This window comes from Haliotis cracherodii, unplaced genomic scaffold (assembly GCF_022045235.1).
Source record: "Haliotis cracherodii isolate W230 unplaced genomic scaffold, xgHalCrac1.p SCAF_7, whole genome shotgun sequence".
Classification (NCBI taxonomy): domain Eukaryota; kingdom Metazoa; phylum Mollusca; class Gastropoda; order Lepetellida; family Haliotidae; genus Haliotis; species Haliotis cracherodii.
The window spans coordinates 57,475,818-57,547,906 of NW_027266330.1; the positions used below are offsets into that span (position 1 = coordinate 57,475,818).

Sequence of the window (72,089 nt, forward strand, 5' to 3'; positions counted from 1 at the left end):
CATGCTTAATTTCAAACCATGTGAGTTGGTGTTGTTTTACACAAGTCAGCAATATTGCAGCCATATCACAGAGGCCTGAAAATAACTAACCCAGTGACTGAAAGCAAGGCTACAATCTACAGCCAAGTGAGTGAGTATGGTTTTACGCCGCTTTAACAAATAATCCAGCAATATCACGGCGGGGAACACCAGAAATGGGCTTCACACATTGTACCCATGTCGGGAATCGAACCCGGGTCTTCGGCGTGACGAGCGAACGCTTTAACCACTAGGCTACCCGACCACCCCTTCACAGCCAAGACTCCGAGCCTGACCACCTAATGACCATTACAGTTGGTTGGCGCCTACAACAGATCTGGAATCAGTGGTGGATTGGGGTGGCAAACATTCCTCTATCAAGGGGAAGGGTTCCCTTGTAACAGCTGCTCCCAGACTGGGTACACTCTATGGATTTAAAAAAAAGAAGTGTTTCCCTCTTCCCTGGTGTGTTCCAAATCCACGACAACCTCTGCAAATTATATTTTTAACCTAGTTATCATTTTGTTTGTGTGCTTGTTTATGGTTACAGGATATATTATTTAAATTATTTATTTAATACGTATATACGTCCACTCTTACCTACCAGTCATTGTGGACATCCAATTCCTATGTTGATAACCATTTTTCCCATGTTGATAACCATTTTTCCCATGTTGATAACCATTTTTCCCTGTTGGTAACCATTTTCCTATACTGATAACCATTTCCTTCATGTTGGTAACCATTTTTGACACGTTGGTAACCATTTTTCCCATGTTGGTAACCATTTTTCCCTGTTGGTAACTATTTTCCCCATGTTGATAACCATTTTTCCCTGTTGGTAACCATTTTTCCCTGTTGGTAACTATTTTCCCCAATGTTGATAACCATTTTTCCCTGTTGGTAACCATTTTCCTATACTGATAACCATTTCCCCAATGTTGATAACCATTTTTCCCTGTTTGTAACCATTTTTCCCTGTTGGTAACCATTTTCTCCATGTAGATAACCATTTTCCCTATATTGACCATATAGTAAGGGTCTTCAAACTCCCCAAAAGGGGTCAACATTGAGATATTCTTTCCTCTGCATGTAGAGGTTTAAAGCCATATCACAAGATTTAACAAGACAACATTTCAGAATTAGTCCATGGACATTGAGCAAAAGTACTGGCTGCTCAGGCTAAACGACAGTACCATATAGGATTTTGCTGGTGATGCGATAAATCACAAAGTATACTACCCAACTTTTGACAGGGATACCCAGCTATTTCATCTGTTACAAAACTCGAAACAGCAGCTAATGGGAAGGCAGTGTTCCTTCTGGTGGCGCTACGATGGAGCCTGGAAATTCCAGCCTAATTCCGCAAGGATAGAAACTGAGACTTTTATACTCAGTTAATGCCCTTGCCTCGGGAAGATGGGATGATTACTTACAGAGTCAAAAGACAACTACCAGTGCCTACTATGATGATTTCCTTCATTGCCTGAGAGATTCTATCAAAGAAAAGCGTCGAGGATGCTGAAGTTCTACTACTTCATGACAATACCTCTTCTCACACCTCTCGACTTGCAAAGGCTGCTGTGTGACAATGTGGGTTCTAAGAGCTTCCTCAGCCTCCAGACCTGGCACCAAGTGATTGCCACCTGTTTCCTAAACTTAATGAACACATTCGTGGAAAGCACTATGACCACAACGATGACCTCAAAGCTGCCCTGAATGGGGTTTTCAGGGTGGCTTCAGAAAATTTCTTCCTGACTGGAATTGAAATTAATGAAAAGCTTCACTATTGATATAAGAAGTGTATTGAAAAGCAGGGAGATTATGTTGAAAAATAAGATTAAAAACTCTTTCACTTTTGTTGGTTTTGTTTGTTAGGCTTAGAACATTTTGACCAGCCATCGTATTCCCATCAGATCTAGTTTGATTTCTGTCAGTTCTATAACCTGGCCACTGATCATAAACACGGGGCACTGCAGTTACCAAAAAGAAAAGTTCAGTAAAATTAAAATACAATTGACACCAAAGCAGGCGATAACAACTAATCGTTATATTTTATTTACCGGACAAGATATACTGTAAACAAATACAAACTATTCCTTCAGTCAGACATCTTATTCCCATTTAAAACCTATACACTACCTACAGGAGTTCAAACTTATTTTCAGGTGTAATACCTGGACATTGGGTATAAAAGCATATACGACCAGCGAAAACAAAAATAAAGTCATATTTTTATCGCTGCTTAAAATGTCAAGTAGGCGAATCCATGATCCAAGTCTTGAAAAAGAGTTTCAGCTTCCAAGGAACCAATTCTTCTTACCGTTTTACATATGGACCATTAATATTAGATGTAGCACTAGTATTCCAAGCTCCCATGGGATAGGTCCCATGGTCAGTGATCATGATCAAGGACTTCCTAAGGAGAAGTAGCAATGTACTGTCAGCTACCTCGTCTCTCAATCACACGGTCCTGATTTCAGTCAACATATTTCAGAGTTGCTCAGAAAAACAATCAGATTTAAACAAAAAAAGGTCCTGTTAATTCAGGACAAATAAAACGAACACAGCTTGGCCTAACAAGCACTGAAAACCATATTGACCGGAAATGACACATGGTGCTGGAAGAATTGTTGACAGATGATAATGAATGATATATTGCCACTCGCCATCAGTTGATTAACCCTCTCTGTCTTTGCCCTGCAGTTTTGGAGTCCCGAGGTGAAGGGTTGACACACAGTCTTGTATCACACACCTACATAGTGCTGCTTTATGTTATTAACCATCACACCTTTGACCTGCAGTAATAGTCAGTGGTCACAGGGTTAATACTTGGTAGATATAGTCTCGTATCACACGTCATGTGTGTTTCATGTGTGTTACGTCCTCTCCTTCTTTTTGATTGGTCGTTTGCTCATGTGTTTGTTGATGATTTCCTGTATGCGAGGTTTGTGTTCGAGAATCTTCAGCATGGATGATCGTGCCTCTTCCAGCTGGTCGCCAATTAGCTGGCATCTCTGGATGTTGGCCTGGATCACAAAAGCACAAGTTTCAGAAAGGAAGTCTAGGATTTCATGGAAATATGAACAGATTTAATATAAATGTTAGCTAAATGTGGAATGTCATGATGTTCACAACCAATGAGCATTATTAACAGTCATGAAAAAACAAGATGATAATTTGGGATTTAAACTCAGGATGAAGCTGATCCCAACAGCAGGTTTGTGTTTATTTGTTTTTTTTTGTTTTTTTGTTTATTGTTTAACGCCGCACTCAGCAATATTCCAGCTATATGACAGCGGGCTGTCACCTCCTACAACAGGTATAAGATGCTGGGACCTATTCTAACAAAGAATCCCCAAAGGCGCATCATAAGCACAGGTAAAAAGGAGCTTTGAAGAGGTAGGTTCCATGTTTGTCTGTAAGGCGGAACTGGATTCATTACCTGTGAGAGTTCATGAATGATGCCATCGTAGTCTTCCACAATTGCTTGTTTGGCAGGTGCCCTTGGCGCCAGGGCTGCCTGGAGCTGGCTGATCCGGGCACACATGTCCTTCTCCAGGTCATTCTGCACAAACACAGCAACATTGGAATCACAGGGTCAATACAAATCAAAACACCACAATGAAACAGTAGTTTTAGTAATTGTCATAACTTGTAAACATGACCTTTGTTCAGGGTCTTGCTTTCTAGCTGTGAAGGTAAGACAAGAACTCACCTCATTTTCTAGTAGTGATGTCATGTGCAAGAGTGAGTTGGGCATAACGCTGACTTTAACAAAATCTAATTAATATCATATGTCAGCTTGATGTGGGAGGAAAGCCTGAAGGGATGCAGGTCTCAGCATTTATCACTTTGGTGTTAAACCTAGAAACATAATCGGGACGAATCGGGATTTCTAGCATGCCCAAGAGACGCTACTCTGCACAGCAAACTGCTGCACCTTAGACGACTGGGCAACCTGTGCCCCTTTTCTAGCTGTGAGTCTGTGTGTGCATGACAAGAACTCACCAGGTTTTCTAGCTGTGAGTCTGTGTGTGCAAGACAAGAACTCAACAGGTTTTTTAGATGTGTAGCTGTGATTCCGTGTGTGCAAGACAAGAACTCACCAGGTTTTCTAGCTGTGAGTCCTTGTGTGCAAGACAAGAACTCACCAGGTTTTCTAGCTGTGAATCCGTGTGTGCAAGACAAGAACTCACCAGGTTTTCTAGCTGCGATGCCATGTGTGCAAGACAAGAACTCACCAGGGTTTCTAGCTGCAATGCCATGTGTGCAAGACAAGAACTCACCAGGTTTTCTAGCTGCGATGCCATGTGTGCAAGACAAGAACTCACCAGGGTTTCTAGCTGCAATGCCATGTGTGCAAGACAAGAACTCACCAGGTTTTCTAGCTGCGATGCCATGTGTGCAAGACAAGAACTCACCAGGTTTTCTAGCTGTGAGTCCATGTGTGCAAGACAAGAACTCACCAGGTTTTCTAGCTGTGATTCAGTGTGCAAGACAAGAACTCACCAGGTTTTCTAGCTGTGATTCAGTGTGCAAGACAAGAACTCACAAGGTTTTCTAGCTGCGATGCCATGTGTGCAAGACAAGAACTCACCAGGTTTTCTAGCTGCGATGCCATGTGGTAGAGTTTCCAGCCACTGGATCTCTGGTGAATGCCTCTCTGGTTGGACAACTCGTTTACTGTGGGCCGCCTTTCCTCTGAAATACAGTATAACGATGGATGAGGATGGATTATGAAAAGTCATGCTCAGAGATCGATCATGATGAACAGATCTTTCTTTCATTGTAATGTCCTTATATCCCTCTCAAGTTATCTGTTGACAGGCTGCCAGACAAGATGGATGGATGGATGGATGGATGGATGGATGGATGGATGACCTTATTGACCAGGTCAGTCAGTCAGTCAGTCAGTCAACGGCGCACTCAGCAATATTTCAGCTATATGACGGCGGTCTGTATATAATCGAGTCTGGACCAGACAATCTAGTGATTGACATCATGAGCACTGATCCACGCAATTGGGATACATTGACATGCATTAACAAAGTCAGCGAGTCGGACCACCCGATCCTGTTAGTGACAGTCACCTCTTATGACAAGCATAGTCGCCTCCCGGTTGAGTGAAGAGGAGTGTTGATTTCTATATCACAATAAAGAATCCACTTTGACGTACTAGTCTTGGATATGATAGGGATACAGACTCTTACCTTTAGGTTTAACATCTGTAAATCTCTGAAAGTGATTATTCTTCGGTTTCCACGTAATATTGTAGAAATTAAGAAGATTTATGTTCGGTCTTTTTTTCTCTGATGTCCACCGTACCCCATCGTCATCAACAAACTCTGTAAGGTGAAAAGAGAAGCTTGATACAGAGTGCCCAATATCTGTTACAATCATCACCCCATTACAATACACCAGAACATTGAGGAAGGACAGTTAAGTCTGATTTTCATGACCGAAATATCCATCTTAATTATACATTATGATTTTAATCTTCAAAAAACAAAATAACACGACTTTGTTAATAATGTCATTAGATTGAAGTGCTTGAAAAATGAACCTGACCCAAAGACTGCCATGAAAATAACAGGTGACAGGTTGCCACCAAATTAAATCAAGCTTTGAGGCAAACCCAGTGAGCAACATTTAGTGAGATTGCCCATTGCCATAAAATACAACATCATTTTAGGACAGAAAACTTGTTGCCATAATTTACACCAATAATTATTCTGTAGATAAAGGTAGTTCATCATCGATGAAACACTGCTAAATGTGAACCATTTTGATAAAACAGTACTAAACGTCACATCAATAATGAACCACCTCAGTATTTAAACACAGAAAAGGTTCATCTCCATTCTAAAATGACTAACATGCGTTTAAAAAAAAACGCTGCCGTGATATTGCTGGAATATTGCTAAAAGCGTCGTAAAAACAAACTCACTCACTCATTCACTAAAAAAAACGAGTGCAGTGATGCGGTCAGAAGTGGTTATCGCTCATTAACCATTTCAAATTTAGTCAAATTAACCCATGACATGAGCTCATCGTTCAATGTCATGGTAGAATGACTACAAGAAGTATAAGAGAAGCAGAACAAGCTGTCACCATCTCTCTGTTCTTCCTTGATTTCCTTGGGCTTGATGTCTTTATGGCCGCTGACCTTCTCCACTTCCTCGTCCGTGGACGTGTTGTCCTTCAACTCTTCTGTTGCATTCCTGTGCAGAGAACGTCTTTGTTTTCAACAGTGACATGGACAGTTTATACTCCATATGTCTAGGAGGGCAGGCAATCTTAAACAGGCCACCTAATCTTGGTCATAAATGTCACATTTGATGCACTCTGGGCGGTCGGGTAGCCTAGAGGTTAAAGCATTCGCTCGTCATGCTGAAGACCTGGGTTTGATTCCCGACATGGGTTCAATGTGTGAAACCCATTTCTGGTGTCCCCCGCCGTGATATGGCTGGAATATTGCTAAAAACGGCGTAAACCCACACTCACTCACTAGAAGCAAAACAGTGTGGACACCTTAATCAACCTTATGCAGGACTTTGGAATCCATTAATACACAAGTACAGTGGACTGTCTAAACCCTCATCAAGACCGTGAAAAACTGTGTACTCAGATTTAATTTTACAAAGAGAGCTGGAGTATTCAGGTGCCGGTTTGTGGCCGGTCTCTGAGTACTCAGATGCCTGTTGAGATGGACTCTACTACAACTGGAGGACTCCATGAACTGCCAAAAATGTTAAAAGTACATGGTATTTGATGTAGCAGTGAGCCCTAGTCTATCTGTATAATGGCAACCTGTAAAATAGCTGAGTCAAGCAAATTGTGACACACAGTTAGATCTCCATTATTAAAGTAAGCTCCCACAACAAGCATGTAGTACTAGGAAACTATTCTCATGATGAACATGTCATCTCAGAACGAAATGATCCCATAAAACAAAATGTATGAGATGAGATAAGCAAAAGGTACGAGTCAGGATAAGGTAAAATAACAAAGTTCCAGCTGACAAAGTTGATTGTAAAAGTTGCCCACTGACAATTCTCTTGTTGTAGAAAAAAAATCCTGTTTGTGATACATTGCACTGAGGATCTATTTGCACCAGAATATCAAGGAGAAATTGACATCATGAGCATCAATCCACGCAATTGGGATACGATGAGATGCATCAACCCGATCCCGTTAGTCGCCTCTTACGACAAGCATAGTCGCCTTTTACGGCTAGCATGGGCTCTGTTGAAGACCTATTCTACCCCGTATCTTCACGGGTCGATAATGTTGATGATACTGTTGATGATACTGTTGATGATACTGTGAATAATGTAGATGCCCATCATGCTTACAGTAACTGTTTTCTTGGTTTCTTCCTGGGCGACGCCTCCAGGGAGTTGCTGACGGGGGATGATGCCAGGCTGTTGAGAGATGATGGACCTGTGGAAGATAGAAGGTAGCACTAACTATAGATAATCATACAAGGACATCATTGTCATCAACACTGTCAGCTGTCACTGTGTCTGAATGAATGTTGTTAAACGCAGCAGTCAGCAATACAGAGCTACAGATAAGCTGCGTATTTGCGTAAAATACTCCCCAAAAATATTCAAAACCCAATTACTGTCAATCATCTTGCGTACAGAAACGCATACATTAAGTGAAAAACTAAAATGTATAAAAACAGCACGCATAAATACCCAATGAAGCTTTTTTAGCATGCGTATAACGAAGCTAATTTCCGAAACACAATTATGAGTTAATTACTTTCTGAGTCAAGTCTATATATTTAGAACAGTTATATACATCTAAAACATTATTTCCTTTTTTTTAAATCTTAAAATGTTCACTAATTTTGGTAAAAAAACAATAGAGTGATGAATAGATGAGTGAAATAATATTGGTTACCCAATAAAAAATGTGATAACCCAATTAAAATAGAAACCCTAGAGTAGATCTCTATTGCTCAAAAAGTTATCTGGAGTTCTGGCAATAATCTTGACATACAACAGTGACCATGTCCCATGTATTGTTGTTTGTAGAGTAATGCTGCACTCAAAAAAATATTCCAGCTTTATGATGGCGGTCTGTAAATATTTGTGCCTGGAGTTGACATCATGAGTATGAATCTGTGCAATTGGGATACGATGACGTGCATCGGCCAAGTCAGTGAGTCTGACCACCCAATGCCATTCGTTGCCTCTTATGACAAGCATAGGTTGCTGGAGACATCATATATCTTACCCGGAATCCCAGCGTATTCAAAATACTGATTTGTTTGTGTGTTGTTTAATGTCGTACTCAGCAATATTCCATCTATGGACTGCGGTGACATCATGACCAACGATCTACACAATTTGGGATACGATGACATGCATCAAACCAAGTCAGAGAGCCTGACCACCCGATCCCATTAGTCACCTCTATGATAAGCATGTGCCTATATTGAAGTTCTGCAATAAATACTAATTTTGTAATAATAACACTTAAATTGAAAACTGCACTTTTTGAATAAAAAATACAGCATATTTCAGTATCAAAAACATCCTACATAGTAGATGAATATGTCAGGGGAAGTAACTCTTTGATGTCCAGCACCAAACCTTCATTTCACCTACCTAGTTCATCCAACCCCACATTTATTCTTAATTCAAAACCAGGTAAAAAAACACACATAAACCAAGATACAGGTAAAGAAGCAAACGAGTTACCATTTTCCATAGCATCTGGTGGTTCCTGCTTGATCTTGACATCTAGATGCGAGTTCTGCGTTGGCGTCGTCGCATCGTTGGATGACAAGGCAGTGTCTGTTGAGGACTGACTGTTGTTGTCACTAGAACAAACACATTACTTTATAAGTATTTAGTGACGAAATACTAGATTGATCTGAAAATACAAAATCAGTATTCCATTGAATGAAACAACCCTGAATGATATGACAACTTTCAGTCTGCCTCCATGACACTGAGGGATTTATCTACACCTGTTCAGAGGCCAATGCAGTGAAAGAAATTTTAATCCATTAGTCCTTATAATAACATACAGTAAAATCCTTAATAACGACCAACTTCCACAAGTGCTTACGATACCTCAACTATTGGGCAGTTTGGCAAGTACTACAGGACTAGGGCCAATTTCTAATGATGCTATGTATGGGCCCAAGTCTACAGCAATTGTCAGTAAAAATTCCCAAATGGGAATTAAAAAGTTCCTTTGTCATTTAAACATAGTTATAACTAATGGACTCAACCCACAAAAGAGCTGAAATTTGTACTTTACTAAGAAAGTGTATTCCAATATGCAATGTTTCATTAAAAGCTTCATATTGACAAAGGTATCTCTTGCTCTCAGGTATATGCGTCACTTAGTATGCTGACTCTGAGCCGACCAGTCCATAATGCCGAGTGCCAGGCAGGGTAACAACAAGTACCATCTCTTAACATACTTCAGTAAGGCGCCGCCAGGTCTGCTGTTTGATGACCGGCACCAGGCCCAGTATGGCTGCATGAGGAACTTACCCTGCTGGAGTCTTTGGAGAGCTTGTATTGGACTGAGGCTGAGAGGGTTCGGGTCTTGGGCTGTGATTGTCTGGCATCAAGCCAATCGGTCGCTTCACAACAACACCAGCTCTGAGAACACATACACAAAGCAATGACAAATAGAAATACAATTCCTGGAATAAGTTTCTATTTCAGATAAGCCTAAAAACTTACAGGGAATATAATTGCTGATTCTAACAGGGTTTAGCCTTGACTGACACAACCGCCAATGCTTAATTCTGAAGGGTCCTTATAGGAAATAGGAGGGTCTTATACAGTACCAAAGTGGTGTAGTGTACTATAAGACTGATAATTACTTTAATTACAAGACATTTATATTTCTTGTCTCTGCATCCATTCTATACATTTGTGAGAACTTCGCGCACATTTCTACGTCATGTAAAGCCCCGTTCTCAGTTACCAACGCAATTATCAAAGACGCACTGAATGAAGTTTTACATTTAAAAAACATAAAATGGTACCAATTTCCAACAATTTCCAAAAAAATCAAAAACCTGAGAACCAGTAATTTCTTGAAAAAGAATCTGATATCTTACCCCTCGCTGGTTCGTTTTCTGAGAATACTTGGGCGCGGCGAGGCACTGGGGTTGTTGATGGAGGACGACTGTGTCTGCATGTTGGGGGAGCTGGTGTAGATGCTGCTGGCGACCGTAGCTGCAGTGGACAGACTCATGTTGTGGCTGGCGTCGTGCATGGAGGCGGGGGGCGGGGTCCGACACAGCGTGGCTGAGATTGCTGCACACACAAACAGGGGGGGGTCATGACAAACAAGTACTTGAGTCGGAGTTTGGTAATGACAAACGGGTACTTGAGTCCAAGTTGGGTAATGACAAACAGGTATTTGAGTGCATTTATTCTACCCAACAGCCCTATTAGAAACACAAGACAAAGTCCTCCTCTTCACCAGAGGGCATAATCATCTCAACCGTGTCTATGTTTTACAACTTCTAAGTCAAACAATCCTGAAGAAAAGAGTTACGGATGATGCATATTTTTCGGACTATTTTTATGAAATTGTGTGCTACACTACACCTGTCGTGACTACAAATATATACCCTAAAAAATATGCGCGATCCTTGCCCTTTATTGTTCAGTATTGAGAAATTCCAGCACAGCAAATATGACACTTACTGAGCTTTGAAATTGTCATTGGTATAATGTCATGGTACCCTGGTACCACAACAAAATGCACTGCACTGATAGTGTGATCATGAAAGGCTTCCAATATATCCCCGTGTTATATGTTTTTTCGGACGTTTAAGAAACATTCATAGTTTTTTCACCAATCACAAGAACTACTGTAAAACATCTCACTCACTTAGGCTAAAAAAAAATAATCTTGGTTCTCAGGCACCAACCGCTTCATCACAAAGTCTGCTGCATGTTTCGTTTTTATTTCCATTTTTAAAAAAACAACTAAAATCCTTAAATATTCCAAATCCAACAGTAGTCAAATACTGTATTTCACTATTTTACTCATCAAGGAATACATTATGTAGGGAGGCCCTTTCCAAGGTTGATTGTACAAAACTTTTTATTTTGTTACATACTACATGTAGTCTGAACACCTCCCACCCACCCCCAAAAAAGACACCGCCTGCCCGCCCGCACTATATTTTCAAAAAACATTGCCTGAGAACCATTACTTTTATTTTATGAAGCCTTATAAAAGACAACATTATCTTAAAAACAAGCCTTTATCTGAGTATTTACAATGTCTGTGTGCCACCAACACCCTCGTTATAGCGGGAATACTTGCGATAAACATGGCCATCCGATACGTATGATGTCCGAAAACATATGAACCGATTATAATTGTAAATATCTCACTTGGTTTACTGTCTTGTTGAGGTAGAGAAGCCCCACTGGTGATGGCGGCGGCAGCGGCTGCCGTCGTGGCAAACTGGGTGTGCATGGTGGACATGGGATGGCGCGGGTCCACTTGCACCATCATGGAGTTGGTGAACCTCAGAGTCTGGGTCTGACCCATCGTCATACCGTGAGCCTGAAGCGTTGCGGCCAGGTTCGGGTTCTGGCTTGGAACTGCAACACAAACAAATGTTACCCTGTATGGCTGTTCTAATACCAACATTCATATTGTTACCCTGCATGGCTGTTCTAATACCAACATTCATATTGTTACCCTGTATGGCTGTTCTAATACCAACATTCATATTGTTACCCTGCATGGCTGTTCTAATACCAACATTCCTACTGTTACCCTCCATGGCTGTTCTAATACCAACATTCATATTGTTACCCTGCATGTCTGTTCTAATACCAACATTCCTACTGTTACCCTCCATGGCTGTTCTAATACCAACATTCATATTGTTCCCCTGCATGGCTGTTCTAATACCAACATTCCTACTGTTACCCTCCATGGCTGTTCTAATACCAACATTCATATTGTTACCCTGCATGTCTGTTCTAATACCAACATTCCTACTGTTACCCTCCATGGCTGTTCTAATACCAACATTCATATTGTTCCCCTGCATGGCTGTTCTAATACCAACATTCCTACTGTTACCCTCCATGGCTGTTCTAATACCAACATTCATATTGTTACCCTGCATGTCTGTTCTAATACCAACATTCCTACTGTTACCCTCCATGGCTGTTCTAATACCAACATTCATATTGTTCCCCTGCATGGCTGTTCTAATACCAACATTCCTACTGTTACCCTCCATGGCTGTTCTAATACCAACATTCATATTGTTACCCTGCATGGCTGTTCTAATACCAACATTGATATTGTGAAGTATGGTTGATGTTTTAGTTTGCGACATCAGGGCTAGACACCACTGGTCACGTCCAACTAGTACACAGCTCATGTCGGACTAGAGCTTGATGTAAAATAACTAGATTTTACTGATTGATTGATTCCTGTTGGATACCGTGTTCGACGTAATAAGCGCTCTCAAAATTAGAAATGGGGGGCTCTTATTAGAATATTATTTTGGTGAAAGAAACTGAGTTGAAAGATATCTTTCGTGGTTTATGCTGACAGCCTGAAATGTTAATATACAACAGATATATTTTTCAAGAATTTAATTGTCCATAATTAAGGGTGCATATTACACACAACTGCGTATTATGCACGAATAAATAGGTCTTGTGTACATTGATCAATCTGAAGGGGTGCTACTTGGGATTGTTCAGTAGATAATATATTAGCAAGTATCGCTGTGGGCGCTTATTACATCGAATATGGTAAGTAAAATAAAACAATCCAACTACAACATGTACAAAACAAAATGTAACTAGTTTTCTCTTACAGATGTAGGTGTAACTATAAAACATTTAAAAATAAGAAAGTGAAAAAAAATATTTTCAACTAAACCAATAAGATGACAAAAGAAAAAAATAATATTTCGTTACACAAATTTATCATAATATAATTTCAACCAACCCAAGATTGTGATATAAGTAGACAATCAGTGATAGAAACTAACAGTTTTAGTCCACTAGTCCTCATAATGATAACATATAGCCAAGCCCTTAAAAAAGGCAAATTTCTCCTTGTCCTTATGATACCTTAACCATTGGGCAGTTTGGCAAGGACAACAAGACTAGTGCCAATTTTTAACGCAGGGTAGCAAAAACAACCACGAAACAATAAAATCAAAAACATGGCCTGAGGATATCTACCTGACTGTTCCACCTGCGGTCGGGGGAAGATGAGTGTTCCGGGGCCAGGTCTGACTGGGGTGGTGGCGGGGGTGGTGATGGGGGTGGAGAGGGGGTTCTGTGCTGCCTGTGCTGCCACCTGTTGGTACACGAGCTGCTGGTACTGTAGCGGGTAGCTCTGCCACAGGTCAGTCTGGGAGAAGAGGTGGGGCAGCTGGGGGATATTGCCCACTGTCCGGCTGAAACAGAGCAGTCAATGGTAATATAAGGATAGAACACCATGAAGGCTCAGTATTTCCTCATGGATTTGTTAGTTTGTAATTAAGCATAAGTCAGCACTATTTGAGCTGTGTAACAGACCAAGCGAGCCATTTATTGGTATCATTTGCAGTGTTCCATGTCGTTGGGGTACCATGAAACATAATCAGCCTGTGACCGACTGACTGACTATCCGATCCACTTTGTCATCTTTTAGGACAAGAATGGGTTACAGCTGTGGGGACCATTTCAAACACTAAAGTCCCATAAGGTTGTTTTTTGGGAGTGTTTTTTTAACGCCCTACTCAACAATGAGTATGAACCCATATACTTGAGATACGTTGACATATATCAGTCAACAAGTCTGACCACCCAATCCCGTCAGCTGGGAAACAAATGTATAATGATTTCAGTGCAGTAAACTCACTCACTTTAACCACATACTATCTCAGTGTCTGCTCTGGCTTGAATTTTCTAGGATCACTTGGACCCCTTCATCATAAAATTAGGGGTCCCAAACAAAAATGGAGAGGTCCAATTTGTTTGTCCCTTAATGCAAACCTCTTGGTCATGAGAGCTGGATGTACCCTGATGTGAACCTTTTCTCTCAAGTTGCCTGATATTTTGCAGTTACGAAAAGATTTCTGATTTTTTCACAACCGCTGTGTTCTGTTGTTAATGCTATGTTATAAAGCTGTAATTTCTTAAAATGGAAATTTGATATTAATGAATATTTTAACACAAAATTATCCATGTTAATGTCTAACTTAGTAAATGAAAAGGCACTACACGGGTTATCAGCCATTGGTAAGGGGTCATTGGGACAGACATTTGTGAATGTTTTTACCAAGATCTACCAATGATTTGAAGTTATGGGATTCAGTCAAGTTCAATGGCTGTTCTGATGCTACTGTACTGAGAAGTGAGTTCACGTCGTAAAGTTCTGTGACAATTACATCAATGAGTCATGACATAATTGGCAAATCAAACGTTTTTTTAGTAAGAGTGTGTTCAGCATTCAGCATTTCCTTGATAAATCTAGTCAACATGTTTCAGGTGCTATAAATGTTTAAACATGTCACCTACACTGATAACTGTTCTGTCAAAATGTGTTTTGCAATTCTTAAAGTCTGTTGTAGAATAACTAAATATTCAGAGTTTGTTAAATAAAAATAATGCTTACATTCAAGTGTTCGCATTTATTCTCTATCATATACAGTATCGCCGTATTGATAAATCTCGTAATCCACACATCCTGTCGACTATTTACTTATGCAAATCTAAGCACAATATATTTCATCGCATGATCGAATACAGGACTCGTTGCTGTATGTCACCACGGCTACTTGCAGGTATACACATGTTAACTTTTTTTATGATAGTTTCTGGGATGTTTTTGAAGTGGAATTACCCCTACCTCCATTTGAAACGGATTAGTAAAGAACCCATTTGTTCAGACGAAGTCCCATGACCCAGCCTCGGTCGTATGCATACTGATTATGCAAAATACAAAACAGGAAGTGATGTAAACCACATAATCCACACAGCCTTACTGCAGTAAGGTTCACTTATGAAAGGTGCTTTGTTTACCGAACTCAGTCAAGAAAATCAGCATCGATCAATCCTAATTTATGTGTCATAAAAGTTGAACAAAGAACAAGAAACATTTTGCGTATCACATATCTAATAAGTTTTTAAGCGTGCCCCATTACGATCCATTATAAATTAACTACTGCGATAATATAGCGTAGCATCCTACATGGTCACTTGATCACGCCGGTCACTATTACCACGTTCTGAAGTATACCCTTGATCTGCCTGACTATTTCTAGTTTGACATGAGGTCATGATGTTTTTCGACCAATCACCAAGCTGAAGGAATTTCGAATGTATCCGAGCAGCTTAATATGCGGCACCTGATTGGTTGAAGCAAACCTACAGATCACAGCGAACGAAGACTGTAGCGAGAGATTCACCCAACGAAGGCAGTGTAGAGAGACCCATGAAAGATCCGGGGTAGAATAGGTCTTCAGCAACCCATGCTTGCCCTAAAAGACGACTATGCCTGTCGTAAGAGGCGACTAACGGGATCGGGTGGTCAGGCTTGCTAACTTGGTTGATATGTCATTGTATCCCAATTGTGGATCACTGGATTGACTGGTCCAGACTCAATTATTTACAGACCGCCGTCGTATAGCTGAAATATTGCTGAGTACCACGTTAAACAACAAACCAACCAACCAACCTGCCACCAGTGGCTGGTGGCACTTGACACGAACACATACACATTAAACTTTAAAACAGCAAATTTCAAAATGAAGATTAAAATTCTAGCAAATAATGATGTCCTGAGAAAAAAGGGGTATGAGTTATTTTTTATTTTTTCTGTTTGTTGTTTAATGCCACACTCAGCAATATTCCAGCTTAAAACAACAAACAAACCAAATTCCCCCAACTCAGGCTGTAAAGAGACTTACTTCTCAAGCCGCGAGTCCTGTTGCTGTGGTGTTGAAGAAGGTGCTGCTACTGCTGTCGTGATTGGTGCAGTGGTTGCTGGGATACGATGAGTCTGTGGAATGAAGAGTCCCCCAGCTGGCTGCCCGTGGGGGTGGGTGGATGATGATGTTGGGGCCTCTGTTCGACTAAGATCTTGGGCTGATGACGACTGGGACACACTGTTGGGCTGTGGGATGGTTTGTTGCTGTCGTTGAGGGGTTACTTTGGCTGTAAGCAGGACAGGTATGAAGACTCTTAAACAACTCCATGTGTAGATTCAACCACAAATTGACCATTCGTTCGTGGCTAACAAGAACAGGCGCTCAAATCATATTGCATAAACGATAATGTTTCTAACTTAGCAATGTTCAACATGGGCCACAGCCTTTCTACCTTTGTCTCTACACATTTCTTCAATGCCCGACAATGACAGGGTTCACAAATTGTTCATGCACTGAACTCCATCAGACCAATCAATTAATTTTCCACCCAAATAATGTATACAAAGCAAAAAACATTATCAAGACCCTCCTTAGAGGTGACCCACCTATAGGTATTGTTGATGGTGTTGACGCCATGGTTGTAGTAGTTGTGATGGAGCCAGGTGTGAGGGGCGTGGCACTGGCTGACGATATGTGGCCTGTCATTGACAGACTCACTGAAACAATAGCAATACAGCTCTGATCACCATTACCATCGGACTGGAGCTGGTTCAGGGATTTATCTAGGATTTCAAACAAAGTGGCAGGTAAATTGGGAAAACAGGCACCACGAGTTCGTCTGAAGGAACATTTCCTTGATGGCATAACTACCGTATTCGACGTAATAAGCGCCCAGGGCGCTCTCAAAATTAGAAATAGGGGGCTCTTATTCGAATGATATTTTGGTGGAAAAAAAATAATTTGAAAGATAAATTTCGTGGTTTATGCTTACAGCCTGAAATGTTTATATACGACAGATATATTTTTCCAGAATTTAATTGCCCCTAATTAAGGGTGCATATAACACACGAGTGCGTATTATACACGAATAAATAAGTCTTGTGTACATTGATCAATCGGAAGGGGTGCTAATTGGGATTGTTCACTAGCCAATATATTAGCAAATATCGCCGTGGGCGCTTATTAGAGCGGGTCGCTTATTACGTCGAATACGGTATGCTGTATTTCGAAGTGTGTTGTGGCAGGTAAACCGGGAAAACATCTGTACCTTTTTTCAAATTGGCGATATGTCTAATAAAATTCTTATTGTCTATGCAATAATGTAAAACAATCAATACATGATCTCCCTCTTGAGTGTCCTGTTGACAGTGCAACACAAGTCACCTTGACCAAGTTATCACACATGTTTTACTCTAGCAGCGGGACGTGGGAAGTTGGTAATTTCCAATTGGGAATCTGTAGTGACATTTGCTGCAGACCATTGGGTCTCTGGACCTCTGAGCTTGTCAAGATACATTCCTGTAATACCATAACTCCATAAACACAACAAAATAAACAGTGTTAGAAATTAATTTTCCTTTTCGTAAGTTCATAAAAATGATCTTCTGCAGAGTTGCCATTTGTGGTGAGTGAGTGAGTGAGTTGGGTTTAACGCCGCTTTTAACAGTATTCCAGTTATATCACAGCGTGTCAGCTTAATGTGGGAGGAAAGCCAGAAGTGATGCAGGTCTCAGACATTTACCACTTTGGTGAAACCCACGAGCACGGGTATGGTGCTGACAAACCTAGAAACATAATCGGGGCGAACCGGGATTCAAACCCACAATCATAGGTTTCTGGCGTGCCCAGCGAATCGCGGCGCCTTAGACGACTGGGCCACCCGTGCCCCCTTGTCCAGTGGAAATGTCACCTGACAGGATTTTACCTTGACTTACCATGATAACAAAAGTTCCATCTCAACAATTGTGCATATTGGACTGACATTTGCGTGTCATTTAAACTTTCAGTTAATTTTGAACCCTATTGTCATGTCAAAATATAGTTGATACCTTTAAAACGTTTTGAAAACCTTTACTTCTAATATTTCAGAAGCTATGCAAAACATGCACCAGTGCAGCCTATTTCTGAAAAATTCACCTGTAAACAAAAATTACAACCATACCTCTTACTACAAGCGTAGGATGCTCGGGATGTATACTAACCCAGGTCAGGACAGGGGCGGGTATTCGTACCTGGTTTAGCGAGATGAGGCAGCAGTGGGTTCACTGTCTGTGAGACAATAACTTTGGATGGAGCTTGTATGGACATGGGGTTGGGGACATTCAGAGGCTTCTGTTGGCTGTGGGTGTTGACAGGCTTCGGAATCTCAATGGCCGTTGTGGACCTCGTCGTCGTCAAGGTGATCTGGATATTTTGCGTGTTGCTGGCTGGGGGCTGGCCATGAATAGCAAAGCCTGATCTAGAAAAGGAAAGGAGTTTGTCAGCATATGGCATCGTTATCATATATTTACAAGTTGTCATCACGTATGATGTAGGTCATAAGTACTCAGGTTTCTATGGTAACACTTACCGATGAGTTTCGGGTTGCTGTGAGGTCGAGATGTTGACAGCAGGAGAGGGGGACCGTGTGGAGGGGGGCGTCGCCTGTTTGATGGCTGTGAGAATGGGTGATCTCCCCAGGGAGGGCTGTATGGTGGGGATTACTCCTGCTCCGTGGATAGCACTTGATGACACTGGGATCTGAACTGGAGGTCTCACCACAGCTGGGGCCGCGGTAGCGATGTTGCCAGATGTCTTTGACAAAGCCGCTGCGGCGATTGCTCCTGTAATATATGAAGATCGAGGTGAGGCATAACAGGGTAAAACTTCGAGGTCTAGATTATTGCACTTATATAGAGACATGTATACAGGTGTTTATAACCCTGCAAGGCTTCTTGTACTAGTCCGGACTAATATAGGTGATATAGTGCTTGCCCACTGAGATACCATGCCACAGGTTAACATGGATATCCTTCTCAAACAGAGCATACTGACTCTTGAGCTGACAAGTCCTTGTAGTATCCCCTTAATACTCATGTGAGTTGGGTTTAACACCGCTTTTAACATGTTTAGCAGTATTCCAGTTACATCACGGCCTGTCAGCTTAATGTGGTAGGAAAGCCCAAAGTGATGCAGGTCTCAGACGTTAACCACTTCGGTGAAACCCACAAGCACAGGTATTGTGCTCACAAACCTAGAAACATAATCGGGGTGAACCGGGATTCCAACCCACAATCATAGGTTTCCTGCGTGCCCAAGGGACGCAACTCTGCACAGCGAATCGCGGCGCCTAAGACGACTGGGCCACCCATGCCCCCAAGAGATCATCAACTGTGAGTCCATCAAGCACAAACAGGGAGTTGGTAGCAAGCAGTGCTGATGTACAAAGTGACAATGGGATTGATTCTAGAGCTGCATATAAAATTAAGTGTTTCTTGGGCATTTTTGTCTCAAAAGTGAGTAGTCCCCCCTTAATACTAAGCATACTAAGAGCCAGAGAGGATGGGAACAAGTACCATCTCTTAGCATCTTTTGGTATGACCCAGCAGTAAATTGAACTGACCTCCCGCTCTCCAGACTCTCTAACCACAAGATACTGATCTAACGAATGTTAAAGTAAATTCAGTCTCCTTTCAGGCTGATAGTTCCGACACATTCAGAGTAAGGAGTAAAGGATACCTCTAGGTAAGTGTGAAGCGAACGGTGGTCGTGGAGGGACAGTTCTTGTAATGACGTTCAACGGGAGGGCATTGCCTAGAGCCTGAGTAGCGCCACCGGCTACTGAGGCACTGAGATGAACAAGATTGGACACTGCGGCAGATAGCTGGCCATGTGACCCCGCCGACAGCCCACTGGAAGGCGTCGTAGCGATGTGACCATGGACCCCATCAGTTGGAGTGCTCACCAAACCTGAAAATATACAAACTTGGGTATTAAGTGGTAAGCATGGTAAGTGTAGGATTTAAAGTGTGGATACAATTTCTAAGATTTTCTTGTTCCAGCTATTTCGAGATGACATGTACCTAAATGAGCCTGACCAGATAAATAAATGGTTGATATTATGAACGACTTCCCACACGTTCAGGGTACACACCAAGTCACCAAGCTTAACCACTCATTCTGGGGGACAAGCAACGTCAGCAATAGAGTGATGGGGACCTATTCTAACCCTGGTCCCACTGTGTGACAAGCAACAGAGTGATGGGGACCTACTCTAACCCTGGTCCCACTGTGTGACAAGCAACAGAGTGATGGGGACCTATTCTAACCCTGGTCCCACAGTGTGACAAGCAATAGAGTGCTGAGGACCTATTCTAACCCTGGTCCCACAGTGTGACAAGCAATAGAGTGATGGGGACCTATTCTAACCCTGGTCCCACAGTGTGACAAGCAATAGAGTGATGGGGACCTATGCTAACCCTTGTTCCACAGTGTGACAAGCAATAGAGTGATGGGGACCTATTCTAACCCTGGTCCCACAGTGTGACAAGCAATAGAGTGCTGAGGACCTATTCTAACCCTGGTCCCACAGTGTGACAAGCAATAGAGTGATGGGGACCTATTCTAACCCTTGTTCCACAGTGTGACAAGCAATAGAGTGATGGGGACCTATTCTAACCCTTGTTCCACAGTGTGACAAGCAATAGAGTGCTGAGGACCTATTCTAACCCTGGTCCCACAGTGTGACAAGCAATAGAGTGCTGAGGACCTATTCTAACCCTGGTCCCACAGTGTGACAAGCAATAGAGTGCTGAGGACCTATTCTAACCCTGGTCCCACAGTGTGACAAGCAATAGAGTGCTGAGGACCTATTCTAACCCTGGTCCCACAGTGTGACAAGCAATAGAGTGCTGAGGACCTATTCTAACCCTGGTCCCACAGTGTGACAAGCAATAGAGTGCTGAGGACCTATTCTAACCCTGGTCCCACAGTGTGACAAGCAATAGAGTGCTGAGGACCTATTCTAACCCTGGTCCCACAGTGTGACAAGCAATAGAGTGCTGAGGACCTATTCTAACCCTGGTCCCACAGTGTGACAAGCAATAGAGTGCTGAGGACCTATTCTAACCCTGGTCCCACAGTGTGACAAGCAATAGAGTGCTGAGGACCTATTCTAACCCTGGTCCCACAGTGTGACAAGCAATAGAGTGCTGAGGACCTATTCTAACCCTGGTCCCACAGTGTGACAAGCAATAGAGTGCTGAGGACCTATTCTAACCCTGGTCCCACAGTGTGACAAGCAATAGAGTGATGGGGACCTATTCTAACCCTGGTCCCACAGTGTGACAAGCAATAGAGTGCTGAGGACCTATTCTAACCCTGGTCCCACAGTGTGACAAGCAATAGTGTGATGGGGACCTATTCTAACCCTGGTCCCACAGTGTGACAAGCAATAGAGTGCTGAGGACCTATTCTAACCCTGGTCCCACAGTGTGACAAGCAATAGAGTGATGGGGACCTATTCTAACCCTGGTCCCACAGTGTGACAAGCAATAGAGTGCTGAGGACCTATTCTAACCCTGGTCCCACAGTGTGACAAGCAATAGAGTGCTGAGGACCTATTCTAACCCTGGTCCCACAGTGTGACAAGCAATAGAGTGATGGGGACCTATTCTAACCCTGGTCCCACAGTGTGACAAGCAATAGAGTGCTGAGGACCTATTCTAACCCTGGTCCCACAGTGTGACAAGCAATAGAGTGATGGGGACCTATTCTAACCCTGGTCCCACAGTGTGACAAGCAATAGAGTGATGGGGACCTATTCTAACCCTGGTCCCACAGTGTGACAAGCAATAGAGTGCTGAGGACCTATTCTAACCCTGGTCCCACAGTGTGACAAGCAATAGAGTGATGGGGACCTATTCTAACCCTGGTCCCACAGTGTGACAAGCAATAGAGTGCTGAGGACCTATTCTAACCCTGGTCCCACAGTGTGACAAGCAATAGAGTGATGGGGACCTATTCTAACCCTTGTTCCACAGTGTGACAAGCAATAGAGTGCTGAGGACCTATTCTAACCCTGGTCCCACATTGTGACAAGCAATAGAGTGATGGGGACCTATTCTAACCCTGGTCCCACAGTGTGACAAGCAATAGAGTGCTGAGGACCTATTCTAACCCTGGTCCCACAGTGTGACAAGCAATAGAGTGATGGGGACCTATTCTAACCCTGGTCCCACAGTGTGACAAGCAATAGAGTGATGGGGACCTATTCTAACCCTGGTCCCACAGTGTGACAAGCCATAGATTGCTGGGGACCTATGCTAACCCTTGTTCCACAGTGTGACAAGCAATAGAGTGATGGGGACCTATTCTAACCCTGGTCCCACAGTGTGACAAGCCATAGATTGCTGGGGACCTATGCTAACCCTTGTTCCACAGTGTGACAAGCAATAGAGTGATGGGGACCTATTCTAACCCTGGTCCCACAGTGTGACAAGCCATAGATTGCTGGGGACCTATTCTAACCCTTGTTCCACAGTGTGACAAGCAATAGAGTGATGGGGACCTATTCTAACCCTGGTCCCACAGTGTGACAAGCCATAGATTGCTGGGGACCTATTCTAACCCTTGTTCCACAGTGTGACAAGCAATAGAGTGATGGGGACCTATTCTAACCCTGGTCCCACAGTGTGACAAGCCATAGATTGCTGGGGACCTATTCTAACCCTTGTTCCACAGTGTGACAAGCAATAGAGTGATGGGGACCTATTCTAACCCTGGTCCCACAGTGTGACAAGCCATAGATTGCTGGGGACCTATTCTAACCCTTGTTCCACAGTGTGACAAGCAATAGAGTGATGGGGACCTATTCTAACCCTTGTTCCACAGTGTGACAAGCAATAGAGTGCTGAGAACCTATTCCTAATGGCTATAATTTTGTAGAAGATGCAAAAAATATATCAAGAAGCCTAATAGTACATTTTAAGAGTAAAGTTGGTATAACTCAGACGGTCGTCAATACTTGCACATTTTTAGTCAAGAGGTTAAAATAAGTTAAAAATGTATTTTTCTATAAGCATGCACAGGCAAAGTATGCAAAGATTAAAGGTTTACTTCCCCGTACAAATATCAATCACAGTCGCGCAGTCGCACACTAAGTAAAAAATATCGATTCCCGCCTTAAATGTTCACGTTAATGTCTGTTACACCAAACACTAATTAGTAGTGAAAATTAGTAGTGAAAAAAGTAAATATTTTCATCCATTGAACCATACTTGACACTGCCAACAGTAAATCGTCAGTGTGCTAGGTATTTGGCCATCCTGTCTATGAAAAAGATGACTAACGCACCGCAGATAAGAGCACATACAAGTATCGTGAAACGTATCGGATCGGGAGAAATGTATCGTGATAACTATCGAATCTCACAGTTGGTGTATTGTCCCAGCCCTATAGTACCGGTGAGCTGAGAATTCATGGCCCTGTTCCACAAAGTTTTGTTAGTTGGTTTAGTGCTGTATACAGCAATATTCCAGCTATATGACGGCGGCCTGTAAAATTCAAGTCAGACAATCCAGTGATTGACATCATGAGCCTCGATCTACACAATTGTATACAATAACATGCATCAACCAAGTCAGCGAGTCTGACTAGCCAATCCCGTTTGTGGCCTATTACGACAAGCATGGGTTACTGAAGATCAATTCTAACCCAGATCTTCACTGGTTCCAAAAAGTGATTTTGTGGAACGGTGCCCAGGTTTTTATAAATGATCAACTTTGATTACCTGTGGGCAACATTGCTGATAACGCCTGTTGGTGTGGATGACCAAGATTCACGGACTGGTTTATCTTTGGTCTAATTGTCTGAAAAAACAAATCAGTAGGTGTATAGGTTAATGAAAATAATAGGTCTACGTACCTGTTTTTAACATAACTACAAACAATTTTTGTCTTATTTTTGTAAGGTAAAATGATTGATCAACATGATTATTACCACATTAGCATGTCTAATATTATTTCAGCGTTTTATTATTTACAAATTCTTGCAAATCAAGTGAAGCGTGCCACAGGTCGCCATCCTGGGACCCCCATATTCATGCTTTGGCCCCCCCAAAATATATTACTCAAGAGTCCACTGGACTCAAAAACAGAAAGACCCAAGTAAATCCCTGATTGACCAAATAAACAAAACAAAACAAGACATTAAAAATAATATAATAGGGGAAATATGTTTATTGTTTCAAGGAAATGAATCAGTCACTGACTATGGTAAATTCAACACCCACTTCAACCATACAAGCTTCCTTCTTGAATAGGGAACTTAAAAAACAGATATTTTCAAAACAACATCCTGAATGATAAGCATTGCTTCTTCAATTTTCATCAACAGTTATATATCATGATACATGATGTATTTCTTTCAAATTGCTTGTTTAATACGAATCAAATGATCAAAATGATATTTTAATGTTACCTGTAACTTGATGTCCATGATGGGTTGCTGGGCTTGGATGTGGGAGGGTGTACCACTTAAAGTGGGCGTGGCAGCTGGAGGGAGACTGTCGGGTTTGTCCTCTCCTCGCCTTTCACCCCCACCGCCTGGGAAATTAGCACTACTCATCACCTGTAATGGGAAGTTCAAATATTTATTGCATACCAGTGGTTTGATATTTTCACATTAATGAGCCCAGAGTATGAAACATGACCCATTGGATACTCTCATTAGTTGTTGTAGTTTTGTTGTTAAACGCCGCACTCAGCAATATTCCAGCTATATGACGGCGGTCTGTAAATAATGGAGTCTGGACCAGACAATCCTGGGATTAATATCGTCCACGCAATTGGGATACTATGACATGAATCAACCAAGTCAGCGAGCCAGTCCACCCAATCCCATTAGTCACCTCTTACGGCAAGCATGGGTTGCGGAAGACCTATTCTACCACGGATCTTCACGGGTCAATACACTCAGTGATACACTCATTAAATGGTTATCAACAGCCATTGGGCCACTGACTCATAGATCATGTACAGATGTAGATACAAAATATCACTGTCAGTGTTTGCATTGGTCTCCAAATTAATGGGGTCCCCTTGGACGGGTTAGCCTGAGCGGTGAGGGACGAAGCTATCTATGGGGGTTTGGGTGCATGCCGACACCCATGTAATTTTGTTAAATGTAGACCTGAATAGGTATATTTTAACATGTTTAAGCAATTCTGAGCACAAATAAAGTGTCTGGTTGAAATTTTTTAATTGTCTGTTTTTATGTGTATATTATATGGATTTTGGGAGGCGAGAGAAACTCGAAACAAAACAACAAGTTATGTGTAAAGTAAACTTTTTTTCAAAATGAAAAACGCATAAGGGGACGCGTGTATGTTTTTTTGCAGCCCAGTTTTTATCTGTGTGTATTTTTTTATATGGGACGTCGTAAACGCAACACTGATTGTTATTGGACATTTATATAATATAATATGATATGATATGATATGATATGATATGATATGATATGATATGATATATGATATGATATGATATGATATGATATGATATGATATGATATGATATGATATGATATAATATAATATAATATATAATATATAATGATGAGCCATTGATCATGTTGATTCATTTCAATGAGCTAAACATTTCTAATATGATAATGATCTTATTCACGTCTTTCAGTGGAAAATGCCTTTTTTTTAAACTGCCAAGACAACATCTAGTCCCATAGTGTTACTACACAAAATACCAGTTTCAACCTCCTCGGCAATGTAGTATCTGAAAAGACTTTTCTCTGCACAAAATAGATTTAACAGAGATTTTACAGGGATGAACACATCTGAGTAATAACAACCAAATGTGATGCTCTACTCAAAACATGCCAAGTTTAACCATTCTTTGACATTGTGGTTTCTGAGAACAAGTTCTTAAAGCCTTATTGTGAGATGTTCATTCAGTTTTAAAAGAAAGCTGCAGATAAGTTGCATATTTGCATACAATATGCACAAAACATCTCCATCACCAAATCAACTTGGAGTTGTTTGTGTACAAATATACAATTGCATACAATACTCTGCATAATTACCCAATATATCCCTTTTCAAATTACATACATAAATATCTTCACAGATACTTATTTACTGATTGAATGCAGGCATCAAACACTACTGCGGCAGAGCTCCAGATAACTTTTTGAGCAATTGAGAGTTTTTACTCTAGGGTTTCTATTTTAATTGGGTTGTTACATTTTTCATTGGGTAGCCAGGTAACCATTATTTTTTCACTAATCTATTCATCACTCTATAGGGTATTTCCCCAAAAGAGTGAACATTTTCAGATTTAAAATAAAATATTTTAGATGTATATAACCCATGATAACTGTTCTAAATATTTAGGCTTGACACAGAAAGTAAATTAGCTCGTAATTGTGTTTTGGAAATTAGCTAGCTTCATTGGGTGCTGTTTTTAAACACTTGAGCTTTTCATTTAATGCATGCTTTTATGTACGCAAGTTAACTGAAAGTAATTGGGTTTTGAATATTTTACACAACCACGCTCTACGTCTTGCTTATTGTTACTTAGACATGGATATCACTGTTGTGAGCAGTAGAGGACGTAACGTGTACGCGGGACGGCTCTCCTGTCTTGTGTACAAGTGACCACCTGAGAGGTGTCACTCGTATGCGGGACGGCTCTCCTGTCTCGTGTACAAGTGACCACCTGAGAGGTGTCACTCGTATGCGGGACGGCTCTCCTGTCTCGTGTACAAGCGACCACCTGAGAGGTGTCACTCGTATGCGGGACGGCTCTCCTGTCTCGTGTACAAGCGACCACCTGAGAGGTGTCACTCGTATGCGGGACGGCTCTCCTGTCTCGTGTACAAGCGACCACCTGAGAGGTGTCACTCGTATGCGGGACGGCTCTCCTGTCTCGTGTACAAGCGACCACCTGAGAGGTGTCACTCGTATGCGGGACGGCTCTCCTGTCTCGTGTACAAGTGACCACCTGAGAGGTGTCACTCGTATGCGGGACGGCTCTCCTGTCTCGTGTACAAGTGACCACTTGAGAGGTGTCACTCATATGCCTGATGGCCTGTCAGTGGACCATGGATTTCTGCATGTTGCACAAAAATGTCTCTACAAGTGTTATTTGTGAAAATAATAAAACAAAATTAAGTACAGTTATTGATCATTATACTAGTTATCGAATGACATGAAAAAAATGTCATAAGAAAAATAATAAACAGTCAAATTGGGAGAAAAATGTGCAAAAATCGACCAAATCTTCTCTCTTTTTTACATCGATTTTCTCCTATGTACATATTTTTCAGAAACTAACATGTAGTATTTTCTAAAAGCTTATTCATCGTAGAGTTACAAAATATATGAATTATTTCACGCACACCAATGCACACCCATTTTCCATCGCGTTGAAACATGTTTACTTTCTTCAAAACTGAGCGAACCGTCTCGCGTACAAGTGACTGGTAGACAAGCCGATAAAGGGAGGTAACCGATGCCTGACTAAAATGTTCCATCGGAACATCCGTCTTGTTACACTAAATGTGTCTGAATCAGAATGGTGCGTATAATATGCACAATATTTATTTAGCGTTTAGTTTCGTGGTTAGAACAAGGAGGAAATGTATTTTGATCACGAATAAGGAAAACAATTTTGCAGTGGGTAATTTATTATTAGGTGGAAGTAAAATTGTTGGAAAACACGGCAAAGACTTGGTGAGTGACTGAAATTTAATGCCACATCGGCAATGTTTCAGCCCTATCGTGACGAAATGTCACTGTTGTGTGTTTAAGCGACATGTAACACACTTAATAGGACAACTCATGAACAAGCAGTGTCTGAAATAACTGCCTGCCTGCCTGCCCCTGCAGCAGCAGAAACTAGGATTTTTAATCAACTCATCCTTATAACGATAACATATAGCAATAATGATAACATATAGCAAAACCCTTAGTGAGTGAGTGAGTATGGTTTTACGCCGCTTTTAGCAATATTCCAGCAATATCACAGCTGGGGACACCAGAAATGGGCTTCACACATTGTACCCATGTCGGGAATCCAACCCGGGTCTTCAGTGTGACGAGCGAACACTTTAACCACTAGGCTACCCGACCGCCCCAGCAAAACCCTTAAAAATGGCAACTTTCAACCAGTCATACCTCAACTACTGGGCAGATTTATAATGTCTGACTACGGGCAGGTAACTTTGAAGATGGGCAGGCAACATTTATGGTTACCTTCCCGACTGTCTTGTGGGGTGTAAAAATTATTTCAAACACTGTGAACAAGTACAATATAGAAGTCACTTTGAACAGCCCTTTTTAAGCAGAATCTTTTAATAATATATATTGGTCTAAACATACCCAACAGACTGGACCTAAAGGAGCAAAAATATATTGAATACCCACTGAAAAATCGTCAATCCCAATGTGAAAAATAACTTGACATTAAGTCAATACATAACAAATTATCTTGCGCCCTGAAACGATTTGGACTTTAAAAGTATGAGCGAGACAGTGGGTCGGTCAGGTTGCTGTTTTTAACAGTATTCCAATTATCATAATTATGTCACAGCATGTCAGCTTGACATGAGAGGAAAGCCAGAAGTGATGCAGGTCTTATGACATTTATCACATGAAACCCATGAGCACAGGTATGGTGCTGACAAAACTAGAAACATAATCAGGCCAATCAGGATTTGAACCCACGATCACTGGTTTCTGGCGCGCCAAAGGGATGCAACTCTGCAAACGCATTGCAGTGCCATAGCCATTAAGGCCACCCATGACCCCTAAAAGTTGTAACTGGTATACCGGTATATTGCAATACGGTTGCTTCCAATACATGTACCTCAATAAAACCCTTGCGTATTGATATTTTCCGATAGTCACAAAAGAATTAATACATGATTATAAAAGAATTAATACATGATTATAAAAATGATATCTACGATTTTGAGATATTTGGATGAATATCTAAACCATGTAAACAGCACATGCTTCATGCTGTTTATATTAACATTCCATATTGATGATGTAATAGGTAGTCTGGTTTATCCATACTACCCATCTAAAGTCTGGATTATTGAATACAGAAGTAACAGTACAAATATATATAATTTGGGACGAAATACGTATTGCAGTATTGCCATACATTGCAATACAATTTATGTGCTAATATGCCAACCACACTCTACTGTCATTGAAGATAAAACACGCGTCCTCATCATGCTCATAGACTGTGATTACTACGCAGGTCTTAGATTTCATTTTTTTTAAATTGCAATATCAATAATAAATTTATTATTTTTTATGCGATTTTTCAAGTGTACATAGTTTACATAAAATTGTTATACTTTTAACATGTTTAAACACTGATATTATACAGGCACTTCTGGCAGCAACTATTAGCAGAATGCCGAGACGTTTTAATTGTATACAAATATTGTCTTTTACAGGTGCTTCTTTAGCAAACTGAAATGCTACAGGGCAGGTATATTAATACATATGTTGTGATGTTACGAACTTATTAATGAACATATAATGTTTCAAGAGTCTTTTGCATACTACTCTGTACAGCCTTCATCATGTTCATACTGTATGCACATTTGTGTGCTATAACAGTCAAGTCCTGATAATCTGACATGGTTGACTGCATATAAGTATGTCGGATTCATGAGTATGAAGCTGTTTCAACTTTGAAAAATCAGACAACACGATAGATAACGATACAAACATGTTAAACTAAAAAAATGAAAAATGAAATACTGTAAATCTTGAAATTGACTGTGAATTAAATGCCAAAAATGCGAGTGGTCTTTGCATTAATGAACTTCGCATTTGTATCACCAAAATGACTATCAACAATAAGACGACCTCACTGCACACTTTGGATAGCGGAAATACCAACTTGAATATAATCACAAAAACGGGGTATTGAGCAGCAGTTGTAACAAGTATAATAACAGTGTCATTCAAAGAATAGGAATTACACAATAGGCATCTGGTGAGTTATCACTGCTGGGGTCGAGAGTCCTACCCACTCGTGTCAAGATAGACACAATTTTTATGGATAACAACTTCTTTAATACTGTAAAAAGCGACGTTTCGGTATAGATCCTTATACCGTTGTCAAGCAAGAGTCCTTATTGACACCTTCTCTCCATACCCATCAGTTAACTGTTGTTGGTTCGAATTACTTTACTGCCTTTGAACTTCCTTAATGCCAGTCAACAGAGTAAACATATAAACTGTGTGTTGTTTTTAGGAAAACACTGTTCATTGTTTTTACGGAAGTGCTCTCCTCAGTGCTAAAATGTGGTGCTGTTTGTTGTTTGATTGGATTAAGGTAAGGGTAGGTATCATTCCACTGGGGATTGGGTTTGGGGAGTCACATTTTTGGCAAGGGCTCAGCAGTCGTATTAATTTGGAGACACATTAATTTCCAGATTTACAGCATGTACAGTATTCATATCGTTATGTTACATTATTAGTAGAAAATGTTTTCTAATCATGCAACCTCTAAAGCTCAACACAAAACTACTGTTGACTGATTCAAAATATTTTTGTAAGCATAGACTGGAATGGTAGTCACCAGTTTGAAACTAGTGACGCAAAGCTCAAGAAAAGCAGCTTTCTCAGTGGCTAATGACGACTTCCTGTTAGTCATTTCATTGGTTGGTCAAAGTTCGTGAAAGGTGGTTCTGACATGACGTGTAGTGGGATGTCCTCAGCGGTAGCATTAATTGCTTATTGTTAAGAAAGCTTATCTCTGCAGCTGTTGTAATATGCAACTACTAGCGTCTCGTCTCGTATCAAAACATGGGCTGTGTACTTGAAGGCAGAAGACCACAGACTACGCTGATCAATCTCAGATTAACGAGACTGATTAATGAGTGATTTCAGTAAATTCATTGCAAATTAGGTGAGTGGGAGTTTGGGACTGTCGAAATACCAGGTCTAAATAGCACTGATTTAATAAGTTCTGATCATTAGTGTCTGATAAAGCCGATTGTTAGATTACGAGTTTCGGATTAAAAAGACTTGACTGTATATCATTTTATCAGTATGCATATAACTACTTATACATTACATGTGCGTGACACTTCACTGACCATGATGAATATATTAACTCTCACTTTCTTCTCAACTCTCTCTCATTTTATGAGGGCTTCCTTCGATATTGATATTTGACAAGTCAAGTGAAGGAGTTGGGTACAACGCTGCTTTTAACAGTATTCCAGTTATGTCACAGCGTGTCAGCTTAATGTGGGAGGAAAGCCCGAAGTGATGCAGGTCTTAGATGTTTACCACATCAGTGAAACCCATGAGCAGGGGTATGGTGCTGACAAACCTAGAAACATAATCGGGGCGAACCAGGATTCGAACCCACAATGATAGGTGTCTGGCGAGCCCAAGAGACACAACTCTGCACAGCCAATCGCAGCACTTAGACGACTGGGCCACTCATGCCCTCCTTGACAACTCAAGACAACAATATAAAAATACAAGTTTTGCTATTTTTTCTATTTACATGAGGGTCACACAAAGAGAGCATAGCATTATTTTATCACGCTGGTCATGAATTAACTTTCAAACCAATGATTAGGTCACCTCGAGTGACAATGGTCACATACTTCAATTTCATAATTTTGAGCTGTTTCATGAACCATCACAGAATTGAAAGATGCAATGTTCAAAATTAAAGGACCTGTGAAGATTAGGGGTAGAATAGGTCTTCAGCAACCCATGCTTGCCATAAAAGGCGACTATGCTTGTCGTAAGAGGCGACTATGCTTGTCGTAAGAGGCGACTAACGGGATCGGGTGGTCAGGCTCACTGACTTGGTTGAAGCATGTAATCGATCACTGGATTGTCTGGTCCAGATTCGATTATTTACAGACTGCCAATACAAAAATGTTTACATTTTCTGTCAGTTTTATTCAGTTCCAATTTGTAGCAAAATTGAAGCCAAATTTGATAGTTCTTTTAAAGATTTAAACTAAAAATTTATTTTTCTCCACTTGCTTGGAAATTTAGATTTGGATGTAAAGGACTGCAACATCTGGTAACAGGTTCAGAATTATAGCCCTCAAAAGCTTCTAGACAATAAGAACTACCATCATTGTATTCTTACTCGTCCCGAACACAAATTAGTCTCAGGCTAGCGGAATAAGGCATATTAAAAAAACTATGCTTGTTTCCAGTCACCCGACCCTACCTACATTTTACTCCCTATCCTACCTCATTTTACTGAGATTTATTAAATAAGACAATCCCACGACCCAATCTTGATGTTTTTCATCATTTAGTACAGTGCTGACAATATGATTTCAACATGTTTCATTAAATTCTTTTTACCCTGTTTTAAGATTGATTGTATATCTGACATGTTGTGAAACAAGTTTTTGTTGCCATCCTTGCAACAAGAGACTTTAAGTGATATAAAACATTTGAAAAAATAAAATAATTTTCCCACCTACCTACCCTCTTTTATTTTACCATGTAATAGGAATCAAACATATTTTTGGGATAGACTTAAGCTGTGACAAGGTCCCAGTGACTTTGTGCTTAATTTCAAACACTTATTACCATATTCGACATAATAAGCACCCAGGGGGCTCTCAAAATTAGAAATATGGGGCTCTTATCAGAATATTATTTTGGTGAAAAACAACAGAGTTGAAAGATCGTTAATTTCGTGGTTTATGCTGACAGCCTGAAATGTTTATATACGACAGATATATTTTTCCAGAATTTAATTTCCCATAATAAAGAATGCATATAACACACGTATTATACACAAATATATAAGTCATGTGTACACTGATCAATCGAAAGGGGTGCTAATAGCGATTGTTCACAAGCCAATATATTAAATAATATTGCTGTGGGCGCTTATTACGTCGAATACGGTATTGCATAACTAATGAACTTAAAGTTGGACATCAGGCCTCAAAGTTTAACTTTTTACCAAGTAGCCTTTAGACTACAAGTAGTTTTTTCCTGGTAGCCAGTGGTAAAATCAAGAAGTCAAGCCAATATTGTAGGTAGCCAAAAGCATTTGAAATGATCTTTTATGAAATACTGTAAAAAGCTTTAGTTCTTCGCCGTTAAAATATTGCGAATACCACACCAAAGACAATACTGCGACGAGATATTTTTGCGAGTTGCCGTGTTGAGATGACACCTCGATTACTAAACAATAGACAGCTTCTCTCCGAAGCTAGTTAATCTGAGTTGGCCGGAAAGTTGACAAGTGTCATGAAACCGATTCACGCAAGATGGTTTGTTTCCTGTGTGGACAAAATTGCAAAGGACACTGACGCAATCAAGCGAGGTTGGAAGAAGGCAGGATTACTGTGAGGCAACAGTGACACTATTTGGTCTGTTTACACTGTCATTTGTGATGTATTGTGTGACCATTCTGCATTCATTTGTGTTTTTAACTTATTGAGTAACTTGTGGTTCTGGTTGATGATTTCAACATTTGATGACGTGTTGCAATGAATAAAGTATGTATGTATTATTTATACTTATTTTTGCGTTTTTAATTTTTGCGATAGAGTCTCGTTCGCAAAACTCGCAATAATAAAACGGTCGCAAAAAATTCCCTGTTTACAGTAACTATTACATGTACAAGTCATAGCATTAGTCTTGGAATTGTATATTAGTGGAAACTGTACTTGACTTTTGTTATTTGTGACTCGAACAATGATGCAATTTATGTTACTAGATTATATAGGTATATCCTAGCTTATCCAATAAACTATCAACTAAAATGAAATACTAGTTAATGTTTATGTATTTCGATTCATTGTTGACTTTAGGAGGAATTATTTGCCAGTACAATTAGTAGCAGACATGTTTATTTTTGTGTCTACATATGTGTAGCAATAGAAGTTAGTAGCCACAAGATATTTTTCAAGGTAGTCATTTGGCTACCTCTGAATTTTAGACACTTAGAAATTTAGGTTGCATTGGCGACCATTTTAGTTGTAACTTTGAGGCTTGGACATGTAACCATGGTTACATGCACTAACAAACACATTTCAACCTAGCGAAAATCATGTCAGACATAAAACGTGCCTCCTATACAAATATATGCTAGGCTGCTATCAGGACCCACAGACTTCAGAAGCTGCAAGCTCTGTCTAATCTCATTTATACAAAAAACAGCTTTCTGTGACAAACAAATTGACACATGAATTTACTGCAGGCCAGAAGGACCAATACAACATGAACAAATCTGAAACAACAGACCTGTCACGAGATTTACCTACGATGGGCTTATGGGCAGGTGCTTATTTCGAACACTGCTTCTATTAACAAGCCTCATAGTATTTGTTTGTTTGTTGTTTAACGCCGCAATCAGCAATATTCCAGCTATATGACGGCTGTCTGAAAAATAATCGAGTCTGGACCAGACAATCCAGTGATTGACATCATGAGCATGGACCCACGCAATTGGGATCGATGGCATGTCTCAACCAAGTCAGTGAATCTGACGACCCGATCCCGTTAGTCGCCTTTTACGACAAGTATGGGTTGCTGAAGATCTATTCCACCCCGGAATCTTCATGGGTCAGCCTCATAGCAAAACCAGAACTTTGTAAAAAGGACTCAAAATCAACATGGCAAAGTGAACATGTGACATTGATGTGAACTAGTTGGAAGTAATCAATGGTGTCTACCCTGTTTCATATATCCCATGAATTTCAAGTATTTTTTAACTCTTAAACAATGGTATTTGATCAGAGTATAACTGTCATGTCAACATGCATTGAAAGACATCACACTACTGGACACTCGTCAATTCATGCTAATAATGTGTGTGGGGTGTTCTCAGCACTAGCCCAATAATGACAAGATACAGGCAAACTAATAAACAATGGAAATTTTACGCAAAAATTGAAACCTTGTAAACATTGAACCTATTGCTTCAAGAAAGTGCCTTACATTTTTTCTGACACTGGTCAAAAATGCATGATGAGTGTGAAATAGTTTAATAAAATTTTTTTTAAATATTTAAACTAAAAATACATTTTTCTCCAGTAGCTTGGAAATTAAAATTCGGATATAAAGGCTGCAAAAATCAGTAATGTTTAGACAATAAAGAATCCATGATATACCATGACAAGACCCAAAAAACACCGGGTTGTTTACGTTTGTTTACTAGGGTTAGTAAAATTCCTATCTTTTGGCTGCGTGTCCTGAAAGTTCTGCCTTAACGTTATTCAGTAAATGGATTTAGAGATCTACTGGGTAATCATTATCCACGTTACATTGTGACAGCCTGTTTATGCTAGATGTGCACACAACCACTGTTTAAGTCTGGAAGATTGGGGACGGTAGGGTCATTGAGAATACTTCTCATACTTCATACTGAATCTAGCAAATGGATCAAAGATTCAACGAAACGGTTATGTTCGTAGAGAAACGATATTCACAATACGTTATGAATGTGTCACGTCAAGCCCGTTCTAAAATACCCTCTCAGGTTTTATTTTGGCAACGTGCCAAGATCTCACCCACGGAGATGGACATACGATATTTTGAAATATGATACATGGGTTAATGGTCACGTTTGAAGCCCTTAATTACATTTCTAGTAACCGCAGTTTAAACGACTTAAAAACGGGTAGTTCTGAAAAAACGACCAAAACAACATTCTACACGAAACGACAACACAAGAGGACGTCTGACGGTTGGGCAAATTATTCCATCAACCCGGGCCTGTAACAATCACAAAATGTTGTCATCTGGCAAGTTGTTGTTCTTACCTTCCTTCTTGACCATAAGCACTCGACGGGAATAAAAATAAGGGCACGATAACGAACAAATGTACGTATATGTTCTTGTCAGTTTGATATTTCGCTCGTAAACCAAGCATGGCAGCTGAGCGTATACAAGTTGTAAACGTATCAGTGATTGGTTAGAGAAAGTCACATGACAGGTGCGCGCTTCCGCCGTTCTTCTTCCGTATAAAACAAACATGCTATTTCACCTCGACTCTCATTTATTTTGATTGCAAAACTTTATTTGTGACTAGTTTATGTGCTCGCTGTTAGGTATTCTTGATTTCTTCGCCTTTTAAGCTATTTCATTCGTGTATCCGTTAGAACTGTATGACCTCGCGTGCACACATTTAAATACTGTGTGCTAGGTTACTTCCGATTACTTGAATTGTATTTTGCGTTGAACTATTTACAACGTAAATATGAAATCTGTGTAACATCTTATGCCCTAATCTCAAGTGTCGTGGTCAGTAGACTCTATATTGTAATGCCCCACCTGAATATGAAATCGAATCAACCTGAAAACACACAGGCTGGTGAAATACACGGATCATGGCGGATGAATTTGGACCGAAGCGTCGTCCGCTACAAATTTCTTACTGCGCATGTGTGACATAAATGTTAAAAATTAAGAGTTATGTTCCTTGAAAGGTTGTTATACGAATGATGAATAGAGCACATATATTTATACATGTATATCACGGTCTTTGAAATTCGTTATTTATTTAAGATATTTTCATCCTACTATTTATTATCCACATGCCGTAATAGATTGATAACTGAAGTGATTCCTCCAAAAACGTTATTTATATTTCTTTGAGAGGCATTTAGAAGTTGGAGTACTAAGTAAGGGTAAGGTATATGGATGTCATACGGTATTAAAGAAATTGTTATCCACTGGCGGATACAGCTTTTTGAAAAGGGGGGGGGGCGGGCGGGGTGCATAATTAAGATCTATTTCTTGTCTTTGGTGGTAATTTATACAGAAATAAAGATTTTGTTCGAAATAAAAAGGGGGGGTGCGCACCCCCGCATCCACCCTCTGTATCCGCCCATGTTATCCATAAAGTTGTGTCTACCTTGTCATCCGTCAACTTCTAAGTAATCCTTATGAAACAATTTGTAATAGAGAAGTTGTTCATCCATGATATATGGATGTCATACGGTATATATATATCTTAGCCTTACTTATTATTAGGGCTCCAAGCCGAAAGGCTGTAGAGCCCTATTGTAATCGTTCGATTTATTATTATTATTATTATTATTATTATTATTATTATTATTATTTATTATTATTATTATTTATTATTCCGCCGATTTTTGTACCTGCCCTAGCAAAATAACCACTAGCTCGATTTTGTTCAAATTTTGTGTGTGTTTGTAGACCATTGGGTACTAGTGCCCGCCAAACAGCCAAGGCTGTAGGCCCAAAGGCCAAGGGCAGATAACTGAAAAACAAGTATTTTTTGACGATATACTTTGCCCTGTTGCTCCACAACCGTTTGTCCGTTTACTTTCAAACCTTGCATGTATCTACTGCTTCTGTTGCTTGATAATTTTTGTTCTTTGACTTTGGTCATTGATCACGTGGTTTGGCAGCCATATTGGATTCAAGGATTTGCCAGGGTTTTTTGGGCACCTGTCTTCAAATACTATCTCCTCTGAATCCACTGCATGAAATGATTTCAAACTTTCTGAGAATTGTCTCCATACAGAACACAACAAATTAGCATAGCCATTTTTCGATATCTTTTGTAGTTGCGGCCATATTGGATTTTGATTTTGATCATTTTTTTCACCGAAATTTTACTTTTAAGATCATAGCTTGTAAGGTTCTTAACAGAAACTATTGAAAGTTTGCATAAAACTTTGAGACTATATGCAGCTCATTTTGTCCTGGGTTGCACACTGAAAGCACCACTGCTTGGTGTGGTATTATTCGATTTAAGTAAAAAAATCAGACTTGAGTACAAATACTGAAGGAAGCGCCTCATAAATCTACTATAAACCCCCATTCACTGGCCTAGCAGATACCCTCGCGTTCTCCACAGCCTTGTTCAATATTATGTGTACTACCCTTGACGACCAGAGTTAGAATTGGCCTTTTTCAACCGATGCTTTTCTCAAGAGGCAACTATGCTTGTCACAGGAGGCGACTAATCGGATCGGGTGGTCAGACTCGCTTCAGACTTGATTCTTCATTTCTCAATTGCCAATTGCTACGGTACCTTATTTTTGACAGCGTCGTTTAAAGCAAACCATTTGCGGATTAGGATATGGCCGAGGTCGGAAATTGGTTTAGTACACTCTGGGAAACTGTGGCACACGTAAATTTGGTAGCGGTAATGTCCTGCAAACCGTGACTATCTTTTGACGGAGTTGGTACAAGCAAACTATATGCGGATTCGAACATGGTCGAAGTCAAACATGGTTTAAGAACACACTGGGACACATATGGTGATGTGTCACAAGCAGTTCATTACATTTGATGGCGTTGGTACAACCAAACCATTTGGGGATTCGAACATGGTCGAGGTCAAACATGGGTTAGGAACACACTGGGACACGTGTGATGATGTCTCACAAGCGGTTTATTACATTTGATGGCGTTGGTACAAGCAAACCATATGCGGATTCGAACATGGTCGAAGTCAAACATGGGTTAAGAACACACTGGGACACGTGTGGTGATGTCTCACAAGCGGTTTATTACATTTGATGGCGTTGGTACAAGCAAACCATATGCGGATTCGAACATGGTCGAAGTCAAACATGGGTTAAGATCACACTGGGACACGTGTGGTGATGTCTCACAAAGCGTTCCTTACATTTGATGGCGTTGGTACAAGCAAACCATTTTGGGATTCGAACATGGTCGAAGTCAAACATGGGTTAAGAACACACTGGGACACATGTGGCGATGTCATGCAAGTGGTTCCTTACATTTGATGGCATTGGCACAAACAAACCAATTGAGGATTCGAACATGGTCGAAGTTGGAAATTGGTTGAAACATCCTGGGACACCCAGATACATTTTTGTAGTGGTGATGTCTCACAGGTAAACCCTTTGAGGATTCGAATATATGAACGAGGTAGGGAACAGGTTTAGCACTCTATCTCAGCAATGCGACAGGAACCCGGGGCCCGGACGAACGCAGAACGCTAATCCGTTTGACTGGAGCCCAACTGACAAAGAAGTTACGGCCTGTTAAAAGAGTCACCAAGCCGAAAGGCTGAAGAGTCCCAGAGTGTTAGCGTTTGATTTAATATTATTATTATTCCGCTGATTTTTGTACCAGAGCTAGAAAAATAACCACTGGCTCGATTTTGTTCACATTTTGTGTGTGTATGTGTACCATTGGGTACTAGTGCCCTCCAAAAACCCAAGGCCGTAGGCCCAAAAGCCAAGGGCAGATAACTAAAAGAACAGAATATTTTGAAGATATGTTTCGCCCTATTGCTCAGCAACCGCGTATCTGATTACTTTGAAACCTTGCATGTATCTGCTGCTTGAGCTGCTTGACATTTTTTGTTCTTTGACTTTGGTCATTGGTCACGTGGTTTGGCAGCCATTATGGATTCAAGGTTTCCATAGTGTTTTTTTGGGTACCTGTCTTTAAACGCAAAGAGTCCACTGCATGAAATGCTTTCAAACTTTTTGATAATTATCTCCATACATAACACATCAAACTTTAGGAGCCGATTTTTGAATTCTTTTTTAGTTACGGCCGTATTGAATTTTGATTTTGGTCATTTTTTTCAACGAAATTTTGCTTTAAAGATCATATCTTGTAAGGTTCTCCTCAGAAACTATTGCAAGTTTACATGAAGTTAGTGTGCCATATGCATCTCATTTATTGTTATTGGTTGTATGCTAAAAGTAACACCGCATGGTGGTAATATTTGATTTATATTTGGGACACCCCTGGAACACGCCAATTTCGTAGCGGCGATTTCCGGTGACTATCTTTTGACAGAGTTGGTACAAGCCAACCTTTTATGGATTCGAACATGTTCGAGGTCGGAAATGGGTTTAGAACAGACCTGGACACCCTGGCACACGCCATTTTCCTTGCGACGATACCCTGCAAGTGGTGCCTACATTTGATGGATTTGGTTCAAGGAAACCCTTTGAGGATTCGAACATGGACGTTTGGGCACAGTGTTTCTTGGAGCCCGCCATTGCTGCTTGCAGCTTTAATTTTTATTGTTTTTTTTTTCAAAGTTATTGCAGAATGCCAGGGAGAGAGTCAACAGACTAGCACTCCCTGGTTATTAAACCGTGCAAATTGGTTCCACCAGAACCGTTCGTTAAATCGTCATCATCATCATCATCATCAACAACAACATGGAAACAGAGACCATATAACCCGTGGTGTATGTTGGAAACACAGGAACTGGATGATAGCGTGCATAATATATTCGTTTAGAAAAAAAATCACACCCATCTGTAAATATATATAGAGGGGTGGGTTTTTTTCTATATTAATATATTATGACATACACGCAAGTTCCTGTGGTTGGAAATGAGCATTACACTACGTAAGCGCTCTGATTCTTGAATATTGATTTGCCATGTTTTGCCAATATCATCCATGCTAAATGATATAATATTTAATGAAACGAGTCGAGTTAGAAGATATAGCCTAACCTGTTGTTAAATAAAGTATTTATGGTCACTGTTAAAAAGACAACCCATAACGTCTGATATGAAACATATATGGACAGAATTACAATACAGTGTAAAACTTTCTAAAGCATGGTACTTGTTAAAGGATAGGTCGAAAATAACAGGTGTAGACTCCATGGAATTCATTTACGGAATGTATTGATAAATAAATATTTTGTAATATACTATTTTAAAAAAGTAGGGGATATTGGATTTACAAGATTTATGACACGGAAATTGTGAACCCAAAGAGGAAACAAATGACGAAAAGACATTAAGGGAACATTTGTCAATTTATTCCACACCTTTGGTACTGCCGGTGAAGCACAGAGTTTCCATACCAAGGGCAAAACCAATTCCAGGGTCAAACAGCAAAGTTGCCATGACATGAAAGCAAAGACAATAACGGGTAAACCCCCCTCTGTTGGCTAGACAGGCACGGATACGACGTGGCATACTCCTTACGAGGCATCCCAAGTCATTTTGGTCAAGGTTATTCCAATCCTGTTGCACCGTATCACCAAGTTCATGGACAGTGGTAGGACGTTGTTGACGTTGACGTAACTGCTGTCCAAGCATGTCCCAGATATGCTCGATGGGGGACAGGTCCGGACTCAGCGCTGACCATGGTAATGTGGTGATACGCCGCTGTTGGAGGTAATCTGTAACAATCCTGGCCCTGTGACATCTTGCATTGTCATCCTGGAAGATGAAACGGCGGCCATGACGACGTGCAAACGGCACAACATGGCCTGCCAAGATGTTGTCCCGGGACAACATGTAAGTCCGTTCTTCCAGCAGCAGTGATGCCTCCCCACACCATTACAGATCCACCTCCAAATTGATCTAGTCTAATGACGTTAACATCACGGAAACGTTCGTTTCGTCGACGTCACACCCTCCTACGCCTGTCCAGTAAGTCCACAGTGAACCTCGACTCATCTGAAAACATTACATTGTTCCAACGTCGATTATCCCAGTGATGACGATCCCGACACCAACGGCATCTTGCCCTAATGTGATGATCTCTCAAACATGGAATGACGCGAGGACGCCGGGCGTGTAAATGACCTCTGTGCAGTCGATTTCTGATCGTCTGTGCATGAGTTGTCGCCCTTGGTCGACCCCAGCGTCGTCTATCGTTAACAGAATGTGTCACACGATATCTGGACCATAATCTGCTTATGACAGACTGTGAAACGTTCATCGTCCGCGCCACAACGGTCTGTGTTGTGCCAACCTGTAGCATGCCAAGGGCACGTAACCTTTCATTTTGTGTGAGTCGGCGCATGTCACCCTTTTGGTAACTGAGTTCCAAAACAATTAAACTGATGGTTCCACCTTCACATTTCCTTCCACAGTGGGTATGACCTTCAAATTGAAAGTCGTGCAAATCTGGTGTTCAACCCCCATGATCATCACTAGCATCACGTGCAGATCCTGGGGTTGCCATTGTTGTGTTTGGGGGCCGAATTTCACTGGAAATGTTTCCTCTGTAAGGATCTAAATTACTTTGTCTCGTATTCATTTGCATTTGTTACAAGTATGATCGTAAAATGAAATATCCCCTACTTTTTTTGAATAGTATACATGACGGCCTTCAAATAAAAAATAAAGTTATTGATGAGGCATAAAATCCTTCAATTTTGCTTCAAGGAGACCAGTGCACCGGCGATGAGTGTGCTCTACCAATACAACGGGTGCATTTACCTCCCTTAGAACATCTATTGTAGTGACAGCGTGCGATGTTGTTTTACTTAGCAGTCAGCAGTGTTCCAACTATTTGGTGGCTGTAATAGTGTATGCACATGATCCCATGCACAGCGCACGGGTCACATAGCAGGTGAAGATAAGCACCCTCGGTAGTCTGTCTTACAGACCCTGATACAAATATATATCAAATACAGCCCATGCAAGTCTATAATGTTTGGCAAGTCTAGATCACTGCAGTATGCTGAAAATGAAGAGAGTCACTGGGCTCCTTTTTATTATATTTTCATTAAGATAACTGAACAACTGTTTTTATGTACGATATGTTCATTTCAGAGACTAGATTTTAGTCTACACCCTCGGTCGCGGTGAGGCTTTGGATGGGTGACCGCGTTTCGGCAGCCAGGAATCTGCCCCGAAAGCGGAAGGTCGGTGGTTTGAGCTTCCGCCATGTGGTACCAACGACGTTAAAAGATGGTACTTGTTGTTACCCTGTCTGGCGTTCGGCGTGTGGGAATAACACAAGGACTGGACAGTCAGTATAGTGTGTCAGAGGTAATATACATGTTAAAACGGCGGCATCCAGGGGGCTAGCATTACAAAACCGATTTTAGTTCCGGACAAGTACAAGCAAGCGCACTCACACAGTGCATAAATATCTAGGCTGGAAATATGTTGGTTGGTTAGTTTGTTGTTTAACGCCGCACTCGTCAATATTCCAGATATGACGGCGGTCTGTAAATAATCGAATCTGGACCAGACAATCCAGTGATTGATATCATGAGGATCCTTCCAGGCAATTGGGATCGATGACATGCATCAACCAAATCAGCGTATTATTACAATGGAGATATAATACTCTGAAAAATCGAGGATGAGAGGGATTTGGCCCGTGTAAAATGGCAGTCGAGGCATTGTTAAGTCAGTTATTTTAAACATTGTATTGTGTTATTGTATATCAGTATCAAATAAGCACTGAGATATTAAATCCACTTTTAAAGCGTACCCCCCATTATCCAGATTATAATATTCATAATAGAATCAAATAAGCCAAAATACGCTGGATAATCGAAGATGCATACATTGTCGCTCTTTCACACTAGCCACTAATGCATAACCTCAAGTCCAGAAAGGGACATCCACTAAGAGCCTTTATGCTCAACAATTGCAAATAATTGTGTCGCTTTTTTTTCACAAATTAAATGGAATCCTCGAGGTATTGATTGTGTTCTCTGGCAATTTTGTTCAGGTGATTCAAGCAGCCCGCTACTCGTCTGTGTGTTCGCGTCTTAAAATGTTGATCAATCTAGTAATGGACGATTACCCTATTACAAAATACTTCAGGTTCCCACAAAATAATAACGACTGTTTCATATTACCCATAAGCACACATTTTCAGCAATTTTACAATTTTTGCTTGGCAGGTTCGGTCTTATTCTCCATTGTTGGCATTTATTTTGCAAAGAACTAGTAGCAACGTGACGTTTTATTATGTATTTCAGTGTCAGAGGGAATGGTCGGGTAGCCTAGTGGTTAAAGCGTTCGTTCGTTACGCCAAAGACAAGGGTTCGATTCCCGACATGGGTACAGTGTGTGAAGCCCACTTCTGGTGTCCCCCGCCTTGATATTGCTGGAATATTGCTAAAAGCGGCGTAAAACCATACTCACTCAGTTTCAAAGAATAACTTTTCTGAAGTTGAGAAATTTATTTTTGCTTTGCAGTGAACATAACACTTGATATTTCACTGCCACGTACATAACATTTTGACGGAACTATTGTCATACAAGAGTTGCCTCCCCACAAATTGTCTCCCTTTATCGTAAGTGTCTGTCCCGTACACAGACCTCTGACTTTCCTTTTACGCTGATTCCACACTGACAAGGCAAAATAATGATAGATGGTCATTTATGGAGTTAATGTCGCTTCTAGCCGTTTGTTATTCTCTTGAGACAATGTTTCGTTATAAACTGTACATTTTTCATTCAACTCGTCAATCGCGACTCTTCGTTTCGCAAAGCGCCATTTTTGTCTCGTAGTTTTCAAGAATATTTTTGTCGTTGAATTTTATTCTATATATAATCATAAATGTATGATCAAGAATTTTAGTGACCTCATTTATTTTAATTACCTTTGTTTACCCTTTATGTCGCAATTAAAAGGGGCGGTAAAACGTCCCTGCGACGGTAGGGAGAATTTACGTTTCAAGGTTTTACATTTGTAAGGGAGAAACTTATTTTTCCGGTAGACAACTACACAAGTATATAAATAGGATATTCCACGTGCCTTCCATCTCGTGACCGGGGAAAGGAGATATTTTCTCTCAAATACACAGGATGAGAAACGCGATATTTCACTCGACACATGAAATATCCGTTATGTATGGAGGCATTGTCGCAAATAATAAAGAATCGACATTCACATTGTGGGAGTTCATTGGAGTCTATTTTTTTAATGTGACGTTTACACGATATCCGGCTTTTCCATTGGCCGAGAGGTCGGTCACATGACCGCGAAACTGAAGTTCATATTACAAAAAGAAGTGTATATTGACAGTAACGTGTGACCCCGCCTAGATGAACACGACCAAGCTAACTGTCGTTCATTTCCCGATGAACGTCAATATGTCACGTGATTACGTTAACAATCAAGCGGACACATACGGAACTACTTTAGGGTAATTCCTCAATGTCTAAAAATAACGTCAAATAGGGACGGTGTCATCATGTGAATCAGGCTATTAAGGATGCAGTCACGTGAGCATATTTAATTTGCTCACGTGAGGCACTGTCTTCATCAGCTGATGAACTCACAAAAAGTGAAAGTCATTTCTTAAATGAATGTCAATTTCGCGTCATGTGACCGACCTCTCGTCCAATGGAAAAGCCGTATATGACGGCGGTCTGTAAATAATCGAGTCAAGACCAGACAATCCAGTGATTGATATCATGAGCATCGATACATATATATCCATTTACTGCTGGGAGTGCTTATAAGAGGTTAGAATAAGGTGTTGACTTAGCGTTCTGAAGACATATTAGTATCAATTATAGAAATGTTCTCCAAAAAGCACCTAATGAACATCAATATGACATCACCTAATAATGGGCGTGATAATGACCCGTCGTCACCAACATAAAATTTGTCTGTTATAGAAAATGTCTAGGTGTTTCAATATTTCTACTGGCCTATCAAGCAATATGAGGGCATTTTCAAGTTACAGTGGCCCGCTCATTTCTGATAACATGCGGGCGGTATATGACAATTGTTTCCATTTTAGCTATTGTCATTAGTCATTATCGCGTATCGTTTTCGAGAGGTTAATCTTTGATATACAAATTCGAGACCCCCATAATTTCCAATACTTAACTCTTACCAGGCATCCCCCGTGAAGATCCGGGGTAGAATAGGTCTTCAGCAACCTATACTTGCCGTAAAAGGCGACTTTGCTTGTCGTAGGAGGCGACTAACGGGATCGGGTGGTCAGGCTCACTGACTTGGTTGATGCATGTCATCGATCACATTTGCGTGGATCGATGCTCATGATGTCAATCACTGGATTGTCTGGTCCAGACTCGATTATTTACAGACCGCCGTCATATCTGGAATATTGCTGAGTGCGGCGTTAAACAACAAACAAACAAAAAAACTTACCAGGCACAGAAATTTCAAATGGCGTTCGAACATGAAATGGATATGAGAGACGAAACTCATTTAAAAAGACATTTATTTCAGTAAATATTAGATTCAGTTGAAAAGATGATTCACTGAACAGTTGGATTCAAACACAGGGATGTTCACTGTTCTTTATTGGATTATTTATAAGTGTTGAGAAATCGGTGGCCAAGCCGAAGTTTTGAATATTATTTTATCGACTGACCGTGGAATAACAGCACTACACATCTCCTAATCCCGGGGATAATGTCACAACGCACAAATCGGCCCTCTCGTCTGCTTCTTGACACACAAAACTGTTGTGTCGTCTGCTCCTTCCAAATACTGTCTGCCCTCTCAGCGAGTCTTGCGATACCTCTTCAGAAATAATCGATATGATCTCCCAGGCCAAAGTCATACCAATTCTTTAGGAATCTAATGAAAAGTCGATTCGGTTATCAGAAATCCAAGCCAAGCGAGGCAAATTTTCTGTAGTGAAAATTCGCTCGGAGTTTTGGTCACGATCGCAGACCAAGATGAACCCTTTTCAAATTTGTTAGTATTCACGAGCGCGTTTATCTAGTTTGCTCGCCAGGCTAAAATGTCGATAGCTGAAACCCTGCCCCCTCACACACGGGCCTAATGCTGAGACATATTGCTTCCGAACGTAACAGGCGATCACAAACCAGCGCCATTGGTGATCCATCAAATCGAACCTCCTCTTGTTCCAACTGATCGCGGGGATGGTTTATAACCATCTGAAGACACTAACGGCAAACTAATTGTCCCCCTGCCCCGACACACATAACTCAACCGATAGTTAATGTCAGATTGTCTCAAGCTAGGGAACACGTATTATTAAAACAATATTTGTTTCTGGGAATGGGAACGTTGAATTGCCCCAAGTCGTAATAATTTTACTTATTGGTAAATATACTACTCAAAAGAAATCAAAGAACACCCGATTTTTTTCATATGACTATAATTAATCTGTCATGGCTGATGGTCATTGATGTAAGTGTGTTTTTGTTCCTCCCAAATTTATTCCGACCCGGAAAAAATATTAATGAAAAAATACATCGTTCCAAGTGAGGGTGTTCTTTAAGTTATTTTGAGTAGTATACATCGACGCAAGACACACTGAATGCGATGACAGAGAGCAAATAGATATATTCAGTGCCCTATGATTTAGAGACAAAAGCACACTGGCCTATGTCAGAGCGACCCGTCCGAGCTTATGGAAAATTGGATCGGAGGGAATGTCATGAATTACTTCAGATGCTCAGCTAACCCCAGTTCACAGTCGCCAAGCCATGATAGCACATACCTGAATACACGCTTGTTGGAAGGGTTTACACTACGCAGCACCTGATAAGTAGTGAGTGAGTATGGTTTTACGCCGCCTTTAGCAATATTCCAGCAATATCACGGCGGGGGACACTAGAAATAGGCTTCACACATTTTACCCATTTGGGGACTCGTACCCGGGATTTCGGCGTGACGAGCGAACGCTTTAACCACTAGGCTACCCGACCGTCCCGCATCACCTGGTGTGTACGGCTATACCTATAACACAAATCTGCATATACTTCACAGTTGAAAATCATCCACGATTGCGTAAAATCACGGCCCTTCACAAATGATATTTTCCATGTACCCGTGAAGATTCCGGGTTAGAATAGGTCTTCAGCAACCCATGCCTGCCGTAATAGGTGACTATTCTTGTCGAAAGAGGCGACTGACGGGATCGGGTGGTCAGACTCGCTGACTTGGTTGATGCATGTCATCGTAGCCCAATTGCGTGGATCGACGCTCGTGATGTCAATCACTGGATTGTCTGGTCCAGACTCGATTATATAGAGACCGCCGTGATATAGCTGGAATATTGCTGAGTGCGGCGTTAAACATCAAACAAACAAAACAAACAAAACACAAGCCTAGATGCAACATTTCCAAAGTAGGTATAATCCTCTTAACTCAGTTTGTTGATAACGCCGCACAAAATTCCAGCTGTGTGACGGCGGTCAGAAAGTCATCGAGTCTGGAACTGAAAAAAATAGTGAATGAAATAATGAGCAACGTCTCCGAACCTGACCACCCGATCCATTTGTTCCCTACGACAAACAAAGTATACGGGTGTCCTCTCATAAGCCGGAATCCAACGGGGACCATATGCTGTTTGTTTGTTTGTTGTTTTACGTCACACTCAGAACTATTCCAGCTATTATGGCGGCGGTCTGTAAATAATCGAAGCTGGGCTAGACAATCCAGTGATTGACATCATGAGCACCGACCCACGCAATTGGGATCGATGACATGCATCAACCAAGTCAGCGAGCCTGACCACCCGATCCCGTTAGTCGCCTTATACGACAAGCATGGGCTGCTGAAGAACAATTCTACCCCGGATCTTTAGTGGTCGGCGGGAGCATATGTAATAGATCTAAGGATGCTGGACGTGGCACTGTTTGATTTAATATTCATGTCAGATTAATCAACGTAAAACCCATCCATGGCAATTGGCGTTGAACTAAGCTCACAATATGAATGGCGCTAAGAGCCCATTTGATGATAAACATGCTGGAATAGGGCATCAGAAAGTTTCAGTATAACCTTCAACATGGATATATACCATCGCCATCAGCGGCGCAGTGCTGGTGTGCCCGAGCAGTTCCCAATGACGTTTGCGCTGCTGTGATTGGCTAGTTATTTTTAACAATCTGCGACTGTTCATCCAGACGAAATGACTTACATGATGAAAGCGAAGTTACAATAACTGTGGCGAAGTTCACCCGAGTCTTTGTAAACGTTCAGAACCAACGATGACGTAAGTCCAGCTTTATGAAAACACCATTAGATAGACGGAGATGGAAACGGCAAGTCTAAGGTCAACAGGTAAACGAAACAGTTCGTAAACAAAGCAGGTATTCCAGTAATATGCACATGATGTGAAACAACATCCGGTTATACGGTGCTCTACAAGAAAAACGCGATCAGCCATGTGATTGACCCTCAAGAGGTCATGTTAAGATTTTAGTTTGCCAAATTTGACCAAGTTTTTGGCACGTGTGTGCCACATGTTCGTATGTACTGTTTTAGCTTTCTTTGATGTTGAACAGGCGGCATGGGTCAGTGTATTGTGTTTGACTAAACATAAAGTAGACTGTATATGTTTGAATGGAAGATCCGGAGTAGAATAGGTCTTCAGCAACCCATGCTTGCCATAAAAGGTGACTATGCTTGTCGTAAGAGGTGACTAACGGGATCGGGTGGTCAGGCTCGCTGACTTGGTTGATGCATGTCATCGATCCCAATTACGTGGATCGATGCTCATAATATCAATCACTGGATTGTCTGGTCCAGACTCGATTATTTACAGACCGTCATCATTCAGCTGAAATATTGCTGTGCTGCGTTTAACAACAAAAAAACAAACAAAACTTCACCTCGTCCTCACCTATTGTTCTAAGGTACAAATGCAGTGGTTGAGGCTGACACAATAGCGGTATTAGCTTGAGTCTAATGCAGATACCTTTACACATATCTACTGGTACTGATAGATTATTTATTGGACCTTTATGAGTGAGTGAGTTGGGTTTAACTCCGCTTTTAACAGTATTCCAGTTATATCACAGTGTGTCAGCTTAATGTGGGAGGAAAGCCCGAAGTGATGCAGGTCTCAGACATTTACCACTTCGGTGAAACCCACGAGCATGGGTATGGTGCTGACACACCTAGAAACATAATCAAGGTGAACCGGGTTTCGAACCCACAATCATAGGTTTCCGACGTGCCCAAGGGACGCAACTCTGCACAGCGAATCTCAGCGCCTTTGACGACCGGGCCACCCATGCCCCCCGATAATAGTCATGTAAAAAATGGAGTAGGTTCTTAGTAGGAACTCATCCCAGTATAACTCAACAACCTCATCAATCAAACGTCCTGCAAATCGGTCTTGATCAGACAATCAAATTCCCAAAGTCTCACCTCCATGTCACCAGACAGACACAGGATGTCGATAAAAAGGTGATTAACTCTCACACCTCTCCAGATCTACAACAAATCATAGGTTTCTGGCGTGCCCAAGGGACGCAACTCTGCACAGCGAATCACAGCGCCGTAGATGACTGGGGCCCCCTTGCCCCCCTGGACCTTTATGATATATTTCACTTTCACATACAGACATTAAATATATATTGTCAGTGCAAGAGAAGAACCAGTCTAGATTATCCGGTGAAACAGATTCCATTTGGTAAAAGGCAAACTTGCTGAAAATCAGTGATAAGACCAGGTGTTCACTTAATTTACTTTCATGTAGACGTTTACTTACATATTTGACTTTATTCAAGATGACATCATTCATATATGATTTTATCAACTCAGTGCGTTTAGCAAGAACATGTACTTAATGACACAGGCTACAACGAGAGGTTAAGTGACCATTGACTCTTAATTGCCTCCAAGAACATTCAGGGGGAGGGCACAGTGAGGTTAAACCGTTTGAAAATGTGTAGTACCGCACAGTTCAATGGCATCTAACCAATGGATGAGAGACATGATGAAATAAATATGCATGGTCAACATGATGTACAACTGTTTTAAATACCAATGTAGTGTTAGCTGTATAATGATTAAAAGTATTTGGTACAGCTGTGAAATTATTTTTTCAATGTTGTACAATATAATTATTTATGGTACCCTGCACTGCTGCAGTGTAGCTCAATCATATAATGCCAACATGTACATCATACAATGTCAGAATGTAGTACAATCATACAATGTCACAATGTAGTACATTTATACAATGTTGTACAATCATACATCATAATGTTGTACAATCATACAATGTAGTACAATCATACAATGTCACAATGAAGTACAATCATGCATCACAATGTTGTACAATCATACAATATCAGAATGTAGTTCAATCATACAATGTCACAATGTAGTACAATTATACAATGTTGTACAATCATACGTCATAATGTTGTACAATCATACAATGTAGTACAATCATACAATGCTACAATGAACTACAATCATGCATCACAATGTTGTACAATCATACAATGTCACCATGTAGTACAATCATACTATGTCACAATGTAATACAATTATACAATGTTGTACAATCATACATCATAATGTTGTACAATCATACAATGCAGTACAATCATACAATGCCACAAAGAAGTACAATCATGCACCACAATGTTGTACAATCATGCACCACTATGTTGTACAATCATACAATGTCACCATGTAGTACAATCATATAATGTCACAATGTAGTACAATATCACAATGTTGAACAATCATACTGTCACAATATAGTACAATCATACAATGTCACAATGTAGTACAATCATACAATGTAGTACAATCATACAGTGTCACAATGTAGTACAATATCACAATGTTGAACAATCATACTGACACAACATAATACAATCATACAATGCCATGATGTAGTACAATCATACAATGCAGTACAATCATACAATGTCACAAAGTGGTACAATCATACAATGAAGTACAATCATAAGTGTCACAATATAGTACAATCATACAATGCCATGATGTAGTACAATCATACAATGCAGTACAATCATACAATGTCACAATGTAGTACAATCATACAATGAAGTACAATCATAAGTGTCACAATGTAGTACAATCATACAGTGTCACAATGTTGTACAATCATACAATGTCACAATGTAGTACAATCATACAATGTCACCATGTTGTACAATCATTCAATGCCACAATGTAGTACAATTATACAATGTAGTACAATCATACAGTGTCACAATTTAGTACAATCATACAATGTCACAATGTAGTACAATCATACAATGTAGTACAATCATACAATGTCACAATGTTGTACAATCATACTATGTCACAATGTAGTACAATCATACTATGTCACAATGTTGTACAATAATACATCACAATGTGGTACAATCATACAATGTAGTACAATCATAGAATGTCACAATAAAGTACAATCATACAATGTCACAATGCAGTACAATCACACTATGCCAAAATGAAGTACAATCATCAAATGAAACATGTAGTACAATCATACAGTGTTAAAGAGCCTCTATTCTGTAGATGCTGTTTGCGCTGATTTGGCTAATCTGGCTCGTTCATTAATTCTGAAGAGTGACCTCAAATATGAGACACTGGCATGTTTGTGAATGTTTTTTCGCATGTAGCCATTTTTATCATATAAAAGATAGGTTTCTTGGCAGGATAAAGCCAACCGATAAACATGTTATCCATTGGGGTCATATGCGGATAGAGATGCAAATCATCAAAGGTCAAGTAGGGACTACTTTCAGTGTTTATAAATAAACATGGCGTCGCACTTGTCATTCGGCGATCAAGTCAGAATTAACCATCGTGAATCTGGATAAACTACAGGGATAATTGCTACAATTATAAAATAAAAAGTCTTATACACTGAAAATCAGTGTCGAAATGCAACGTAACTAGGGCATTTAATAAGTTTTGGCAACTTTGGATATATAAATTTTAAAACAATTTTGCGAGGGCACTAGGCCTAGCCAAGCGGGATCAGTAGCCATATCTGTGCTTGTAGACATCTGCGGTTTGAAACCTTTTCCACAAATAAAAATAGTTGGATTTAGGCGAAATATGTATGAATTGTTACCTCGTTTCGTTTTGGCGCTGTGTGTACATCTGACTACACTTCTTAACGTTTTGACAGAACAGGCTGACTGTCAACAACGTCTGAACGTGGCTGTGACGTCTCATAGACTAGGGTTAGAGTAGCTTCCCTTTGACAAAGGGCAGTTACTCTAGCTGACAGGCCGATGGATTGCCGAGAAAGGCAAGTAAAAACAATTGTTGGTTTGCATATATGTTGCTTCGCCACTGTATAAGAAACAGATTTTAGTTGGAACTATATTGGCTACTGATACTGTCCGACTGACACATCACTTACCATATGACGTGATAAATATTAATGCACGCATTGCAGGAAAACTCTCAATGTTTAGGTGATGTTTGTGAGAGGAAAAGCGATTTTCAAGCACAGAATTATAAAATTAAAATCATATGATAAAGAGGTTATCACGCTTGTGTGTTTGGGGATGGTAAATATCCTGTATTAGGAATATACACTATGTATTTAGCTCGCCAAGGCTCGCTAAATACAATGTTTATTCCGAATGCATAATATTTTCCATCCCCAAACACACTCGCGTGATAACCTCTGTTTATCCACTGCTTTTTGTAATGTAAAAATGTAAATAAGACATTGTTCTTACCATCAGTGTTCAGAAATGTGTCCACTCATCTAAGACGCTGCATTTCGCTGTTCACTGTGCAGAGTTGCGTCCCTTTGGGATGCAAGAAACCTTTGATCATGGGTTCGAATTCCAGTTCAACCTGATTATATTTCTAGGTTTGTCAGCACCATACCCGTGCTCTTGCGTTTCACCGAAGTGGTAAACGTGCATGACTTCTGGCTTTCCTCCAACATGAAGCTATGCCTCTATATAAGTGGAATACTGTTCAAAGCAGCGTTAAACCCAACTGACTCTCTCAGAAATGTGTAGGGAGGTTTCCTTGAAGTCTGTTTCCATTGTCTTTCCAGATGGATGTCAAGTCTCTCATCCCACCTGGTCGTCAAGGTGCCCAAAGGTGATGAGAGGGCAGTGACGGACTGGTGGATCCATCCCATCACCAGCTGATCATTGTCACCAGTGTAGAGCTGATTGTCTCGAGGAGATCCAGAGGATGTTAGCTCTGCTGTAATTGGTTACCCAGGTGTGAATATCACAGCTTCCTGTTCTGTCTCGAACTGCCAACCATGGACATGGAGGATTGTACCGAAAGTGACCTTTATAATGCCATGAACTCAAATGACCTTGAGACACTTCGTGACCTTTTAGCAGGGGGAGGGAATGTGGATGAGTTTTATTACAACTTCACAACCAATGACGGCGTTTCTTTGCTGCATCTCGCATGCGAGAAAGGCAGGTTTGACTGTGTCCGGCTCATTGTTGAGAGCAATGTCACAATGAATGTGGCAGATCGATGTGGTCGGACACCATTAATGTATGCCCTGGCTGCACAGAAAACTGATGTTGCTGAGATCTTGCTTAAGAAGGACCAGGACCTTGTAAACGACGAAGATGTCGATGGATACACTGCCCTTGACCTTGCAGCCATTGATGGCAACACTGAAGGGATACGACTACTCACCCAATATGGTGCAAATGTAAATCACCGCACATTTGACGGAGTTACGCCGATGATGCGGTGTATAAAAGAAGGAATGATGAAAAATCCCTCGCCTGTTTTGTGGGCACTCATTGAAGGCGGTGCAGATGTTAATATCAAGGATAAGAAATGTCGGAGGTCAGCATTGCAGGTGAGGTGATAAGTTAACTTTCCTAAATGAAAAATGTTTATAGTATGGCTTGACCAGTTATAATTCTTGTCATAAACTACAACAATTAATGTGACGTGCTGACTTGGGTGTCAAATCCATCAACACTGCCTATGATTGTGGGGTAGAATCCCGATTCTCCCCGATTATGTTTCTAGGCTTGTCAGCACCATACCCGTGCTCGTGGGTTTCCCCGAAGTGGTAAACGTCTGAGATCTGCATCACTTCGGGCTTTCCTCCCACATTAAGCTGACACGCCGTGATATAACTGAAATACATGTACTGTTCAAAGCAGCGTTAAAACCCAACTCACTCACTCTAGAGTGAGTGAGTGAGTGAGTGAGTGAGTATGGTTTTACGCCGCTTTTAGCAATATTCCAGCAATATCACGGCGGGGGTCACCAGAAATGGGCTTCACACATTGTACCCATGTCGGTAATCAAACCTGGGTCTTCGGCGTGACGAGCAAACACTTTAACCAGTAGGCTACCCGACGCCCCACTCACTCTAAACACCACAGATCTAATATCAACGTTTGCAACAGTATGACAATGTCTTCTTGTGTCCTTCAGATGGCCACACTAAAGAAGAGTGTCTCCGCCGTTGAGGTTCTTCTGGCAGCCGGCGCCGACATGTATTCCTTGGACTGTGGCGCCAAAACACCTCTCACCAACATGATGTTACAACATGTGCGCATGAGAAATGGCGCCATGTTTGTTCACGAGGATGTGTGGATGATTCTGCTCCTGATGGTGCATGCTGGGATAGATTATAACCACAGCGTATGTGAGGATGCAGACCCCATGCTGACAGCGGCCCTCCTGAAGGCGGAATGTCTGACCCGATTCTTTTTGTCCAATGGTGCTGATCCAGATATACAAAGTTAGTAGCTTGATTTTAGTTTTGATTCTACAACTGCCTGGCGGCACAGGAGGCCCAGTCGCCTAAGGCGCCGCGATTCGCTGTGCAGAGTAACATCCCTAGGGCACATCAGAGACCTATAATTGTGGGTTCGAATCCCGGTTCAGCCCGATTATGTTCTAGGTTTGTCAGTACCATACCCGTGATTCTTTTATTAGATTTTGATTCCATATCTGTGACATTTGTTCGGAAGCCTTTTAGGGCCATTTGTTTTGGGGTTTTTTCTTGAAATTTCAAGATACATACTAACTTATGATCTTGAAATTTCAAGATAATAAGTTGAAATTTCAAGTAAATATCTTGAAATTTCAACTTATCTTGAAATTTTGAGATAATAAGTTGAAATTTTAATTTATAATCTCAAAATTTCAACTTTTTATCTAGAAATTTCAAGATTCTTATCTTGAAATTTCAACTTTGTATGTATCTTGAAATTTGAACATAACATCTTGAAATCTCAAGAAAAAACCAAAAAAACCAAATGGTCCTAAAAGGTTTCCGTACATTTGTGATCAATGGATCTATAGACCCTGTATGTTAATCATGTGTCGCCCATAGTAAACATCTCCTCAGAAACTACTTGACCAAGGAAACTGAAACTCCACATGCTTCCCACCAATGATGGTATCCCAATTTTTTCTGGAGGTTCGAATCCGATTTTCAATATGGCCGCCACCTATTAATGCTTTTTATTCAGCCATTTGCCTTAAGAATGTATTGCAGCAGTTATTGTTGCTGCAAATCACTTTGAAGGCAAGAAACATACTGTTTGGAAATTAACTCAACAAATATTGCTGTTGTTGTGGGTCAATGACTGGACAGATCACCTGATCATGCAACAACTGTCTGAAATTATTTCAAATACAGATATGTTCCATTTTCAGACAAAGAAGGATGAACATTTTTCTTCACATCTTCCCGAGGCAAGGGAGTTAACTGTGTAAAAGTCCAGTTTCCACCCTTGCCCAACTACACTGGAATTTCTGGGCTCGATCGTAGCCCCACCAGTGGCTATTACAAGTTATGTCCCTCTTATGACCCTCCTATTGACCAATCAGATTCCACTTCTCATGTCACTTGCATTTGCCTCAAACAAAATGGCGGTGGTCAGTCAGGAGGATCTGATCAATAATCAAGATCTTTTAATCAAACAGGTCTTACCCCTCGAAGTCCATCATATCACCTTAGCACCTTGACTAAAAATATAAATAGATTTGTCAGTACACATGCTTTGCAAGTCCTGCAATCGACCAAAATCAGCTTGGTATTTTACTACCCTGAAGTTGATTTCATAACGCGATTTTGATTGGACTATGCATAGACTCTTTGTCCAGCAAAAATATAACTCCATAATACCAGGCTAGTTTGGCAAGGATGGAAACTGGGTTTTTATAGTCAGATACCTCCCTTGCCTCAAGAAGATGGTTTCCTTTTGCATTAAAAGATACTCAGAACAAATTCTTGCAATCTCATTAAAATCAGATCCTAGTTCACGCTACCGCTAAGCAAAGATCTGAGGACATCCCATTACGGGTCACGTCAGACCGACCTTGCGCGAACTTTGACCAACTAATGGAATGACCAATCAGAAGGCAGCTTTCTCGTGCCTTACCGCACAAATATTTCAAATTTGCGACTACGCTTCGAAACATATTTTGACAAATTCTCGATTACAAATTTGAAACCTGAACAAAAAAACATTCTGGAATGGCTAATACATGGTCTAGATTGTCGGATTCAGTCGTTAAACCCGTAACTATCGTTCGGAATACCCCATGTTTAAGTTTTCGAGATTGCATGATTAGAAATCACATTCCGATTGTCACTTTCATAATCTGGTAAGCGACACATTGATTGGTCGGATGAAAGGTCGTTCTGATGGGACCCCTAATGGGATGTCTTCAGATCTTTGTTTAGCGGTAGCGAGAACTGAGGTCTGATTTTAATGAGATCGAAATTCTTGTTTCAGCTGTCCTAGGTGTTTCGCCTCTGCTAAAGGCAACAAGCAAAAATGACTTTCCGACCGTGAAGACCCTGATTGAGTGGAACTGCAAGCTGGATCTACGAGGACAGTTCTACTGGAGACGAGATGATTTTGAGTACACAGTCGATCCCTATGAACTTGCGATAATGGTGGGCAACCTTGACATTGCTCGGTTCTTGGTTGAAGCTGGATATCAGCACTATCAGAAGCCCTATCTTTTTGACAAGGCTCCGCTACCGCAGTCATTGCAGAACAATCCAGACATGTTGGAATGGCTGAAAAAGAAATGTTCTGATCCCGAAGATCTGACCACTCTGGCTGTGTATGCTGTGAGACGGTGCATGGGGCGGGACATTGTGTCAGGGGTGAGGGACTTGCCTCTGCCCCCCAAACTGAGAAGAATGGTCGTCCTGAAGGATCTTCTTGAGCTGGATGTAGAATATTGATGTCCTTTGTGTAATTGGAGGAAAAGACGAAGAAAACTGTCATCACCTCTGCCACCCAAATTGAGGAGAATGGTGGTCCTAAAGGATCTTCTTGAGCTGGATGTAGAATATTGATGTCTTTTGTGTAATTGGAGGAAAAGACAAAGAGAAACTGTCATCACCTCTGACACCCAAATTGAGGAGAATGGTGGTCCTGAAGGATCTTCTTGAGCCGAATGTAGAATATTGATGTGATTTTTGTGTATTTGGAGGAAAAGACGAAGAGAAACTGTCATCACCTCTGCCAACCAAATTGAGGAGAATGGTGGTCCTTAAGGATCTTCTTGAGCTGGATGTAATATTGGTGTGATTTTTGTGTATTTGGAGGAAAAGACGAAGAGAAAACTGTCATCACCTCTGCCACCCAAATTGAGGAGAATGGTGGTCCTTAAGGATCTTCTTGAGCTGGATGTGATATTGGTGTGATTTTTGTGTATTTGGAGGAAAAGACGAAGAGAAAACTGTCATCACCTCTGCCAACCAAATTGAGGAGAATGGTGGTCCTTAAGGATCTTCTTGAGCTGGATGTGATATTGATGTGATTTTTGTGTATTTGGAGGAAAAGACGAAGAGAAAACTGTCATCACCTCTGGGACCCAGATTGAGGAGAATGGTGGTCCTTAAGGATCTTCTTGAGCTGGATGTGACATTGGTGTGATTTTTGTGTATTTGGAGGAAAAGACGAAGAGAAAACTGTCATCACCTCTGCCAACCAAATTGAGGAGAATGGTGGTCCTGAAGGATCTTCTTGAGCTGGATGTGATATAGGGGTGATTTTTGTGTATTGGAGGAAAAGATGAAGAGAAAACTGTCATCACCTCTGCCAACCAAATTGAGGAGAATGGTGGTCCTTAAGGGTCTTCTTGAGCTTGATGTGATATTGGTGTGATTTTTGTGTATTTGGAGGAAAGAACGAAGAGAAAACTGTCATCACCTCTGCCAACCAAATTGAGGAGAATGGTGGTCCTGAAGGATCTTCTTGAGCTGGATGTAGAATATTGATGTTCTTTGTGTATTTGGAGGAAAAAACGAAGAGAAACTGTCATCACCTCTGCCACCCAAGTTGAGGAGAATGGTGGTCCTGAAGGATCTTCTTGAGCTGAATGTAGAATATTGGTGTGATTTTTGTGTATTTGGAGGAAAAGATGAAGAGAAAACTGTCATCACCTCTGCCACCCAAATTGAGGAGAATGGTGGTCCTGAAGGATCTTCTTGAGCTGGATGTAGAATATTGGTGTGATTTTTGTGTAATTGGAGGAAAAGACGAAGGGAAAATACTGACCCTACCTCTGCCCTAGAACATATTGGACTGGATGTAAAATATTCATGTGATTTCTCTGGTTCTCTGAAGGATGAGAGGTGCTTACCACAGCAACCAGTACTTGATGTAGAATATTTATGTGTTTTTATTGTTCCTCCGAGGAATAGACGCAGAAAAATATGCCTTTCTGTTCCTCAGAGGAAGAGAGTCTCCGCCCTTGCTAATACAACCTGAACAGTGATGAGTGCGGAATCTGGATGTGTTCTCAGAAGGAAGGTCAAGGTCAGAATCTGATGTCACCAAAAATGCTGAGGATGATGGGAGTAAAAATTACAATGTATGGATAATCTTGGGATAGATGTCATCCTCAATTATCCAGTGTGTTCAATCTCATTAAAATCATACCTTAGTTCTCTCTATCGCTAAACAAAGATCTGAGGACATCCAATTATGGGTCACGTCAGCACGACCTTTCATCCAACCAATCAGAGCATCACTTGGCAGATCCTGTAATGTGTTTTCTAATCATGCAACCTCGAAATATTTAACAGAGGATATTCCGAACGACAGTTACGGGTTTTATGATTATATCCATATATTATTATAAGCCATTCCAGAATGTTGTTTTGGTCAGTTTTAACTTTTTTTAATCGAGAATACGCAAAATATGTTTTGAAGCGTAGTCGCCAGTTTGAAACTAGTGCCGTAGAGCTTAAGATTGGCAAATGTCCATTTCTTGTCAGTCATTTCATTTGTCGGTCAATGTTCGCGAAAGGTCGTTCTGATGTGACCCGTAATGGGATGTCCTCAGATGTTTGGTTAGCGGTAGTGAAAGCTAAGATTTGATTTTAATGAGATTGAAGTTTGCCCAGATAAAACCATTGGCCACTAATAATAATCTTGGCATAGATGTCATCCTCAATTATCCAGGGTGTTATATTTACTTTCTATTATTATGTGTGCTCTGGAGACGTTCGTCACAATGCCTTTGTCTCAAGTGTTGTCAAATGACACCATACTAGGTATGGAAGCCTAATCATATAACCATGTACTTTCATGATTGAAAGAGTGATGATTGTACCAGTATTGGACTTTGGGATGGGTCATTTATTTTTGGGGTGGTTGGATCAAAGGCAATCAGGGGAGACTCACCAAAATATATGACTGTGGCAGGGAAGTGTCATTAACACATTCACATACTTGAGCAGGGTCATGAAAAAATGGACATTTTGTAATAAAATATTTAGTGCTTTTACATTTTGTCTTTTTGGGGAGGGTCATGAAAAAATGGACATTTTATAATGAAATATTAAGTGCTTTTACATTTTGTCTTTTCGAGGAGGGTGATGAAAAAATGGACATTTTATAATGAAATATTAAGTGCTTTTACCTTTTTTTCTCTTTCGAGGAGGGTGAACAAAAATGGACATTTTATAATCAAATATTAAGTGCTTTTCCTTTTTGTCTTTTCGAGGGGGTCATGAAAAAAACATAGAAGGACATAGGGAGGGTCATCCAAATACTATGACAAGCATTTGGGGAGGGTCGTTATTTTCAGTACATTATAATATCAAAGACCTCTGATCCACCCGGTTCCTTAACTTCTGCATAATGTCTTGAATACTTCCCTTCCTGGAGCAGTACTAAGGAAAACATCTTTCCAGATAAAGGTTAATTTATAACTTCTAATGTCATTCAGTATAATGAAGGCAGGCAATGGTGTGTGTAGATCCATGATGAACTTTCAGAGTGGTGAGTTGTGTTTAACGCCGCTTTTAACAGTATTCCAGTTACATCACGGCGTGTCAGCTTAATGTGGGAGGAAAGCTCGAAGTGATGCAGGTCTGAGACGTTTACCTCTTCGGTGAAACCCACGAGCTCGGGTATGGTGCTGACAAACCTAGAAACATAATCGGGGCGAACCGGGATTCGAACCCACAATCATAGGTTTCTGGCGTGCCCAAGGGACGCAACTCTGCACAGCAAATCGCGGCGCCTTAGACGACTGGGCCACTCGTGCCCCCATGAACTTTCAGAGGAGGCATTGGTTATTATTTGAAGGTCATGAGTGAGAGAAAATATGCTTTGTTCAGTTAAAATAGAGTTGAGCAGATAGTGTCACATCCGAAACAAAGCTACAGTGGTGTTTGGGTCTGGGTTGTGATCATCATGGTATTAACTACTCTTGACGAGGTCAATATACGAAAACAAGGACCCGAGGACCGGACCCCTGAGGTGGTCTGCCCGGACCTCGTCAAGAGTAGACATTTGTTTTGTTATTCCAAAATTCACTTTAAAGGTTATGAAGTCTTAAAACTGTCCTCTGTTTCATTAAGTAACTTATAGCTGCAAACCTTAAAATGTGTGTACCAGACGCCATCTTGTTTTCTAGTAGACGAGTCAATATTCATCACATGACAGGTCAATACTGATCATGTGACGAGTCAATATTCGGGGTCAGTGTTAACCACATGATTTCAGGGTCTACATTGAAATGTATTGTTTTCATCACGTACAGATTAACTAATGGAATTGCAAGATTCGGAATAGAATTGAGATTTAAGACACTGGATATTTGATGATGGATGAAAGTAGATTCTAGCAGTGTCAGCTTGTCCTGAAGTGGAAATTGTTGACCTTCTCAAGACTGAGTAGGACAGAGATTCTGAAGGATCTTTTTGGCTTGGATGTTGAATATTGATGTGCTTTTATGTCCTCACGAGAAAGATGTTTGGATAAGTCCTTACCACATCAAAAAGAAAGGCACATCACAGCTCTGATAGAACCACTCAGGTTAAACGTAGAATACAGTGCTATTGACAAATACCGTATACAACGTAATAAGCACCCAGGGCGCTCTCCAAATTAGAAATAGGGGCCGCTTATTGGAATATTATTTTGAGCTGAAAGATCGTAAATTTCGTGGTTTATGCTAACAGCCTGAAATGTTAACATACGACAGATATATTTTTCAAGAATTTAATTGCCGATAATTAAGGGTGCATATAACAAACAAGTGCATATTATACACGAATAAATAAGTCTTGTGTACATTGATCAATCGGAAGGGATTGTTCACAAGCCAATATATTAGCAAATATCGACGTGGGCGCTTATTACGTCGAATACGGTACGTCTTGATGTTATCACTGCCATAAAAACTGATTAAACTGATGGACCTGTGGAGAAGTGGAATGATTCACCCTAGATTCTGTGCCAAGGTACAAGTATCATGTAGATACATCATGTATCGATACAAAAGCATACAGAGAAACCTCAATAATCAGACAGTATCGCTCCAAGATAACTGTCCAGATTAACCAAGTTCTGGAATGGCAAATTATTGTTATGGAGCAGGACTGGGATAAATCCAAATTTACTACCCGGGTAGGTGGGTGGGTGGGCACGCTCGCGTGCGTGTGTGCATGCGTACATGCGTGCTTGTACATAGTCCGGACTAATGCTGATTATATAGTGCTAGCACACCGAGATACTATGCTGCAATTTTAAATGGATACCTCAGTCAGACAGTATACTGTTTTATCCCCTCAGTGAAGAGCGCCAGGCAGGGTAACAACAAGCGGCATAAAACCATACTCACTCACTCACTCCTTCTATGTCCCTCCTATTGACCAGTCAATCTGACCTTTCATTAATTACTAAAACAGGTCTTACCTCTTTATGAACCAGATGTCAACTTCGTTACACATTTTTGTTATTGAACTATGCAGAGACTTGTTAGGGTAGCCAAAATACAACTTGGAAATTACAGCCAATTTCGGCAAGGTTGGAATCTGCACTTATAGATGGAAGAATACACGTCTTCTCATTTTATAAATATGTCTCACAAGGCAAAGTATTTTTTTCTTGTGTCAAGTAAAACATTATTTGACCTATTCTACCCCGGATCTTCACGGGGAATATGATACACTGGGGTGTGGAGGGTGATCACAAGTGGGTGTCACATGATGGCTCGGTTCATGATCTGAATAGTGTCAACTAGCAGGAACTACTTTTAAGTAGGGCTGGGACGGGTAAATCGGATACCCTGGTCGGGTGGGTACTGAGTAGGACCCGGGTACCCACTGGACTATCCAGACCCATGGTTAGTCACGTGAGTTATTTAATGACAAAAATTATCTTGAACTATGGTTATACTTCAAGTCACTAATGTTCGCATTTCTTTCTGACTATGCACCCATTCCTTCTGACTTTTATATGTCTGAATAAAGATATAACTTAAGTCAAGTTCAGTGTATGCATGACCAGATTGTTAGATACATGTATCTAAATATGTTTTGCCAGGGCTATGGTAAAAACTTCCCAATTGGACATTTTGTACCTATCTCTTGAGACCTTCAGTGGGTACCCGGGTAGGGTCGTGTAATAGGGGTGCGTGCCCGGGTAGTAAATTTGGACTCGTCCCAGCCCTACTTTCAAGCACCATTATTAAATGCAATGCCTTATGTTGTTAGTATTATTCAATAAGGTTTTCCCAATGTGTAGGGTTTTCCCAATTTGTAGGGTTTTTCCAATGTGTAGGGTTTTCCCAATGTGTAGGGTTTTCCCAATGTGTAGGGTTTTCCCAATTTGTAGGGTTTTCCCAATGTGTAGGGTTTTCCCAATGTATAGGGTTTTCCCAATTTGTAGGGTTTTCCCAATGTATAGGGTTTTCCCAATGTGTAGGGTTTTCCCAATTTGTAGGGTTTTCCCAATTTGTAGGGTTTTCTCCCAATGTGTAGGGTTTTCCCAATGTATAGGGTTGTCCCAATGTATAGGGTTTTCCCAATGTGTAGGGTTTTCCCAATGTGAAGGGTTTTCCCAGTGTATAGGGTCTTCCTCTATGTGTAGGGTTTTCCCAATGTATAGGGTTTTCCCCAATGTGTAGGGTTTTCCCAATGTATAGGGTTTTCCCAATGTATAGGGTTTTCCCAATGTATAGGGTTTTCCCAATGTGTAAGGTTTTCCCAGTTTGTAGGGTTTTCCCAATGTGTAGGGTTTTCCCAATGTATAGGGTTTTCCCAATTTGTAGGGTTTTCCCAATGTGTAGGGTTTTCCCAATTTGTAGGGTTTTCCCAATGTATAGGGTTTTCCCAATGTATAGGGTTTTCCCTAATGTGTAGGGTTTTCCCAATGTATAGGGTTTTCCCAATTTGTAGGGTTTTTCCAATGTATAGGGTTTTCCCAATGTGTAGGGTTTTCCCAATTTGTAAGGTTTTCCCAATGTGTAGGGTTTTCCGAATTTGTAAGGTTTTCCCAACGTGTAGGGTTTTCCAATGTGTAGGGTTTTCCCAATGTGTAGGGTTTTCCCAATGTCTAGGGTTTTCCCAATGTGAAGGTTTTTCCCTATGTGTCGCTATGTTTCTGTTGACAGATCAGCAGCAAGTATTATTTGGCACTCTATGATACAGTGGGTGGTCAACTCAAACATTCATATGCAGTTTTTAAAGCTGTGTCCATTATTTTAATATGACATTATATGATAAATAAATTATCACCTTCCTGTACGACACATTTTATTCCTAATATATGTATTTATATGGAAAGACTCGGTTAACAATTTCTCTTATTGAAGTAAACTCAAGCCGTGGCACTGTTTTTATTAAAGTCCCAGCAATTTAATACTCTTGGGAGGAAGAAGGGGTAGCTACCTTAAAACTGAAAGGAGTCAGGAAAAACATTATTCACATTTATTTACTTGTTCATAATTGTTCATAAATGTATCCTGAAATTTGAATAATAATTTGGTTTGGTTTTGGTTTGTTGTTTAACACCGCACTCAGCATTATTCCAGCTATATGACGGAGGTCTGTAAATAATCAAGTCTGGATCAGACAATCCAGTGATTATATCAAGAGCATCGATCCACGCAATTGGGATACGATGACATGCATCAACCAAGTCAGGGAGCCTGACCACCCCATCCCGTTAGTCGCCTCTTACGACAAGCATATTTGAATAATAATGTTGACAGGCCTTTTGTTGAGTCTCTTGTTACCATGTCATGCTTTCTTTAGGTGAGCTACAGCACCTTTTTTTGAGCTTTGTTTCAGTGACATCCCATGTATATGTGTGGATGTTTTGATATTGACTTGTTATATGTTGAGAAAATACTGATTAGTTTTATCGTTTGAGAGTGACTATTTTTGTATCAGCTTGTTGACCTTGTATTCTTGCCTTATCATATTTTGAGGAAATAAACCAGATTTCAAATGATTTAGCTCTCCACAGAGTGAGTGAGTGGGTGACCTGTGAAGATCCGGAGCAGAATAGGTCTTCAGCAACCCATGCTTGCCGTAAAAGGCGACTATGCTTGTCGTAAGAGGCGACTAACGGGTGGTCAGGCTCGTTGACTTGGTTGGTGCATGTCATTGATCCCAATTGCGTGGATCGATGCTTATGAGTCCAGACGCGATTATTTACAGACCGCCGTCATATAGCTGGACTATTGCTGAGTGCGGCGTTAAACAACAAACAAACAAACACACTATGAGTGAGTGAGTGGTTGGGTTTGGATTTATGCACCATCACTGGACACCAAGAAAGGATTTCACATTCTTGCCAATGTGAGACATTAAACTGTGATGAACAAAACCCAGTGACCCCTCTGCCTGGACACAAAAATGCTAACTATACTGAGTGACACAAATAAGGGAACAGATTGACATGTGTTCCTGGACTCTGTGTCAACTATACTGAGTGACACAAATAAGGGAACAGATTGACATGTGTACCTGGACTCTGTGTCGACTATACTGAGTGACACAAATAAGGGAACAGATTGACATGTGTACCTGGACTCTGTGTCAACTATACTGAGTGACACAAATAAGGGAACAGATTGACATGTGTTCCTGGGCTCTGTGTCAACAATACTGAGTGACACAAATAAGGGAACAGATTGACATGTGTACCTGGGCTCTGTGTCAACTATACTGAGTGACACAAATAAGGGAACAGATTAACATGTGTTCCTGGACTCTGTGTCAACAACCATACTGAGTGACACAAATAAGGGAACAGATTAACATGTGTTCCTGGACTGTGTCAACTACACTGAGTGACACAAATAAAGGAACAGATTGACATGTGTACCTGGACTCTGTGTCAACAATACTGAATGACACAAGTAAGGGAACAGATTGACATGTGTTCCTGGGCTCTGTGTCAACTATACTGAGTGACACAAGTAAGGGAACAGATTGACATGTGTTCCTGGACTGTGTCAACAATACTGAGTGACACAAATAAGGGAACAGATTGACATGTGTACCTGGACTCTGTGTCAACAATACTGAGTGACACAAGTAAGGGAACAGATTGACATGTGTTCCTGGGCTCTGCATCAACTATACTGAGTGACACAAATAAGGGAACAGATTGACATGTGTTCCTGGACTGTGTCAACAATACTGAGTGACACAAATAAGGGAACAGATTGACATGTGTTCCTGGACTCTGTGTCAACAACCATACTGAGTGACACAAATAAGGGAACAGATTGACCTGTGTACCTGGACTCTGTGTCAACTATACTGAGTGACACAAATAAGGGAACATAACTCTTTGAAAGCTTCAGAGACGTGATATTGCAGCAGAAAGTCAAAAGTGTAAAAAGAAAAAAAAATGTTTTAGAAACAAAATGAACAGTTTGGTGAGAGGTTTGGTCTCCTGACCGCCTCCCTGGTCTAATGGATAGATCAACTGCCTGGAGAGCGGAAGGTCCGTGGTTCGATCCCTGTCCAAGACGTTAAATTATGGTACTTGTTCATACCCTGCCTGGCGCTCGTCACTGAGGGTATAAAACAGTATACTGTCTGACTGACATATCCATATGAAATTGCATCATAGTATCTCGGTATGCTAGCACTATATAATCAGCATTAGTCCGGACTATGTACAAGCACGCATGTGTGCACGCGTACACACGCACACACGCACAAACGTGCATGTACGTCGTTATATAAGTGTTATAATATTGGACACAACGTCAATCCCCATTTCACCTCACCGTGGCCACATTGAATCACGATAACTTCACTGATTACGACATCGGCTGACATGACGACGACACATGGTCTCAAGACAACATTATGTCACGACACTGGGTCGCATGACAGTGACATTAGGTCACACGACAGTGACAGTGACATTGGGTCGCAAAAATTGCAATAATGATTGCGACTTGTATAGTGTTGACAGAACCGTAAAGTTTAACATTATTACACACATAAACAGAAGCATTAAACCAGAAAAATGTTCATGAGTACTGGAACAGAGACTTTTATATTGAAGTATGAATTTGTGCAAGAGAAATCCCTGGCTATAACAACTAAACGTTGCACTTTAAAATTGGATTTGGCAAAAACAGGACTAGTCTTGACTTGTCCGGACTGATGCCGATTTATAGTGCTAGCACACTGAGATACCATGCCGCAGGTTAACATGAATACCCCACTCAGACACAGTATACTGACTCCGAGCCAACCAGTGCTTGTTTAAGCCTCTAAATGCCGAGCGCCAGACAGGGTAACAACAAGTACCATCTTTTAACGTCTTTTTGTATGGGGCGACCAGGGATCGAACCCCGGACCTTCCGCTCTCCGGACGGACGCTCTACCACTTGACCACGGAGGCGGTCTGAAGCATGTTACATCGCGTTTGACATTCGTATCAAAATACACCATCGAATAACCATTTCTTGTTTGTATCATAAGCCACCATCACACATTAGTGATACTTTCTTTTGGCCGGCAGTGTACATGTCAACACGCCTCTTCAATTATAGCAAGCAGTGTTTTGTCGTTAGTTTACAACCGACATCCTCCTCACAATGAGATTACTCGTTAGGGCGCAGGTGACCCTTTATCTCAATGGCGACATTTCTATAGCGTCTCGCGTGGTGTTTTTAATGTGTAACATGTGTGTCTGAACCAACATCCGTCTTGTGTAGGTGACAGTGTGTATGCGCCGTAACATAGAAATCAATAAGGACTCCGTGAATGTGCACAAAACCAGGTAACAGGTGAGTCATTCACAAACGCCATTACCTAACTTAGTTTATAATACAATAGAGTCAACCGTCGCTGGCTTGGTTGGTTTGTCGTTTAACACCGCACTCGGCAATATACCAGCTATATGACGAAGGTCTGTCAATAATCGAGTCTAGACCAGACAATCCAGTGATTAATATCATGAGCATCGATCCACTCAATTGGGATCGATGACATGCTTCAACCAAGTCAGCGAGCCTGACCACCCAATCCCGTTAGTCGCCTTTTACGGCAAGCATGGGTTGCTGAAGACCTGTTCTACCCCGGATCTTCACGGGTCCGTCGCTGGGAACAAACCGGAAAGGTTAAACGTATAGAATGAATGAGTGAGTTTGCTTTTCCGCCGCTTTTAGCAATATTCTAGCAATACGACAGCGGGGGACACCAGAAATGGGTTTCACACATTGTACCCATGTGGGAAATCGAATCCAGGTCTTCGGCGTGACGAGCGAACACTTTAACCACTAGGCTACCTGGCCGCCCCATGGGATTAATGGAACGTAGCTTTATTTTTTAGGTAAGGATAACGTTTTGATATATTCCACGGCTATCAGACAGTTTTCTCACGCACCCACGTTGATTCCGAGTTAGATTTGTTTTGTTGGTTTGTTGTTTTACGCCGCACTCAGCAGTATTCCAGCATATGACAGCGGTCTGTAATTAATCGAGTTTGGACAAGAAAATCCAGTGATTGATATCATGAGCTTCGATCCACTCAATTGAGATCGATGACATGCTTCAACCAAGTCGGCGAGCCTGACCACCCGATCGCGTTAGTCGCCTCTTACAAGCAAATATGTAAAAAATCTGTGTTTAGGGTGTTAATGTTTTATACATTTCGTGTTTACATTTTAAACACTACACTGCATGATAACTATACGGCATGCGTATAGTTAGATCACACATAGCCGTCAATACCTCAGCGTTTAAGTTTTAAACACTGCTAACTTGCATTGTAAGAGACCGCTGAAAAAAAACCATAATGTAAAGTATCTGCCAGGTAACGAGTTATGACGTAATATTTTAAATCTTAATGACACGGCATGTTGTTAAACTGATTTATCCGTTTTACTGCTCAGTGCAATATACATACACGTCATAAATTCGTTCGCGGAGTTTTACTATCACCTCTAACTAATAAAGACATCTAAATACTTATTCCTTCGTGACTGATATGAATTTTTCATGAATATTTATATTATGAAACTCGCCAATGTTAAACACATGTATGGGTAGAAAAACCGCTTCAATATTAACAGCCCACCGGGTAAGTCACGAAGTAAGAAACTTCATCTACTGCAATTTCATTAAAATCAGATCTTAGTTCTTTCTCGCTATCGCTAAACAAAGATCTGAGGACATCCCATTAAGGTTCACGTCAGAACGGCCTTTTCATTCAACCAATCAGAGCGTCGCTTGCCAGACGGAATGTGTTTTCTGATCATGCAACCTCGAAATATATAACACGGGGTATTCCGAACGACAGTTACGGGTTTTATGATTATATCCATACAATCTAGGCCATCTGTAAGCGATTCCAGAATGTTCTTATCAGTTTTACAATTTGTAACCGAGAATACGTCAAAATATGTTTCGAAGGGTAGTCGCCAGTTTGAAACTAGGGTCGTAAAGCTCGAGAAAGCTGCCTTCTGATTGGCTAATGTCTATTTCTTGTCAGTCATTTCATTGATCGGTCAAAGTTCGGGAGAGGTCGTTCTGACATGACCCGTAATGGGATGTCCTCAGATATTTGTTTAGCGGTAGCGAAAACTAAGATCTGATTTTAATGAGATTGTCATCTACTGTCCCGTATGTGACCCTTCAAATGACATGTAAGTGAGTGAGTTAAGGTGTTCAGACAAAAAAGGGAGAATTACAGTTACATTAAGTTTTCATCAACAATTTCTGATCTTTTTTACGATAGCTTCTTTTCAAGGAGAGTTGTCTTTTACAAATAACAAAATAATTCGTTCGAATCTCATATATCTTTGCGTTTATGATTTGTCGGATGGATTTGTTTGTTTGTTGCTTAACGTCGCACTCAGCAATATTCCAGCTATAAGAGGGCGGTCTGTAAATAATCGAGTCTGGACCAGACAATCCAGTGATTGACATTATGATCCTCGATCCACGCAATTGGGATACGATGACATGCATCAACCAAGTCAGCGAGCCTGACCACCCGATCCCGTTAGTCGCCTCTTGCGACAAGCATAGTCGCCTTTTACGGCTAACATGGGTTGCTGAAGACCTATTCTACCCCGGATCTTCACGGGTCCTTCTGGGATGGAAACCACCACATAGTTGTGAATATATTGTGAGGAATCGATTTCTTTTAGCAAAAAGTGTTGTTCATCAGTTATCTCTTGTAAATGTAATAAAGGTATGTTTTTTGTTGGTTTGTTGTTTAACGCCGCACTCAGCAATATTCCAGCTATATGGCGACGGTCTGTAAATAATCGACGGAATTTGGACACGATGACAAGCATCAACCAAGTCAGCGAGGCTGACCGCTCGATCCCGTTAGTCGCCTTTTACGACAAGCATGGGTTGCTGAAGACCTATTCTATCCCGGATCTTCACGGATCTGGCATGAAATAGAGGGTTGTGAAGCAGTATCTTCGAGAGTGAGTGAGTGACTATTGTTTTACGCCGCTTTTAGCAATATTCCAGGGGTACACATGGTACCATTGTACGCTTAACAACTCGGTTACCCGAGCGCCCCGGTATCTTAGAGAACAAGATCATCACCCAAATATATAATTATAGTGATAAAATCCGTTTTAAATATATTACCACTGCTCTAATTTCGATATTAATCATTCATCTACACGAGTCCAACTGCCAATATGCTAAAAGAGCAAAGATAACATCATTGTTAGAAGTGGGTTGTCTCTTTATATGCCCGTGCCAGCTGTTGTATATTAAATTTATACGCCTGAGCAATATCTGACAAGGTCATATTAATAGATACATGTAGTTGATAAAAGCTTTCATTTGCTACACATGTCTAAACTCAGCTAAGCTGACATACATGTAGGTTTTAATGAATGTGCATGCTTGTGCTTAGTAATATATGCTTAGATAAAGTGATGCTGATGGTATACAGTCAATGCAAAATTTAATTATGGATTCTTGTGATTGTATGCCAGTACTTTGATCTTGCTATATTTTGTTAGGATATATCACCATTGCTCCCTATTTCTAGTGTTAGGATCTTCTTATCCCCGATTGAACTTCAGACAGAATAAATCCCATGAACCCCCCACATGAATTCGTCATTCTGCAACCTACACGTTATAATATTTCATCATCATCAAATATCATCTAGTCACATTTGTTTGTTTGTTGTTTAACGCCGCACTCAGCAATATTCCAGCTATATGACGGCGGTCTGTAAATAATCGAGTCTGGACCAGACAATCCAGTGATTGACATCATGTGCATCGACCCACGCAATTGGGATCGATGACATGCATCAACCAAGTCAGCGAGCCTGACCACCCGATCCGGTTAGTCGCCTTTTACGACAAGCATAGTCGCCTTTTACGGCAAGCATAGGTTGCTGAAGACCTATTCCACCCCGGATTTTGACGGGTACATAGTAACATGTCCACGAAACAAGTTCTAAACTTTCAGTACAACATGTATTTTATTAATCGGCATAAAAGTATAACTTTTGTTTTTACGCCTTAACTGGAGCATTGGCTACCTTGGTCTGTTACAATCACATTTGTACAAATCGCCAATGGCCAAAAATTTCAGCAACATAATGTCACAATGTGAGTTTCAATGGTACGTGAATAACTAATAAAAATTTGTGATTAGTTAACTACTTTAAAACATTTTTCACTTCTTGGTATAATATATTAATTGATATTACATGGAATGTCGTTCCTGAAAACCAGGTCTAGTTAACCCTCTAAATTCACAGTTTAAAAAGGGCATTTTCTCGGGACCATATATGGTACCTTGGCACTATGTAGGGTGTGAAAAGTGAGGGACCATATATGGTCCCGTGGCACAAAGAGGGTTAAAAAAAAACTCTAATGAAGGGCTGTCGGAGTAAACAAACACACGTGTACAATAGAATTTATCATCCAACATAGCCCTGCAAGTAACCACATTAATATATACAAAACATTTCTGTTATCTGTATACACAACGATGCGGAACTGACAAAATACATTTTTCCA

The 72,089-nt window shown here is 40.7% G+C and overlaps 2 protein-coding genes across 2 annotated transcripts; one reads left to right on the forward strand and one right to left on the reverse strand.

Moving 5' to 3' along the window:
- Positions 1-1,437: 1,437 nt before the first annotated feature.
- Positions 1,438-35,824, reverse strand: LOC139447259 (histone deacetylase complex subunit SAP130-like). The gene is made up of 19 exons (XM_071228525.1): positions 35,708-35,824; positions 24,374-24,523; positions 23,685-23,763; positions 19,634-19,864; positions 18,486-18,738; positions 18,148-18,374; positions 16,522-16,632; positions 15,956-16,202; positions 13,242-13,459; positions 11,415-11,627; positions 10,121-10,319; positions 9,543-9,653; positions 8,736-8,857; positions 7,377-7,464; positions 6,133-6,242; positions 5,232-5,366; positions 4,619-4,722; positions 3,464-3,586; positions 1,438-3,047 (listed from the first exon to the last, which is right to left on the reverse strand). Exons 2-19 carry the CDS (start codon positions 24,518-24,520, stop codon positions 2,898-2,900), a joined length of 2,868 nt encoding a protein of 955 aa, XP_071084626.1. The 5' UTR covers positions 24,521-24,523; positions 35,708-35,824; the 3' UTR covers positions 1,438-2,897.
- A 12,671-nt stretch (positions 35,825-48,495) lies between these two features.
- LOC139448111 (receptor-interacting serine/threonine-protein kinase 4-like) lies at positions 48,496-57,685 on the forward strand. The gene is made up of 4 exons (XM_071229625.1): positions 48,496-48,650; positions 53,392-54,171; positions 54,762-55,071; positions 57,080-57,685. Exons 2-4 carry the CDS (start codon positions 53,608-53,610, stop codon positions 57,538-57,540), a joined length of 1,335 nt encoding a protein of 444 aa, XP_071085726.1. The 5' UTR covers positions 48,496-48,650; positions 53,392-53,607; the 3' UTR covers positions 57,541-57,685.
- Positions 57,686-72,089: the final 14,404 nt, after the last annotated feature.

What these genes read in the sequence shown, in the direction of transcription:
- LOC139448111 (XM_071229625.1), top strand. Translation starts at nt 53,608, where the DNA reads ATGGACATGGAGGATTGTACCGAAAGTGACCTTTATAATGCCATGAAC. An exon ending in GTCGGAGGTCAGCATTGCAG is followed by an intron (nt 54,172 to 54,761) that starts GTGAGGTGATAA and finishes TGTGTCCTTCAG; the next exon opens with ATGGCCACACTAAAGAAGAG. An exon ending in TGCTGATCCAGATATACAAA is followed by an intron (nt 55,072 to 57,079) that starts GTTAGTAGCTTG and finishes TTCTTGTTTCAG; the next exon opens with CTGTCCTAGGTGTTTCGCCT.
- LOC139447259 (XM_071228525.1), bottom strand. Translation starts at nt 24,520, where the DNA reads ATGAGTAGTGCTAATTTCCCAGGCGGTGGGGGTGAAAGGCGAGGAGAG. An exon ending in ACCATCAACAATACCTATAG is followed by an intron (nt 16,203 to 16,521) that starts GTGGGTCACCTC and finishes TCCTGCTTACAG; the next exon opens with CCAAAGTAACCCCTCAACGA. An exon ending in AAACCAAGAAAACAGTTACT is followed by an intron (nt 6,243 to 7,376) that starts GTAAGCATGATG and finishes TTCTCTGCACAG; the next exon opens with GAATGCAACAGAAGAGTTGA.